This window comes from Callorhinchus milii, unplaced genomic scaffold, assembly GCF_018977255.1.
Source record: "Callorhinchus milii isolate IMCB2004 unplaced genomic scaffold, IMCB_Cmil_1.0 Scaffold9, whole genome shotgun sequence".
NCBI lineage: Eukaryota > Metazoa > Chordata > Chondrichthyes > Chimaeriformes > Callorhinchidae > Callorhinchus > Callorhinchus milii.
This window is the reverse complement of record NW_024704750.1, coordinates 11,940,571-12,012,659: the sequence shown is the minus strand read 5'-3', so window position 1 is coordinate 12,012,659 and position 72,089 is coordinate 11,940,571. Positions and strand designations below refer to the sequence as shown.

Sequence of the window (72,089 nt, the reverse complement as noted above, 5' to 3'; positions counted from 1 at the left end):
AACAGTCCTGGATTGAAGTGACCAATATATTATTGTTTTTTTTCTTGAGGGATTATTATCAGGCATGTGGAGTAAGGAAACTTGTCCAAGGTTTCATCCTGCTGGGAATTGAACCCAGGTCTCTCGCTTGGGATCAGGGAGGGTGGAGGGCGGGGAGGGCAGAGGTAGGAGGGTGGTCCAAGGCACGGTCAAAGAGGAGGGTCTTGAAACACGCCCTGAAGGAGTCAAGGGAGGGAGAGAGGTGGGGCGGGCTGGGGGGTGGACTTGCACCAGGCTAGAGCTGCTGAGTGGAGGGAGCGGACCGGTTTAGCAGGTCGGAGAGGTAAGACAGAGCAAGGCTATGGAGGGCCTTGAAGGTGAGGAAAGGAATTTTGAACTCGTTCCTCTGAGGGATGGGGAGCCAGGTGAGAGTGGGGGTTATGGGGTCACGGTGCCTTGTGCAGAAGAAGGCACGAGCTTCAGAGTTCTGGATGATCTGCAGTTTGTGAAGGGAATAAATATATATGTATATTGGATTTTCAGAAAGGTTTTGGCAATGTTCCAGACCATCTGTTTATAAGTTAAGGTGATAGGGAACAGATGTATCAATCAATTCAAAATTCATTTAGAAAAGAAGAAATACCGGAACGAGAAGTTTTCAAGCTGCAAAGAAGACTGAGTGAGGTCTTTTCTTATTCTTATTCTTGGAACTTTTAAAAAAACTCAACGATTTGAATAAGATTCCCAATCAATTGCAGTTGATGTTGAAAACAAGAGACAGATGAAACTACGTGGCAACTAGATTCAGGGAAGATTTGAATAGATGAACTGATAGTGTGGGTATAAAGAATTAAAAGAGTGAGCTGGCAGCAACTCAACCAGTTGTATAGAGTAGTGACCAGGAGGGTGACTTATAGGGCCTTGTATCAATAAACATGTGAAATAATTTTCTAGAAGTAAATAAAAGTTAAATAAGGATTGATGGTGGATTAGCAGAGGGATAGATTACAAATCAAAAGAAGCTCTTTTGGGGGCCAGACCCCATTTGAAATACTGTGTGTAGTTTTAATCAGCTAATCTTTGGAAGGATATCATTACCCTTGAAATAGAATAGAAGCGAGCAACCACAATAATGGCAGAAGTTAGGTTATGAGAGGTTTGTTCTCTTCAAAAAACAGGTGACCTGACCCAAGTTTTTAAGATAATGAAAGGAATTAAGAAAACGATCCAGAGAAATTGTTCAACAGGATGAAAGGTTTGAAACATTGATGGACATGTTAAAATTAGGATCTTAGAAAGGACCTGAAGCAGACTGTTTTATACAAGGTAACGAGATTTCTGCAAAATGTTACCAGGGAAGATATTGAAATACACAGTATAATTAGGTTCACAAGGTAAACAGTTTTGAGATTAATTGCAGGTGTTAAGATTTAGAACTAACTGGATTTGGGAATTTGATTGATATTTTGATCAGTACATTTGCAAACAAGCATCCTGGACTTGTGAGTTAAAGGTTTTCTCCTGAGATGGTCTCACAGTTGAAGGTAAAAGTGTTTTGCACTATGAAATGGGAGAGCTGGTCTGGAATGATGGCTTTGCATTGTGTTTACATTCATCTCTCCATCAGACAGGAGGCTGAAGGTCTTGGTTAGATTACAAAGCTGAGGTGCCGAGCAGAAAGAAGGGAAAAATAAATTATAAGGAGATGCCATTTCAGTACCCCTTACTTATAACTAGGAGGTCACTTCCTTTCGTTCAGGGATGAAAATGATATGAGAGACATTTGTTTTGGTTAACTCATTTTTCAAAGAATACTCTGCTACTATTAGGCTTGAATGTTTAATCTCTTGAATACAATTCATCAAGTCAAAGCTAAGTCCTTTGGTTTCTAATTAACTAAAGCTTGGCTTCAGCCACTTGAATCAATTGTGAAAGCCCAAATTTCAGATTCGAATTCAGCTTTGGGTCAGTTCAATTGTCTCTGAAGCCAATGCAATCTTTAGAAGCTCACCACAACTATGATTGTATTAAGAAAGTTTAAAGTACAGTAAAATCCAGAATGCAAGGAAATAACAGAAAGACTTCAGAATCTTGTCCAGTTTTAAAAAAAGTTGAATTGATACTAATTTAAATGTAAATTTAGCAGAGAGCCCAAAGTGAGTTACGTCCAGAGTGAGGCGAGGCAAGATAGATGAGTTAAATGCACAAATAGAAACAAACGGGTATGATCTGGTAGCCATCACCGAGACATGGTTACAGGGAGATCAAGGGTGGGAGCTAAATATTCCAGGGTATGTGGCGTATAGAAAAGATAGGCAATGTGGTAAACGAGGAGGGGGTTGGCCCTGCTAATAAAGGATGGGATAAAAACAGTAGAGAGGAAAGATTTTAAATCAGAAAAGCAGGAAGTAGAGTCCGTATGGGTAGAGATACGTAACAACAACGGGCAGAAAACTCTAGTGGTAGTAATTTTATAGACCCCCGAACAGCAGTCACAGTATCTCTCAAGGTATAAATCAGGAAATTAGCAGAGCATGTAGTAAAGGAAAAACATTAATTTGGGTGATTTTAATCTGCACATAAATTGGGACAACCAAATTGGGAAAAGTATGATAGAGGAAGAGTTTATAAAATGTATTAGGGATAATTATCTAGATCAGTATGCCGAGGAGCCAACCAAGCCATATTAGACCTTGTTTTGTGCAATGAAGCAGGACTGATCAGCAAACTGGAAATTAAGGCTCCTCTAGGGCAAAGTGATCATAATGTGATGGAATTTAGCATTAAGTTAGAGAGAGAAGTAGTTAAGTCCAAAGCATAGATTTTAAAATTAAATAGAGCTGGTATAAGAGAGGATTTAGCCAAAGTAAACTGGGAAATTAGACTTAAGGATTTGACAGTAGACCAGCAATGGCAGACGTTTAAGGAGATAGTGCAAAATTCCCAGCGAGCACGTATTCCTTTGAGGAATAAGAATGCCACGGGAAAGGTGGCCCAACCGTGGCTAACTAGAGCAGTTAGGGAAAGTATAAAGTTAAAGGAGGAAGCCTATAAAACAGCTAAGATGAGTAGTAAACCCGAGGATTGGGAGAATTTTAGGGAACAACAAAGGAGAACCAAAAAAGTGATTAAGAGGGAGAAAATGTAATATGAGAGCAAACTAGCGAAGAACATAAAGACAGACTGCAAGAGTTTTTATAAATATATAAAGAGGAAGAGGCTGTCAAAGGTAAATGTTGGTCTGCTACAGGCAGAGATGGGGGGAATTATAGTAGGGGACAAAGGCATAGCAGAGTCATTAAACAAGTACTTTGCTACTGTCTTCACCTTAGAAGACACTGAAAACCTACCAAGAATAGAGGAGAACCAAGAAGACAATGTTAGCGAGCAACTTGGGGGAATTAATACTAGTAAAGAAATGGTTTTAGGTAAATTGTCAGGTCTTAAAACTGATAAATCTCTTGGACCTGATGGCCTACATCCTAGGGTTTTAAAAGAGGTGGCTACTGAGATAGTGGATGGCTTGTCTTTGATCTTCCAAAAATCTCTGGATTCTGGAACGGTTCCCATTGAATGGAAGATTGCAAATGTAACACCACTATTTAAGAAGGATGGGAGAGAAACGATGGGGAACTATAGACCAGTTAGTCTGACATCAGTGGTAGGGAAAATTCTTGAGTCCTTAATTAAAGATGTCGTTATGGGATTCCTGGAAGACCATAACAAGATTTGGCAGAGTCAACATGGCTTTACAAAAGGGAAGTCATGCTTAACTAATCTTTTAGAGTTTTTTGAAGATGTATATAGCAGGTTAGATAGGGGGGAACCAGTAGATGTAGTATATTTAGATTTTAAAAAGGCATTTGACAAAGTGCCACACAAAAGGCTATTGTACAAGGTTAAGGCCCACGGGATTAATGGGAACATATTAGCATGGATTGAAGAGTGGCTAACGGGTAGAAAACAGAGAGTAGGGATAAACGGGTCATTCTCGAATTGGTAGGATGTGACAAGTGGAGTGCCACAAGGATCAGTGCTTGGGCCTCAGCAATTTACATCAATGATCTAGACGAGGACATTGAATGTAACGAATCAAAATTCGCGGATGACACTAAACTAGGTGGGAGAGTAAGCTCTGAGGATGATGCAAAAAGATTGCAACGGGATATAGATAGGCTAGGGGAGTGGGCGAGTAGGTGGCATATGGAATTTAATGTGGGGAAGTGTGAAGTTATTCACCTAGGTAGAAAAAATAGAAAAACAGATTATTTTCTAGAGGGGGAGAGATTAGATAGTGTTAGTGTTCAGAGGGATTTGGGTGTCCTTGTACACCTGTCTCAAAAAGTTAGTTTGCAGGTGCAGCAAGCAACTAAGAAGGCGAATGGCATGTTAGCCTTCTTTACGAAACAACAACAACAAGATTACATTTATAGAGCGCCTTTCACGTCAGGAGGACGTAAAAGGTTTAGAGTACAAGAGTAGGGAAGTCTTGCTGCAACTGTATAGGGCCTTTGGTGAGACCGCACCTAGTTTAGTGTCATCCGCGAATTTAGATATGTTACATTCAATGTCCTCGTCTAGATCATTGATGTAAATTGCTGAGGCCCAAGCACTGATCTTTGTGGCACTCCACTAGTCAAATCCTGCCAATGGAGAATCTATAACCAGGGGTCACAGTCTTAAAATTAAAGGTCAGCCTTTTAGAGTTGAGGAAACATTTCTTCACTCAGAGGGTAGTCGATTTATGGAATTCACTACCCCAGAAGGCTGTAGATGCTCAGTCCTTGAACATCTTCAAGGCTGAGACTGATAGATTTTTAAAATTAGAGGGATTAGGGGATAGGGCAGGTAATTAGAGTTAGGTCTGAAGGTCAGCCATGATCGTATCGAATGGCGGGGCAGGCTCGAAGGCTCCTAATTCTTATGTTCGTATGTAAGTGGGAAGATGAATACAGTGAAAAAATGTGCTGCTCTCATCTGTATACATGTACTTTTTTTAGAATGATCCATTAATTCAAACCAACATGTTTAAGAATGTAGTTCTGTTGTGGTCTCTAATATGTTGCTTAAATCCATTACTTTACAAATTGATTTGTACCATTAAATTACATTAGGATTATTTAAATTTTTCAAAAAAGTCATAGTTGAAGATGTGAATAACATTTTCTTTGATTTATATCTTACAGCGTGACTGGTGCATTGCAATAAGAAGAAATAATTTCAATATATGTTGCAGTGTTAAGCCATACGGACCAGGAAAATCCCAGGTTTAATTCCTGGTCTGTGTTGCTCAGCATTTCAGTTAGAGGCAGTAGTGGGGTTGAGAGTTGAGATCAACAGTTGAGATCAGCATTCTGGGCTATGTGAAAAAAAAGCAAATGTTTCTATATCTATAAAGTAACTTCTGCTTGAAACTATATAATTGTAGATGCTGGGAGAGCAGAGGACCCAGACTTGTCTGTGATGTCCCTCATGAATGGACTTACACTGAGAACAGCTACTTGGGAGGGCTGCCAACACCCATAGATCTGAATCACCACATAAATCAACACCTTCAAGGTCCGGTGTAGCATGCGCTAGCTGATGGACTAACAATCCCTTCACGCCCTGGCACCTCCCTACCTCTCCGACCTGTTTACTCCTCACTCCACCACCTTCACTTGGCTGGCTCTGGCCTCTTGCTTGTCCCTCCTTCTCTCTGCTCCACCATTGGTGGCCGTGCTTTCGGGCATTATGCCCTGAAACCTTGGAATTCTCTCCTTCAATCCCTCTGCATTGCCCCTCCTTTCCATTTTTCAGATCATGCCTGAGGACCTTCCTCTTTGACCGTGCTTTTGGTCACCTCCTCCCTTCCCCTCAGCTCGGCGTTAGGCTCCACCACTGTTAAGCACTCCAAGACATACCAGGAAGTACACTATATACATGCAAGTTGTTATTTTAAGGTAAAGATCACCTCTGAATAAAAATAAGAACATTTATTCAACTATTATAACACTTGTCACAGTATCTCTAGTATGAATTGCAGTTATTGTCTGTGTATTTAATGCAGTGATGGTCAAATTAACTCTGATATTTAATCAAAAGATACTCTTGATGGAAATGATTTATTATACCTCCTTATTGAGGACCATCAGCAAATTTATAATATAAGTACCCTATTTATAAATAGTAGAAACAGTGGAAGTTCCAGAACAAGCTCCACGAGTCACTGCCACCTGGATGGAGCCTTTTCCATTTATCATCACCCTTTGCTTTCCATCACTTAGTCGGTTTGAAATCTAATTATGTAATTTCCTGTTCTTTCCACAAGCTTTAATTTTCTTTTATGTCTCATTTGTAGAAATTTATCAAAAGTGCGTTTTGAAAATCCAGATAGATTGGATCCACTTGATTATCATGGCAGAGAAGTTAGTTATGTCTTCAAAGAAATATAATATATATTGTGAGAGTAAATGTTTAATTTACCAAATCCACACTAACTATTCCTCATGGCCATGGATGGATGAATACAGTACTCAAAGCACTAGTGGATTCCGTCCAAGCATTTTCCTCATTACCAGTATTAGCCTATCTAATCTATAATTCTCTATTTGTGCCTTATTTTTTGAATATTAAGATATCTGCTGCTGTCCACACTCCTCATTCCACCACCCACCACCTCCACTTAGCTTATGGAATTTCTAAAAACATTAACCAGGCTCAACTATTCCCTCTTGCACTTTCTTAACGTTCTGGGATACATACCTTCAGATTTGTCACGCTTAATTCTTCATAAGAAATGTTTTACTAATTTTTATGCACATTATTAATTCCTCCGCTAAGCCCACTCGATCCCAGTATCAGTTTTCATTTATGAAAAATTTAAAAACAAACATATCAGTTTGTTTACCTTCTGTCCATATCTAGATCGCTAGATTGCTGTTGCATCTTTTGATTACTTTTCTATCTCTTCTAATATTCTTTTTGTAATAATCTTGAATCACTATTAGTTTCCTTGACCCTTTTTTTTTGAACTATTTCTACTTGGCTGTTCGGTCTTTCAACTTCTCATTAAGGATATATTTCCTTTTCACATTTCTTACAATGCAATGTTCTCAAAACATTCCATTTTCCTTCCTCATTTTCTCATAGAGTTCTTCTTCCATCACCAATGTTTGCTTTTCTGAGCTTCTGATGAGGTTTTGAAAGCAAAGCCCAAATGATTTGTAGATGTCAGCATTACCTGTATTAAATCATAGACTTGACCTTTATGATAGTGTTAAAGAATCTACTCCACAATCATCATAACTTGAATGTTCATCTTCCTTCAATGGGAGGTGACTAACCAATTCCAACGGATTCCTGAACATTAAATCCAGTATCGCATCTTTCCCAGTGATCTGTTTGATGTTATGCTAAGCAGTCATTGAATACTTCTATTGTGGACCACTTCAGCCTATCCTCTCGAATAATAAAAGGTTATAGTGAAATGAAGGGAACTACAAGATGTCATCCTCACCTGTGTAATCTCCCCATCATACAAGAGGTGCTCCAGACCAGAAAAGTGCTGTATATTGTCCCTAATCTGTCCACTTTACATACAATGCAGGCAATGTTATTGTTCCCGAATAACATTGCCTGCAACTACTACAGTCAACATACTTTACAGTAAATCTTGTGAAACGCTTCGAGATGTCTCAACTACGTAATAAAATGCTATATCAAATGCAATTATTAGTATCATTATTATTTCAGAACAATGCCTTGCATTCTCCTTGATCCATTTTGTCAGTTCTGTACATTTTCAGTGCACACACTGTAACACTGCACAGATACTAGTTTTACAGTAATAAAGGAAGTGGCCTATCAGGAATAGATTTACTACTTATAATACTGTCAGTAATTCGCTACAAACAAACACGTTATTGTAAAAAAAAAGCATTTATTCACCTAGTTGCTCCCGTCTCACCACTTTAAACCCATACTAACTTTTTTCTAACTTTCCTACATTAAATATCCACCTTTCTCCTTCCTTCAGCTTCCACATTCTTTATTGATTGAAAACTACCTTGTTGCGTTGCTTTGCGGCCAATCAAATGGTAAAAAGTAAAGATTCATAAGGTCACATCATTGAGGCAATCCCATCAATCGTTTTCTCTGATATTCTTTTCTGATGTCATAACACTGTGCTGTATGTTATCTTACCTTGTGAAATATAATAATAACCCTTGCATTTGATATAGCACCTTATCACGTCTTCGAGACGTCTCAAAGCGCTTCACAGAATGTACTGTAAAATGAATTGACTGTATATTTTGTGGGCGAAATGAGGCAGCCAATTGCGCACAGCAGTGTTTCACAAACAGTCACTGATTGAGTGAGAAAATTATTATTATTATTTTTGAAGGAGTTATTAAACCTGGAAAAGCGATCCGACAATCGACTAACAACTGGGTTCCTTCTTACTGCTAGGGAAACAGAGGCCTGTGGAGTAAGAAAATTTGCCCAACATTCCCCCCTGCCGGGAATCGAACCCAGATCTCTCGCTTGCGAGGCAAGTGCTCTAATCTCTCCAATTTAAGGTTATAGTGATATAATAATCCTTGCATTTGATATAGCACTTCTAGGCGTCTCAAAGCGCTTCACAGAATATACCGTAAAGTGAATTGAAGTGTGGGCGATATAATAGAGAACTACAAGAGGTCATCTGCACCTGTGTAACTGCCCGATCCTTTGCCCACAAAATACACATTCTTTATTCTTTATTCTGTGAAGTGCTTTGAGATGTCTGAATGACTTGATAAGGTGCTACATCAAATGCAAGGATTATTATTATTATTATCCTACAAGAGGTGTTGCAGACCAGAAAAGAGTTATCATCCACACAACAGACAGGGTCAGTGAATCGTCTGCCTATCAACTCTATGAGCTGCAATAAGGCAAGAATGTAGCATCCCATCAGTTAGGTTTGTAACAGCCCAGTATCATGTTTTAGGGCAATCGATGGTTTGCATTTTCAAGGGCTGAGTTCATGATATCTCCACTTATATTCACCAAGTAAAAAACTGTTTCGGGTGGTGTCAATTTATGATTTTGTCCCTTCAACTTTAATTGTAATATTTTGACTCCATTTAATACGTTTCTAATAATGTAAATTTCTTGGTAAAATAGCTGCTTTGAAACGAGGACAGTTAAGTCTTTCGTTGAATGTTTCAGAGTATATACTCTTAATTAGATTTGCTTAAAAAATAAGACTTCCCTGAAATGTATTTACGGTTTTAAATCTCTTTAATCCTGAATGTTCTTCCAGTTACTTCAAACGCTGTCTTGGAACTAGCTCTGACTCATTATTTTTAATAAGAAAAGTCACAGAATGTTATTGTGCAGCATTTTGACCCAGATGCTAGTGTTGACATTATTAATTAATATGCTATTAAGTAAGGGCACAGCTGGCTTACCTTATGCGACTCGGAGCCTTTGATATATCTGATGATACTGATGCCTGTCAAAGTGTTGATACTGATCAGAGAGAAGAGCAGAGTCAGGAAACTCATCCACCTAAAAGAGACAGAATCTGGTCAGTCCATAGGATACAATCCAAATACTTCGAGGAAAAGAATAATTCTGCTACTAATTCCCAAGTACCAGTGAGACAAATGCCAAAACTCCACTTCACAAAGAATACTTAATTCAGGTTCTTTTTCCGTGATGTATGGAAATAGAAACCTTTTAAAATTCCTATGGAATCACATTAATCTTTTTCTATGGGCCATATATTGAAGCAAGTATCAAGTAATTTCAATCAAGTCTCGCTGATGTATGAACAGGTTTTCATCACACAAGATTAAGGACTTTTACTTTTATTTCTTCTTGCTTTCATGTCAATATAGGGTTATAAAAGGCTCGGCTTTCACAGCACCTCTATTGTTCTACAGCTGAGCAAATGTGCATAAATTCCGATTACTGAGTAATGGCATAGGTCCACTGTGTTGCTATATAAACTGGATGAAGACTGTGAAAGAGGAAAAATATATTTCCTCTTTCGAAACTCTAAAAACTCTAAGTTCTAGTCCAAAAATTATCTCGCCTGTTGCTTTTAGGATCTCCTTTATACTTTCCTTTTGCACAGCCACCTCCTTGTGAATGTTGTAATCATTTGCAGCCAATCCTGACAGATTTTAAACTGTTAATCCACAAGAACAATCAATGTGACATGAACCGTAGGGAGCTCAACTGTCTTTGTATAATTAGGACATTGTGGTTTGCAGTGGGGGCCCCTTTAGTTATGTGACATTTAGAATTTGTCTTGAAGAGTTTAATGGTTGAGATTTGTCTCTAGATTTGTCTTTTTTGATTAAACAGTTCTTAAAGCCAGGCTGAATAAAATCGTTATGATATAATATTTGGTGCTATAGATATTGAAATACTTCCAGTCAATTTTGCCTCCTCATGCTTCTAGGATGCCCTCATTCCAGTATGGATTCATTGTTGGATTGTAACAACAACAACAAGATTCCATTTATAAAGTGCCTTTCACGTCAGGAGGACGTCCCAAGGCGCTGCACAGTTGGGTCATGACCCGAGCAGGGGGGAAATGGTCAGGGTGAGGGGAGGGAAGGGAGGGAGCGAGGAGGGGGAAGAGAGTCGAGAGGGGAGCTGAAGGCACGGTCAAAGAGAAAGGTTTTGAGACCGGCCTTGAAGGAGGAGAGGGAGGAAGCAAGGCGAAGGCACTGGGGGATAGAGTTCCAGAGCCTAGGGGCTGAGAGGCTGAAGGCCCGACCACCGATGGTAGGGCGATTGGGGCGGGGGACGTGGAGCAGACCGGAGCCGGAGGAACGGAGGGTACGGGCAGGTAGGTAGGGGGATAGTAGGTTGGAGAGGTAGGAGGGAGCAAGGCCGTGAATGGCCTTGTAGGTGAGGATGAGGATCTTGAAATCAATCCTCTGGGGGATGGGGAGCCAGTGGAGGTGAGCGAGGGTGGGAGTGATGTGGTCCCGAAGCCTGGTGCGGGACAGTACACGAGCTGCAGAGTTCTGAATGACCTGCAGCTTGTGGAGGGAGGTGGCGGGAAGGCCGGCGAGGAGAGCGTTCCCATAGTCCAGCCTTGAGGTGACAAAGGCGTGAACCAGGGTTTCAGCAGCGTGAGGGGTGAGGTAATGTTGTAGTCTGGCGATGTTCCGGAGGTGATGGAAGGCGGTGCCAGTTGTGGTGCGGATGTGAGGGAGAAAGGACAGCTCAGGGTCGAACAAAACGCCGAGGTTCCTGACTGGCTTTGAGAGGTGGAGAGTGCAGCCTTGGATGCTGATGGTGTCGGCGCCTGAGGTGCGGAGGCGCTGACGTGAGCCAATCAGGAGGGCCTCGGTTTTTCGCACGTTGAGCTGAAGAAAGTTGTCTCTCATCCAGGACTCGATGTCGGACAGGCAGGCTGTCAGGACATCGGTGGTCGTGGAGTTGAGAGTAGAGGAGGAAAGGTAGAGTTGGGTGTCGTACTGTACAAAAAGGAGGAAATACTGTACAAAAAGGAAGTGTGCAAGAAAATCACTCCATGTTAATCTCTGAAGCATTTCAACAGTAGAACTCACTTCACAAGTCCATATGGAGGTGATGAGAAAGCCATCATCTCTCAAAACATTGAAACATGCCCCGTGAATAATCAAAAATAGAAATGCTGGCATCTGATATTGAAGGTAAGATTAAAGGTAAGAAAAGCTTGGGGTTCCAGTATTTGTCTATCCTTGTACAGGATGAAGATCACAATCCCATCCCCAATCCAAGACAGACATCCTGAAACAAAACCAGAAAATTACCTGACCGGATAATTTTTTTTAACATTTATTGCTTAATATATTACTTTTCCAAAAAGTAAGTGGCTTGATCTCAAAATACACTGTGTCAGTTGCAAATGTTTTCCTCATAATGTTGTCTTTTTTTATTTTACTGCTGCAGTTAAGAACCTAAGCATTTCATTGTGAAAATTAGACTGACAGCGTCAATTAGTTTCACTGCTCAGTACTACCAATGTGCCAGATATGTATTGTTCTTGGATGCGATTAAATAGTTTAGATGTTTTCCAAGTTTTTAACGTCTTTCTAAAAAAATTCACATAACAACACTTTGTGAAAGTTGGTGCACTGGAAAAAGAAACAGAAATCACATTACTGTATTTTCATACTGTTGAGGTATAAAGTATGTATTGATATTAATAATAATCCTTGCATTTGATTTAGCATCTCATCACATCATTGAGACGTCTCAGAGCGATTCAAAGTGGATTGATACGTATGTTGTCGGTGAAATATTTTCTGATTAAAATCATTTCTCATTTTCTAAACTGATGATGACAAAAAGACAAAATTGAGATTAGAGATAAGTCCAGGCTATAAACAGCAGAACCCAAACCAAGTCCATTCACGCAGCTTGAAGAGAATCCGATATCAACACTGTGAGTGATGTTCTCAGTGGTTTTGTTATTATTCTTATTCTGTTCTTAGTGTCACAAGTTACTGTTTTGCTGCCTAGTATGACTTCAAAGTTTCAATATCGTTACATGGTTTCAGCTCCTCACTTAACTTTAAACCAACAGGTGATTTTGCACACAGCACTAGATCCAGCAAAAGCATTTGCAATTATCACAACAGGTATTCAATGTAATTTAATTATTTCAATAGTCTCTTATTTAGAGAGTTCCCAAATATATAAAAAGCAACTCGAGCTTCATTTCTGTACTTTATATTATCAAAGAGAATCAAGATTAAATTATAGTTCAGTTGAATTTTAAAGATTCCATGGCACTGTTTGAAAAGAAAAGGGAGTTTTCTGTGACCTGGCCATCGATCTTCTGGAAAATATTGGCTATTAATTGAGTGGCTGGTTTTGGGATATTGCTGAATTGGCTGCCACATTTACCTACATTCACCTACAAATACATAGTTATTACACTTTGCAGTAAATCCTGTGCTCTGTAGGGTTTCAGGTATTAAGGCGTTGTATCAAATGCAAAGATTATTATTAAACAATGATCTATAAGGAAAGTAAAAATGCGTATCCAGCATTTTTGAAAGAGGAACTTTTAATGAAACCGTTCTGTTATGTGGTTGACTGTACTCATGGAAGTCAATGTTCTGCAAGATGCATTTTCATTATTGAGCGTTTCCATTTCCATTCCATTATTAATTCAGCGTTGCACCACACCACAGGGCCAAGAACTACACATAAGAAATGAACATATCCCTACTAACTGGCCACAGTAGACTCAACACATCCCAGCTATACACACAAATCCTGTGACTTATTTTCCTACAAAAACATTGTTTCTGGAATCTGCTTCTGAAATATTATGTTTGGTTTCTTAGCAATTAAACTCAATCCTGTATTTGGTTCAAAATTTAAAAAAAGGATTCAGAAAGCTTGTTACTGAGGAACTAAAATCCATTTGTAAAATTCATGCACTACAAACTGTATCTGTAGAAATGTTAATTCAGTAAAGATATCAATCCCTCTCCCTGATAGAATGGGTGCAATGAAAAGGACACTGCTTGAAGTGACCTTTCACGTATAACATTTGGGCTTCAATCTATATCCATTATTGTAGTTTACAGTGAGTAAAATATCTGAAAGACTATTTCTGTCCCTATTACAAGCTATTTGTTTTTGTAATCCTGAACAAATAAAATATCTGGGGGGAAAAAAGATTAAGGGTTTTATTGCCGAGTATTGTGTCCTGTAAAATGTAATGAAGTTTTTGTGCCACACCTACTGAAATAAATGTGATTTAAAATTGAACGCTTCAATAGAAATGGCTGTGGCCTTCTGCTATTTAAATGAAGCAGGTGAAATAAAGCATTTTGCCCACCAAATATAGTCAATTCACTTTACAGTGCTTTGGGATGTCTCGAAGATGTGATAAGGCACTATATCAAATGGAAGTATTATTATTAAATGAAGTGTGGACTTTACAAATTTTGTGCCTCATGTTCCATCGCTTTGGGATGGCCTCCCGACATGAAAGTCACTATACACACATTAATTTGTTGTTGTTCTCACTTAACCTTGGCAAGCAGTGAAAGTTCACACCCACCTAGAGTTAGCAGGTAGATCCCGACGTAGGTCTGTAGTCAGACAGGGCTCTATCTCGGTGATTACAGCATTAGGCCAGAACAAGTTACACTCGTCAGTCAAATGATTTCTGCCACTGTAAAATCAGCTTTAACACCCGTTTATGTGATCAATTGCTTTGACCTCATGGGAATGATTGTTGTAACAAACAACGACCCTTTTATAAATGCGAGTAGGTGTGAATAGAAAGGTGTTTTAGAAGGAAGCAAAACGTGTCTGAACAGTAAGATCCAGTCATTACAGAATCAAAATCTGTGGTTTTATACCTGTGTCCTTTGGGAAGATGTAATTGTCCATCATTGCCAGGAGTCACGTCTTGCAAATAGACTAATCGTACAGTAATTAAGAGTCATATGGGATGGGCTAGGATGGTATTTACTGTTTTTTTATATAAACAAAAGTTAATTTCAACGTCAAACATGAATCTAGGAGCGACTTCAGGGACCAACTCAAAGCTTTATTAAAAATAATGCTTACATTTGGTATAGCAGGATGTAATACAAAGTGCAGTGACTGTATTTTGTGGGTGAATGCAGCAGGCATTTTGCAAACCAATGTCCCACAAACCCACAAACAGCCTTGAAGTAAATAACCTATGGTTTATTCAGGATATTGTTGGTCAGGACACTGGGAATCCAATGACACCAGAAACAGTTAGTAATCTTGAAAAATTTATCTTGGTAGAAATCAACTTGCTTACAGGAAATCAATACACCAGGGAAATAGTACACCTGTAGACACTTTCAAAAAAAAGATAAATTCTGCATAATTTATGAAGATTGAAGAATAACTGAAATGTTTATATGGATTTAGGAAAGACGGAACTGCATATTAGCAGGATGTGCCTGTAGAAACTTTATGATAAGGTTCCTCAAAAATGACTTAATGCAAATTAATGGCCAAGGGTTCAAGGAATAGGAAAACCTCAAAATTAACTGAAATGTGCCTTAACAACAGAAAATAAATGATAATTATAATAGAATTATTCAAGCTCAAGAGAGTGACTAATTGGCTCCCCACAGAGAATAGTCCTGGAGCACCTATTATTTATAATCTTCATATATGACCTTAATGAGGGAATAAAACGGTAGCTGTATTTGCAAAACAAAAAAAATTGCTTGGTAGAATGAAATTTATTATGGACTTATACTCAGAAAACCTTTTAACTCCTGGAAGATTATTAGTTAATGTGATAATGACAGTACTACACAGGGGAAAAAAACATTAAAGAACAGATTAAGACTTTGGTTTATAGCTGATAAACCTTTGGGACTTTTCTAAAAAATTAAGAGGTAGCAATCGCCACTGCTAATTGCCACAGTGCAAAACCAAAAACATAATGCTGGAGAAGCAATAATATGCTCATATCAGGAACAAGTTAGACCAGCAATCAGATGCATCCAAATTAGGTCCACAGACCTTCAACAAGGCATTGGAAGTGATACAAAGGGAAAGAATAACAATTCTAGAAATACAATGGTTGTTTTGTAAGGTCAGGGTGAGGGAGCACAGATCATTCCAATTAGGAAAAAGGATTATAAATTATTTGAAAAGCTAAATGTATTTAAGGCACTCATTCAAAACTCTGCTGCTCGCATACTGACCCCGACCAAACTCCGTACCCATATCGCACCAGTTCTGGCGAGGCTCCACTGGCTCCCCATCACCGAACGGATCCACTGCAAGATCCTCACACTCAAGTTCAAATCCATTCACTCCTTGGCACCTCAAGCATGTTATAAAAATGTAAGGAAACAATGGATAAAAGGACACAAAGTGAATTAAAAACTGTTCAAAAGATAGCCCAGGGTGAAAAGAAATAACTGGAGAATAGATTGCAAGGAATATTAGGTGGAACAGAATTTTGATGTATATTCATCTTAAACAAAGTATCTGTATTGAAAATACCTATGATAGTGGAAAAGTAAAACATATGGAAGAAAGTTGCATTTTTATTAAGTATTCATTATAGAAAATGATGACATGAATTAGAGGAACAGGAGGAAATCTGCCTTCATGGTGAAATAAAGATTATTAATGAAATGGTCATTAAAAATACGGCACTAGAACATTCATAAAACAACAGAAGCTGATGGAATGCGTCCAAGAATACTTTGGGAAACGAGAGTAAGTTAAGCGCTCCATGCCTAACATTTTTCACAGCTCATTAAATATGTAGTGGTACAGAAAACTGCAAAACACCTAACTTTTTTTTAAAAAAAAGGTCAACAACATGATCTTGGGAACTGTAGGCCTGTTAACTTACATCCACAGAGGGAAAAATGTTGGAGTCCACCCACAAAGGAAGTAACTCAAGCATAATTAATAAGAGTAAAGGCAGTCAGTCAGGAAATTTTTGGGGTTGGATATAATGTAAGTTTTGGTTTTCTGAAGGCATTTGATGAAATGCCTCAAAAAATGGACAAAAGAGGAAGTAGTACATTGGTTAATAACTTGGCAAATGGTACAAAACAAAGGCTAATATTTAATGATCTTAATCTGTCCTAATTAGATACCTGACACTCACAGAATTGTGGAAAAGTTTTGTCCTAAAAACTATGCAAGAAACAGCTTCTATATTAAGCCTCATTTAAGAATTTACAAAATACTGCAGTGACAAATTTTAAGACAAACTGACCTAACAGACTAACACTAGATAGAATTTCAGATCTCTGGTGCTCAGCAGTACGTTGAGATCCTCTAAGCCAGTGGTGGCCACACCCTTGGTATGGCACGCAACACATTTAAAAAAATAACTCCAATAACAGTAATAATGACTGGATCCCCCGCTGAAGTGACGTTATTGCCGCACAACCTCACCCCAAATGCCAACAAGGTCAATGGTAGCCTGTGAGCTGAAGCATTAGAGTGTGGGTTGAAGTTTAATTGTTTGATCTTGCAAGTGTTTGATTTTTACACCCAAACATGTTGCTTAGTAAGTTCCGTACGTCAAAAAGAAAATATGGAAAGGACATTGCGTTGAGAGAGTTTAATCCGGTTTGGGAAGAACAGTTCTTGTTTGCACAAAGGAACAATTTCAAAACCAGTGGGCTTGGTTTGCAATGCTACCTAAATAAATATAGTGCATTTTAAGCAAATACATGCTGAATTCAATTCAAAATAAAACAATGGTGGATGAAATTGCGGTTTCCCAAAACACGTTATGAGAAAGGTTGATGAGATGTCGAGTGATGTGTCAAAGCAAATTATATTTTCTATCTCCATCAGTAAGTACTTTTCATTTATACTGGATGAAAGTTGTGCTTCTACTAACATGGCTCAGCTCAGTGTCTTTGTTAGGTGTATCAACGGAAACTTTTATATAAACGAGGAACTTCTTGGTTTACGTTTCAATCTTGTTTCAATCATGGGAGTGGATATTTTTGAAGAACTAAAAAAATGTATTAAAGACAATAAGCTTGACTGGTCCAAGTTAGAGAGCATTTGTACAGACAAGGCACCTGCTATGATTGGAAAGAGATTCTTCAGCAGGTTTATGCTTTAAGTGTGTGTGTGTTCAGTAATCAAACTTTATAACCAATTTTGAAGAATTCAAAGCAAATCCAAAGAAATGTAGTGAACATAGTCCCCTGAGACCTTTACAACTTCATCAAAAAATGATTAAACACCTTGGAATTTTTATCTACTTCTGGTACAAAAGATTTCTTTGCCCAGAACATTTACTGCTGATGCTCTGAAATGTTATACCTCTAAAGGCTACTATTAAAAATGGCACATTTGAATCTGGAGGTCACTTTTCTTTGTCTTCAGACATCTATAAGAAAGAACAAATGTATTAGTGATGCACTAATACATATGAAACAACCAAAGATTTGTACAAAATCTGTATGTATAGTCACATAATAGATTTGTAGTATTTTCATATCTCCAATACAATTATGCATAATTCTGTTTTTCTAACCAAAATATATTTATACATTTATTAACGTACCTGGTTTTAAAACAGTTTAGGATACAACAGCATTGAAAAAACATTTGAAGACTCTCAGTTACCACCTAAAAGGCACCTGGATATCTGTGCAAAAAGATGTGTGTTGGATGTTGGACAACACAGTTGACCTTCCCCAGTCAAAAAACTCCAAGAAGTAGTCATTCAATATGTTTGCTATTTCTTGTTCATTCTTATTTTTAATTCCCTTTTGATCATTTGGGGTATTAGCTTCCTCCCTCAGTACTTTCCCACTGCTATGTTCTTTCTCACTTCTCATGTGATAGCTACACTTTCCTTATCTCGTTCTGTTCAGTCTTCCATTCAGCTCAGCAGACATCCTCTGCCCTCTCTGTGTAAATTTTCCTTTGTCATCCCACTAGGGTCACAAATATCTAATGGTTCAGCTTCTATCCCTGAATAGTAGGTATTTGGGTCAGTCACAAGATCCGTGTAACAAGAGATGCTCTTTGTAACTGTTGACAAATGTGAGCCAAGGAGCAGCCATGCAAGACACCGACAAGCTCAGAGTCCTTCCCACAAGGGCATTCCCAGTTTATGTTGGGCTGTTTAAAGTACCACCTTCCTCTCACTCACTATTATTGCCATAAAGTTATCCTTACTTTGGCCTAGCTGTGGTCTGTGGTAAATTTTAAATATTATCCTATTCCTTTTCTTGTTTAACGCATTTAACCTGAAAACTCTTTTTCTCATTTTTGTTCAGTTTCCATTTGGTGTTAGCATCTCGATGTTTATCAAACCAAACTTTTAAAACATAAGATTATCCCCCATTAGGAACATTTCTCCTTTTAATATACAGATGTCAGACATGCATCATTTAAAAGGTATACTTCTAGTTGAAAGCGTATTCATTTTGGCTAACAAAGAGTTCGATTCAAATCTGTAATCACCTAAAATCCATGTTCTTCAGAAAGCCAATGATTTAACTGTGAAAGTAATCCAGGGTTATGTAATCACAGGCAATGATAGATGATTTCTGAACCTATAAATATTCATGAACATACTTTTCTCTCTAGATATGAGACTGAATTTATGATTGCAAAGATTTTACTGTCAGCCACCTGTGGAAGATGTATTCATTCTGCCCTCTTTCAAACAGTTTGAAAGGAACATCAATGAGTAATGTTTTTAGTTTACTCACCCTCCTTCCAGTTATGTTTGCCATCAGAAAGTCTGCCTTCCAGGATAAATACATATTAGTACAATGTGGCTGTGTGCCCAGATGTAACAGTAGCTTGTTTAATACTCAATTCAGGATCTCATGAAGAAGCCATAGATTGCACAGAAAATTCAAATAGAGCAAACCTTTCATTAACCTTGATGTTGGACAAGAAGCCACTGAATTTTCTTCCTTTGCAGACAGGAAACAGGCAGTGGTGCCAGACATACCCTTACCATTCTGTTTTATAGTGCCAAATCAAAGATTTTCATCAAGTTTCTGCAGGGCATTTATTGTCAGTGAATGGCTCAAATAGCATGGATAAACTTGCAATGCTCAAACTAACAAGGACATATGGCATAATTTCTATTGAGACAATGACTTCTCAGCTAAAGCACTTTACAGACTCATCAACCACAACTATAAATAATAATCCTTGCATTTGATATAGCACCTTATCATGTCTTCGAGACGTCTCAAAGTGTTTCACATAATATACTGCAAAGTGAATTGACTGTACATTTTGTGGGCGAAATGTGGCAACCAATTGTACAGCAGTGTCCCACAAACAGTTGTGGATTGAGTGACCAAATTATTATTTTTTTTTTGAAGGATTATTGCCCCTGGAAAAGTGAACGGCCAATTGACTAACAACTGGGTTCCTACTTACTGTTGGGTAAACTGAAGCGTGTGGACTAAACAAACTTATTGAACATTTTGCCCTCCTGGGAATCAAACCTAGGTTTTCTCATTTGAGAGGCAAATGTTCTAATCAACAAGCTACAGGACTCCACAACTAGTGTGATTACTTTCTAAATATCAGAATTACTTATGCTTTTTAATCACATTCAGCTGGGTTCTGGCTTCTTGGAGATGTAGATAGGAAAATTTACTTTTGAACACTCTTAGGTCATTTTTAGTGATAGTTCTGAAAAACATTTCTGGGTTCTTATCACAACTTGCAAACTGTTGTCACAATAGTCCCAAAAATTTCAATTTACTGTTATAGTCATACAAGTCAATCATTCTACATATACTCAAACTCGTAGAACTTGGTTTCTCCAAGTAATTACATTTTCAGAATTCACTATTAGGACAAGATGCTGGACAGTCAAAATATCTTTTCTTATTTGCAAGATAATTTGATTCCACAGGAGCAAACTACAGCTATTGATTTATCAGAATACATATGCATGACTTAATGAGGCAAAGGGTTATATATTTTTTCCATAACTTTGCAGCACCAGATTTATGAAACAATAAGAGAGGAAATACATACTAATATAAGGAGGACCTTTTTTACAAAGGGTTGTTAAGATGTGTATAATGCCTTGGCAGGATCAGTGGATAAGACAGGATCCATAATAGCTTTCAAGAGGGAGCTGGATAGATAGCCAAAAATGATTAGTTAACAGGGGTATGGGGAAAAAGCCAGATGAATAAGACTGAATGGATTGCTCTTCCAAAGAATCAACACAGACACACACACAATAGGTCAAATGTGCTGCAACGTTCCATGGCTTCATATCCATCAAAATACTTAATCATAATTATGATCATTAAATACTATTTTTCATGTCCAATAATCTTACTTGACTGTTTAAAACAATTCCTTTTTTTTTAAATACCTAAGAGATAGAATATGCTCCATTACTTGCTTTGAGCATTGTGCAACATCAATTTACACTTATATATAACATCTTTCACACAGGAGAACATTCCAAAGCAGTTTACATATGTTCAGCACAATATTCAATACTGATATTTTAACATCAGATTTTAAACCTCTAATGCTTAGAATAGAATTTTGAGCTAAAATAAATTATTTTATTGTCCTGATTATGTTGGGCAAAGCAAAACATCACATTTTGTACAGCTGAGTAAGATTTACTTACTTTGTTGGATCGAGAACATGAAAGGCATTTATTTCCAACTGGCACTTGCAGAAGAGAACTTGCCAATCCCATTCCAATTGGTATGAAATATTTGCTGAGCTGATGGAAAAACTACCCTTTTCACTCTGATATGTTGGTTATAGTCGAAAAGCAGACTCTTTATAGAGAAAGTCTTGGTGGATAACCTCCTAATTTAAGCAGCATGCATCACTTTGAAAATTGGCCTAGTCACATTTTTACTGGAAACAAAATGTGTGAAATGTATTGCAGGTACTGCTATCTAAAGGACTGAAAATTTTCAAAGCAAAGAAAACTAGCGTTTTCTGATACTTTGCCTGAAATTCTAGACTTTGAGAGATTGGTTTTAAACCAAAATGTCCGTAATAACTTGAATAGCCAGTCAGGTACACAGGAACTGATCACCCATTTTAGGTCTTCTATTTTAAGACTAGCATTTCACTACACAAGTTTTAGAAATCTAATTATGTGACTGTGACATTATTTATAATAATAATTTGATGTAGGGCTTTATCATGTTTTCGAGACGTCTCAAAGAGCTTCACAGAATATACTGCAAAGTGAATTGACTGTGTATTTTGTGGACAAAATGTGGCAGCCAATTGCGCACATCAATGTCTCACAAACAGTCGTGGATTGAGTGACCAAATTATTATAATTATTTAAAGTTTTTTGAACGGATTATTACCTCGGAAAAGCAATCCGTCAATCAACTAACAACCGGGTTTCTACTTACTGCTAGGTAATCAGAGGCATGTAGAGTAAGGAAACTTGCCTAATATTTCGCCCTGCCTGGGAATCAAACCCGGGTCCTCTCGCTTTTGACATGAGTGCTCCAGTGAATATACTACAGGACTCCACATTTTCTATGTGGAATCCATTTATTAGAACTCCATTTATCTATCTAAATTTGGTTAAACGCTGTCCTCTTAACCCCTGCCTCACAAATCAAAAAAAATGTGCTGAGAGTGCTGGGAGCCAAACCAAAGTTTGCTTTTGAAATTTCTTCAGATTCATACTTTCTGCTCCACATCGCATTGATCAGGGCTATAAAATTCTCCCATTTTTGTGTTTTGCATTTGCACTCAAACTCTAGTTTTTTTCAATATTGTATCGGTCAATACAATGGTTGGGCCCATTTTAACCAACCGTGGTCAACCAAGTCAGGTGTGATTTGTTTTTGCCTTATTTATTTTGATTGAGTGGAGTCAGGAGCATGCTATAGCTACAATTCTCACTGATGAAGCTTCTGTTTATAGACTATGTTTTGCTGTTGAATGCTGCCAAATCCACAGCAATTTGGTGCCAAACATGCAGTATGAAACCCCCTACTATTAGAGAATAGGTTGGCGTACTGCAAAAAATTACCAAGGGCATAAAATCAAGTACTTACAAATTTGTTTGTGGGAGAAATTATTAGTTGGAATACAATAACCAATATTTTCAACAGTGCTAAATAAATTTCGATATATTATTTATTTCTATTCAAACGGGTAAAATCCAGAAGGAAAAAAAGAGCGTACACGCTGCTTTTCCAGCTTCCAGGTTACATAAAGCTGGCATTGCAGTTGACAAAAGCAACCAAAACCTCAACAGGAATTTTCCCAGGAAGTCCAGCTTTAAAAAAGGTGATTAACACTTTCTAGGTTTAAACCACTTGGGTGTGATTTTCTCCATACCAAACTCCACTCCCCGAATGCCCCAGTCCTTGCCAGACTGCCCAGAGAGGATCGACTTCAAATCCCTCCACTCCTCTGCACCCCCCTACCTCTCTGACCTCCGCTCTTCTCACAAGTGCCCGTTGTCTTCGCTCCATCGGGTCTGGCTTCCTCCTTGTCCCCTGAATCCTCCGCTCCACCATTGGCCGCCGTGCTTTTAGCCACGATGCCCCGAGGCTCTGGAACTCCCTTCCTCACTCCCTTCGCCTCGCTCCCTCTCTTCGTATTTTCAGGTCTCGGCTAAAGATCTTTCTTTTCGACCGCGCCTTTGATCACCTTCTTCCCCCTCCCCCTGGCTCGGCCCCAGGATCCTTTATTGTGAAGCGCTCTGAGACGCTGTCCGGCGTAGAGCGTGCTATATAAATCCAAGTTGTTGTTGTTATTTAAATAATTTCTTACAGATAGTTAGTTAGTGTATACTGTATGCTATTGTAAGATTTATTTGCACCAAATGCACATTTTTATAGTACAGCAACCTGGTTCTAAAGTCAAGCTGTTTATTTTGCACATTTGGTGGCAAGTTTCCATGCTTTTGGCACATTCCACGAAAAACACTTGGTGCACAGTATAAACCCAGCATCTGATATACATTACCTAAAAGGTTTTAGTTGTTTCCTGAAGCTCTGGGTTCAATGTTATTTTTCTGTTCTGAAGCTTCTATTTAGTTGAAAATCACAGATCATGCACTAATTGTAAGTTTGCACTCTCAATTTCCATCCTACTTTTATTTTGTGGGAGCTGATAAGAATGATAATAATAATAATAATCCTTGCATTTGATATAGCGCTTTTCACGTCGGGAGGACGTCCCAAAGCACTTCACAGAATACACTGTAAAGTGAATTGACTGTATATTTGTGGGCGAACGCGGCAGCCAATTGCGCACAGCAATGTCCCACAAACAGTCGTAGATTGAAAATGACCAATTTATTATTGTTTTGGGTTTTTTGGAGGGATTATTATCAGGCGTGTGGAGTAAGGAAACTTGCCCAAGGTTTCGCCCTGCCTGGAATTGAACTCAGGTCTCTCGCTTGCAAGCGATTGCTCTAACCACTGAGCTACAGGACTCCACAATGATGAAGTTAATTAACATTTATTAAAAAAATCATTTGTGCGGAGATTTTACATGCATAGAGAAATCTTTCTGTGTTTAATAATAAAATAACAACAATGGGTTTAGCTGAGCTCCTAGGTGCAATTGTGATGGTCTAAAACCAATTTGGTTGAACCTACTATTAAGGTGTGCTCAGAATTCTCATTTGTTTGCTTCATGGTCTGATTTAACAATTTTATTTTGATAATACTATATATTAAAAAATTGCATTCACGCGCAAGGATAAATAACTTCATTTAATGCCACAAATTGTACTTTTTTAAAGATTTATTTCAACTATGTGTACAGTTACATGATGTACAGGTTGGTGTTAAAAATTACCAAAATTACATCCAAAGAGTTATCAAATAAATGGAATTGCATGAGTTATAATATTACAAGAAATCACATGGAACACTATGTAAAGAAAAGGTGATATTATGTATTGGATACGCCTTCACTGTATTCTTCTCACCTTGTAATAAAGATGTATGCAGGGAGACTACAGGTGAATCAGCCTTGAGATCCAAGTTGTGACAACTGAAGGATGGAAGAAGTAATAGTTACACATTAGTGGATGCAAATGATGCTGAAATTAACCTGGCAAGTTACCTGTTTATCCCCACTGTAAGCCTTCCACACATTCCTGCTTTCCTTTTTAGTCTTTTGTCAGGAGGGAGACAACAATGCATATGTGGGCAGACGGAAATAGGGTCCCTTGATGAACATTAATATTGATTTCTACACTGCACAGTAGGAGGAACAAATCCAGTAGAAGATATTTTTTAAATTTTTTTTTACCTCAACTGATGAATGAATAAGATAAACTATTATCATTTGATCCGAAGTAACATTTATTTCACATAGGGTAATGTGGATCCTTTATTGGCAGAAATTGAATTGATACTGGCTAAAATTATTTCACTCATAAGCTCTTTTAGTTAAGAAACAAGAATTTAACATATTTGTTTTGATCAGTTTCATGCTCGTTCTCAATGGGTAGATAAGAGCTAGCTGATGGGAGAGTACAATGGGGAGGTAATGTGTTGTGCATTGCTAGTACGAATTTGCTTGATATATGTTTTATATTCAGATCACATTGGTGAAAAGACTTTGTTCTAAAATACTGAACTGTTCAGCATTTGAAAAGGCAGGAATCGTGTCCTAGATTTACCCAGCAAATCTGTAATTGTCTTATTCCAGTATCAGTTCAATTCAGCAGGGCCTGTTGAAATCCAATTACCTGGCTGTATTGAAGGGACAATGGGGTGATATCTAATTCGCCATCACAGTGGTATCCTTGGTTAACTGGTAAAGATTGAGATCATATTATGTGGACAAGTTTGACATTTAACAGTCAATAGTCCTTTCCCGCATTAAATCTGGTAGGCAGGTACTTTACTTATCTTACTATTTGCTGCTCATGAAACTTATACATCCTCCTGACGTGAAAGGCGCTGTACAAATGTAATTTTGTTGGTGTTGTACAATTACAGTGCAACCTCCATTACTACGTGTGGTCTGGGACCATATACTTAGATCCTCTTAATAAAACAAAGTACCCTGCAGGGGAAGCAACATTGCTCTCCCTTGGTGTTTTTTGCATTTGTGTAATGTGTAAACAGCATGGGTAATGTCACTTTCAGCTCTTGTAAGTTATGGGCAAGAAGGGCCCTTGATACCCCACATCAACAACACATCTGTGCAGCGAAAGTAAAAACAGAGATGAAGCAAAAGTCAGCTATTATATAAGCACAGAAAGCTGGCTGATCTGTGAAAACTGGAGTGTCTTATAAATGCATCACTTTATATCAAGGACAAAAATCTCCTACATTTAAAAGTAAATGCAGAGCAAATAAAAAAGGAACAATGATGAGCGGTGTATCATACGCTCAGATAGCTAATATTTGCCCAATCTGGTATTTTCATGCATGTATTTGAGTAAACGACATGATATTATGCAGATTTTTGTATACTTTTGAGAAAAGTGACAGAATAAATGACTGTGCTTTGTTTGTTATGAGTGAATGTAGAACCATATTACTGTCTAATCTTTTATCCAGCACCATATGGTATCACTTACTAAATAAACAAAATACGGTACCTGTTTTAGGAACTGAGTGGCATTGAAAAGTTCACTGCAGCCATAGATCACATGTTTACCTGGTTTGTTCTATTAAAAAAAACAGAAGAAATTAATTTATTTCTCAGTCTCATAAAATGAAATTATAGCTGAAGTAGTTAGCAAACAAAAAGTTGCAACAGTGAGAAAAAGTTTTATTGATGATTGTTTTAGAATGTTTTATCACATTATTGATCCCAATAAATGACTCAATCATCTGGTGAAGACTATTAAAATGAATGATTTATCCACTATTCTCTATATTATCACTAAATACTGACCTTCTAGTCTATTCTGAGTAGGGTGTTAAAACTGAACTTCTGCACAGACTGCAAATTGTGCTTCAAATACTTAAATAAGCAGATCTTTGCAACACTGCATATGACAAGGTAATGAAATGCTCTTCCACACACATGCACATCCATGCTTTTAACAAAAGACGATTGAGACAAATGATAATTAAAAAGAAACTCAAAGCCACTAGCCATTATATAGCAACAGCAATAATTATAAATGTCCTAGCTAAAACACTGTTAGGTATATCATTGCGTTTCATACTACTGTGGTACAATCAATACTATAAATGGTTCTGGACAATATCATGGCATCATAATGCTATTTTGTACACTTATTGATAGACCTTCAATTCTATAACATTATCTCAGCTGTAGTGTTCCATTTTTAAGACTGTACATATCCCCAGGATTCTGAAATTACATTCATTAATTAGTTCTATTAAGATGTGCACTTTATACCCGAATAAGATAAAGACAATAATTTAAAAAAGACATTTGTTATGTTGAAACTGCAGAGAAATGCAACTGCAAGAGATCTCGCTCAATAACAATCATTTCCATCAAAGTTCAACATGTTCAGAAATTGCCGCATTTGTACAAGTTTAAATATACTGATCTTCCAGCATTATACGACTTCTCACCTTGGTGTAGTCAACAAGGTTCTGATATTCAATGTAATTTCCACCTCCAACAACAAAGACAATGGCCTGGAAAATGAACAGAACCTGAATCAATGATGTTTTGGAACACATCTATAACTGTGGAGTCCTGCAGCTTAGTGGCTAGAGCACTCGCCTTGCAAGTGAGAGGACCTGGGTTAGATTCCCAGGGAGAGTGAAACATTGGACAAGTTTTCTTATTCCACACACCTCTATTTACTTTGGTGTAAGAAATAACCCGATTGTTAGTCGATTGGCGGATCGCTTTTCTGGAGGTAATAATCCCTTCAAATTTGTTTTGAAGTTATAATTCGGTCACTCAATCCATAACTGTTTGTGCGACACTGCTGTGCGCAATTGACTGCCATGTCTCCCCCCAAAAATTTTACAGTCAATTCACTTTAAAATATATTCTGTGAAATGCTTTGAGACATCTACATCAAATGCAAGGATTATTATTGCACAAAAATCTCCTAAAGACCACTGGCTTTATTGATCAAAGCATTTTAAAATGACCAAATTTGTTTTAGTGAACTTTTTTCTTAATTTTTAAACACATTTTTTCATTCTTTGATTGTACTTTGCTCAACTGTTGTATTGTAATTATAGGAAAGACTAAGAGAACACTTGCTCTCAAATTAGACTGCTATAAATTAAACCAGGTTAATTAAATTGGAAATGAGCTCAGAAAACAGATTAATTGCAGCTCCAACCAGTAATCCCAGATCAGGTAAATGCATGTAAAGGACTTGTCAGTAAGCAATTTGGCCACCTGTTTCATTTGTCTGCTTAACCTAACAAACATACCCCTATTTCAGGTTCTTTGGAACAAGTTGCAAGCAGATTTTAAGAAAATAAACTCCACAAAAACAAGCAGTTTACTTCTAGGAGGGTTGATTTTTTATACAAGAATTTTCCTGCCCTGAAAATAAACTTGTAGTATTTTAATTCATTAACATTTGAATTACTTGCCTCTGTACATTTTATAATTTCAAAATATCAGTCAGGTTTGGATCGACTCATAATCCAAGTAAATCCCTCTACAGCAACCTACTTTCTCTTCTCAAGATATCAGAGGGAGTGGAATTGGTATTATAATTTGAACAAGAATTATAAAGCAAAATTGTGTGATTCTTCCTGTACACAAAATGTTGAGGGATCAGACAAGGATTTCTTCAACATGGAAGGGAGTCAAGAGACTGTTCAATGATCAGAAATTACTTTTCTGTAGCACTTATTTTCTCCCTTTCCATTATTTATAGTTTTCAAGCACCGTGAGAGGTGGTGGTAGGCAACTGCTTCTATCTCCCGAACAATGCTCTTCAGTTTTTGCCACGAGTGCAAGAATGGGATAGAAACATCAGTCCAAAACCACATCCTGTGTTTGAGATTCAATGTGTTACGCCTCTGTGACTGCTTAAATGTTCGAAACAATTTGTATTTTATGTGTGACATCTGTACCAGTGAATTACAGATTTCATGCATGACTGGAATATTCAAGTTATTACGCTGACATTAAAGCAACAAGAACAAGAAACATTTGTAGAGTGCATTTGTAGCTCTGATTGTTCACATGGCCTCAAGATTTTGTTCTTTCATTGCCTTTTGGTGGTTCTTATAAAGGGATTGAAATGTTAAACATTGTAGATAGTAGTTTCATACGTTTGCAACATCATTTTTATTTTATTAGTATGAAATATTAAAACATCATCACTCCAAGTTCCGGGCTCTTAAATGTAAGCCTTCCTAATCCTAATGCTATGGGCATGTCTATGCTAAAACAATGATAGCAGGATCAGTAAGAGGTGTATAAGAATATCTCAAGGTGATTCGCCCACTTATTTATGCTTTTGATCTGCAGGAAACCACTTCTTCCAGACGGAATGGCCAATATTAGGGACTCACCAAGTGGGAATCACAAATCTGTGACAAATTACTCTTATTAACCAAATCCTCATTCTCACATTATCCTTGGCCTCACATTTAAATCTCTCCAAGGCATTGCACACTTACCTCTGCAACCTCCCGTGACTCTACTGCTTCCTTTGCTCGTGACGTTAGCCTGCTTCATGTCCCTTGCCTTATTTTGCCCCACCATTGGAGGGCGAACTTTCAGCCATTCTTCTCAGCTTTCTCACTTTCAAAGCCTCTGAACACTTTTTCAATCAGTTCCCGTTCCCCCCCAACCCTAGCTCAGGTGACCAGTCAGCTGTGGAAAGTGCTTTGAAATGTCTACCTGACATAAAATCCTTTATATAAATTGTACTGTATAATACAGTATGGCAACTGAGCAGTATACACCAATTATAATTTTTTTAATACATTGTTGATAAAGATTGATGGGACTTTAAAACATACACATAAAAGTGTTTTTGCAAATAGTGACTTTAAGAAAAATTGGCCATTGTTCATTTGCTATTATAGTTATGAAGACAACCCAACAACATTTGCTTACAGCTATGAAATAATCAACGACTTTTCATAAAGTTGTTTATCATGTATGGGGATTCTGAGGATTCAAGTTTTAATACTTTCAATGTGGATCACATAGTTTGACTTTGGCAGCTCAAAAATGGTTCTCTAATTTCCGTAATGCCTGTCATATCATAGCTAAATAAGATAATCTGCAAAAATGCTACAGTATTTTAAAAACCCTTCTTACCTCTTGGAATGGATTCTTGCTTCTTGGAACTGTGCTACAAAATGAAGTAAAAATATTATTGACAGACGTAGTTTTAATGCCAAAATGCTCTCATTACCATGAAATCCCTGGACTGAAAATGTAGGAAAACAAATATGACACGGTAACTTTTTGGATCCGTACACTTTCTTCTCGATTCTTGAATATTTCATATGGATGGACTATGTGGGCTAAATAATGAGCAAATTAATTTGCACTTCACTGTCAGACATTAAGAGTCATACAGCAGCACAAGACCTCTTGGGTTTTAAGAGAATTGACTGTTCATAATCTAATCTGACTATGGGATTACAATATGTTGCATTTATATTGAAAGTGTTTATTCTCTATAAAAAGAGCAATTCTAAAATAATAAATAACATGGTTCTATAACTGTATATAAGCATAGAAATCACAGAGGCTCTGGCCACAGTCTTTCAATCCTCCTTAGACACCGGGGTGGTGCCAGAGGATTGGAGTGTTGCAAATGTTACTCCCCTGTACAAAAAGGGACAGAAGGATAAACCCCGGAACTACAGGCCAGTCGGCCTAACGTCAGTGGTGGGGAAACTTCCAGAGACTATAACCCGGGACAAAATAAATTTTCACTTAGAAGAACATGGGTTAATAAAGGATAGCCAACATGGATTTGTTAAAGGCAAATCGTCTCTTACAAGAGCTTTTGGATGAAGTAACGGAAAGAGTGGATGAAGGTAGTGCAGTTGATGTAGTTTATATGGATTTTCATAAATGATAAGAAACTTATCTCTTTTGAAAACATAAGAGACTTGTAAGCAAGTAAAACTCCAACTGTACCTCATTGCACAATCTGGGGTTAACAATCGCGCTAGAAAAGCAGGATGCATCCCTCTCGGGAGAGTAAGCACTCCGTACGAGTCAAATGAAAATCAGGCATATGTGAAACCCTCAGTATTTTGGTTTGCAGTCTTAAGCATGATGGTGGATTTGTGTGCAGTATGTGTGCTATGTGTGTGCTTGTGCACGTGTGTGGACACCTAGCTGACCAAAAATATTTAATTAATTGTTGAGCTATTTCTCCAAGCCAATTTTCCATTTAACAACAAAAAAGGAACAAGAATGGGTAAAACATTTAAAATTAATTATAATGTTTAGTAACTGATTATTATAACAGTTGCTAATCACACTTTAAGCGGTTATAATGAATATTGTGAAAATTAGCATTAGTCAGACAGCATTTCCAACTCACATTCTAAAATAGGTAGTATTTGTGCTAGAGAACTTGATATTTAACATTTTTAATTTAGCTCCTGATAGCATAATTCTCTTGATGCATAAGATCTATTATAAGATCTTATATTTATGCCTTTAGATTCCATATACGTTCGTCTCGTGCGGCGTTCCTCAGGGCTCCGTCCTTGGTCCCCTCCTCTTCAACATCTATATGCTCCCTCTTGGTGACAGCATCCGCAGACATGGGGTCAACTTCCACATGTATGAGGATGACACCCAACTCTACCTCTTTGTCTCCACCCTTGACTCCAGGACCACTGCTGCCCTCACAGAATGTCTGTCAGACATCAAGTTCTGGATGAGAGCTAACTTTCTTCAGTTGAACGTCAACCGAGGCCCTCCTGATTGGCTCCCGTCAGCGCCTCCTCACCTTAGGCACTGACAGCATCACCATCCATGGCTGCACACTCCACCTTGCTAAGCTGGTCCGGAACCTTGTGGTCTTGTTTGACCTCAACTATCCTTTCTACTCCACACCTGTGCTATGATCCACTCTGCCTTCCCCCACCTCTGCAATGTCGCCCGGCACCGCCACTGTCTCACACCGCAGGCCGCCGAAACCCTCATACATGCTTTCATTACATCTAGGCTCGACTATGCAAACTCACTGCTTGTTGGCCTCCCCAACTCCTCCCTCCATAGGCTACAGATCATCCAGAACTCTGCAGCCCGTGTCCTCTCCCGCACTAGGCTCTGCTGCCCTATCACCCCCATCCTTGCCCAATTCCACTGGCTTCCGAACACACAGAGGATATAGTTCAAGACCTGTAGCTCAGTGGTTAGAGCACTCGCCTTGCATGCGAGACACCTGGGTTCAATTCCAGGCAGGGCGAAACCTTGGGCAAGTTTCCTTACTCCACACGTCTAATAATAATCCCTCCAAAAACAAAAACAATAATAAATTGGTCACGTTCAATCCACGACTGTTTGTGGGACACTGCTGTGCGCAATTGGCTGCTGCGTTTCGCCCACAAATTTAGTCAATTCACTTTACAGTCTATTCTGTGAAGCACTTTGAGACGTTGAGAAGACGTAAAAAAAAGCGCTATATCAAATGCAAGGATTATTATATTATTATATAAGATCCTGGTCCTCACCTTCAAAGCCCTCCACGGTCTTGCTCCCCCCTACCTCTGCGACCTCCTAACCCCCTACCATCCTGCTCACTCCCTCCACTCAGCGGGCTCCAGCCTGCTTCACATACCCCGATTCGCTCGCCCCATTATTGGTGGGCATGCCTTCCACACTCTGTCCCCACCTTCTGGAACTCCATTCCGCGGTCCCTCCACCCTCCCCGACCCCCAGCTCGGTTCCCTAACTCTGTCTGTCCAGCACCTTGGGATGTCCTCTCGACATGAAAGGCCCTGTACAAATGTAATTTTGTTGTTGTTGTTAGAGAAGCAAATGCTCAACTTACCTCTCACTACCACGAAGCATCTTTGGATCAAAATACCTGTAGTCATCAGTTTCCTACAGAAAAATGGACATTACATTTTTACTACAAAGGTAAAGTTAGTTTGTGAAAGGAAAAATAATTAATTCATAATCCCAAATGCTCAGTAAAGGATACATTCAGAAAAACATTTAGTGATCTACAATGTGGTTTAATGTCACTAGTGACTATATATATAAAATATTGCACAACCACTTCAGCAAAACAAACAAGACAATCCTCCCTCAAGTTGATTTGAGTGGTTGATAGCTGAAAATGTTCTTATTTACTTCATTATGTGAACTTAATGTAGGGGTTTAAGGCTAATACAAAAAAGTGCAACAATCTTAATTATGCACTAACTTTTAAATTTTAACTAACCCTAAATTAGTGTAATACTGAAAAAAATGATTTTTCTTCAAATTAAAAATCTACTGAAGCATGATACAATCACGTAGAAAGAAAAATGAACACATACTGTGCAGTGACTCAATTGCTCAGTTACATAAATCATCCCACAGATGGCAGGCTCAGTTACCCATCACTAAGTTATTCGTTACACATCTATCTCAAAAATGTTTTTCTAGCTGCATCTGGTGCCAAAAATGGAAGCATTAATCAAAACCTCTTCCAATTCATAAGTTAGCTTACCATATTCTTCATCCAATTATTTGCTGCATATTAAATGTGGTAATTGGAATTCAGTGCAGCAATTGCTATAAAGTAGATGTTTACTTTCAAAGTATTTTCAAGCTAATTTCAGATTACCACATGGAACACAGAAGCCCCTAGGAAACTTGGTTCCAGGCCTCTGCCAAGATTGATGTCAATGGCCCAGTGAGACTTGCTTTTAATATTTCCTCCAAGTAAGAAATCTCTTGCTGATGACACACCCACGATGGGGCTGTTCTGGTGGGGAAATAGTAGGATTTATCAGCACCATGGGACATCATCCTGAAGTGAAAAGCGCTATATAAATACAATTTGTTCTAGTTGTCCCACAATGCATTGATAAGCCACTGTGGTGGTAGTTTAGTTTGTAACATCAGACACAAAAATCAACCTGAGAGTTTAAATGCTTGTTTCATGTAGTGATTTATTGGGGATTTCTGTACAATTTAATATCAGTTGTAACTTGCACCTGCTCAGGCATAAATGACACTAGTAATATCATTGGTCAGGCAAATAAAATTAATCATGGATGATTATTCTACATGCTCGTTTTGAAAGAGATGATGTAATTGTTTCACATTTCCTGAACCATCGTTTCAATACAAAGTGAAAACGTGCAGAGAATTCTTGGTACCTCTCACCCACCTAGTGAGGGCTCAAACCAAGGGGTGTAGCCATGGGTGGGCCACAGCCAATTAGCACGGAGGCCCACCAGTCGCTGAGACAGCACAGGGAGCGAAGGGAAGAGAGCTGGATCAGGAGGTACTGAGAGGGTTCGCTAGGAATGGAAATTTGGTCATTTCCCATCCAACAAAAATTGGTGCTCACGCATTTCTAGCTACGCCACTGGCTCAAACCCACGATTGCTGGATGTCAAATGACCAACTCGTGACTATCCTCTTTGGAGGGGATGTATGTGGAGTCTCCTTGGAACTGAACTGGCTTCAAGGTGGCATGCTTGGCAATGAATTGTTGTAAGTCAACGCTCTGCGGTGATCTCGGTAGCCTGGTTCCTGAGGCTACTAACCTTGCAAGCCAAAGCCACAATGGGTAGGGTGGTCAAACCTGAATAAGGAGCAGGAAAGCTTGCCTGACAGTGCTTTCGACAGCAAGCCATGTGACTTTAGCTGGTTAGACTCCAGCAGTACCCCAATACACATTCTGAGGTTCCCAAGCCTTGGGTCTTACCAACCTGTCTCATACCCTCCGGAATTATATAAGCAGGATGTATCCCTCCAAGGAAAGAGTGAGTGTTCCATTCCAATATGTAGATAGGATGCATAGAACTCTGTTTGGTTTGTATACCCCTAAGCATGGTGATGGGTTTCCACATATGTCAGACACACTGCTGACCAACCCCTCTCCTCATGTTCAATAGGAAATGGAATCATATCTGTAATTCCTCAAATAATGAGTTGCTGATCTTAACTAAGCCCATTATGGGAAATGCTGAACAGAGATACAATCCTTTCAAACCAGGTGAAGGAAAATCAGCAAATGAGTCACAGCACAGTATTGCTCTAAAGGTCCTATGAATGCCATTGGCTAAAGAAGGAGTACTTTATTTGCTACTACCTTGTCTGGGAAACAGCAAGACAGAAAAAGGGTATGAAGAGGGAAAACTGAAAATGATTTGCCAATAAATAGCACCACCACCAACAAAAACTTATACAACATTTATATAGTGCTCTTCACACCGGGGAGGGTTTCAGAGTGAAAAGAAAGATCACTGAAGTTACACAAATATAAGAAAAAGTATTATATGTATAGTCTGTTATAATAAATTTAGGATTTATTTCAAGCATTATACAACAGGCCCCAAATGTCGTGCAGAATTGTGACAAGCAAAACATATTGTGCTGCCAGATTAAGACTCTGGAGCATGGTAAACTGATAAGATCAGGATATTAAGTCAGAAATTTAATGTCATTTTGACAGACACGCAAATGGCACTGTAAACTGAAACTCTATGGAAAGTAAAACAGCATCGGCTTTACTCAAATGGCTGTATTAAGTAAACATACTATTGAAAGCAGGTGCACTAATTCCTGTTGGCATTGGTGATGTATCCTGTAACAATTCAAGAACTGATTTGATTAACCCCCAAATCTTGGGAATGAGCATTTAAAATTGGCCAATTGAGGAATGGTTCCAGTTTATAAACAAAAGAAAGAAATGCTCTCTCTTTTGGTTCTCATCTTTTGCCAATTCACCAAGTTGGGAATATTGAAAGAGAGGATGTTAAACTTGCCTGCACTCTTTCAGTTTAGAAATATGCTATTTTGGCTTGCAACATCTACTGCAGTTGGTCTCCAGAAGATAACATTGGACAGTCATAAAATGTAAACACTAAACAGAAGCCATCTTTTTTCAATTTAAAAATAAACCTTTTTTAAAGTTTCGGAATAATTATCTAGTCTTCCAATGCAATTACAAAAGTTCAACAATGACTCATTTCTTACCAGTATAAACAAACACACAATGGATTTTTGCAATTTCAAGTTGAAGCTTGAACCTAAAAGTTGACCCCATTTTGTGACTTAATCTTATATACATATAAAGTATACCACAATCTGAAAAAAAATTCCTATTTGAGCCAGGCTACCCTAATGATTCAGTTGTTAAATGCTTGAGCATTTAATCTGAGCAAGCCATTGTATGCAGACAATAAAGCAACTGTGCTAATCTTAAAACTGATCTCTGGAAGGATAACTTCAACTATCCAGGTGACTCTCTGAAGCATAAAAGTTCCTTAGTAAAGTTCCAGTCCTACAAACATTGATACGTACAACGGCAGATAATTACACCTTCCCAAAAAAAACAATCAAAAATAATTCAGGTGAACAAGTGTGTGAAGTAAGCATTCTCTCTGGAGACCAACATTCAAATTGGGTGTTTACATAAGCATTTCCAGATACAGAGTCACTGTGGTCTTATTAGATTTAAATGCAACCTATTGTTGTGACATGTTAGTTTTTGGAATTAAAGCTTACTTTCAAATTTCTGTGGAATTAGACCAGGATTTACCTCTCCCCCCACGCCCTTCATTCTTGGAAAATGAACTTATGAACAATCAAAACACACATCACTCCAACATTTGGTGCATATTAATAACCACAGTAATCAATGACTGTAACAAAGAATATCCTTTAACTAATACAAATTTAATCTAATACTTTTGAGATTGTACATAATATAAACACTTGATATATTAGAATCAAGGAACATGTTCACTGTATGCCTTTCTGGAGTTCCCCAATAAGTGATAGTATTGCTCGCAAAACATATTTACATTAAATTACCCTGTTCATTTGTTTGTCAACATTTTATAACTTTGGGGAATGCAGCTGAAATCATTATGAAGAAAGCTTGTGTGAAAACTGGCAATCTTAAAAAAAACATGTGCTGTGTATGAAATTGTTCACAACTAGCACTGGGGCTTGTACTCACAGGATTGGATTTCATCTCTATTAGGTTGTCCAAAACACGCGTCACTGGTAGATTCTGCAAAGGAGTTTATCAGGAATTAGTCCAGAATAATCAGATGTGAAGAAAGACCAGGAATGAAGTATCCATCAAGTTAGTGTCCTTGCATGTGTCCTTTAGTTTATCTCAAATGAGATGTTGATTGACAAGATAGTCCGTAATCTTTATAATTTTATAATAACCCTCCCTTGCCTCCTTTCAATACCCTCTTGAAGACCTCCTTTTCCGACCTTTTGTCGATTTCCCTTCTCCACCACCCTGGCCCTCTACCATTATCTCTCTGATGCCAACAGCAAACTAGGTCAGACTTACTTTCTTTCTTTATGAGCAACTCAGGTCAATGTCATTTGAATGCAAATAAAATAAATAGGTAGTAAGAACAAGCAGAATAAATAAATTCAAGGTCCAGATTAAAATAAGGTGCTTGATCTATCTCCTGCAGTTCATGATGCTACATGAACTCCATATATAAGATGGCTTCCTAGGAACCAATCTCTTCCAGCCATTCTTGAATCATTAATATCATTTATTTCAACGGAAACTGACATACTTTTTCAAAATCATTTTCCTTTCTGCTACAGCAATGTCGTGAAATGAAATATTTCAAAACACACTTGATTTTTAAAATAAGCTGTGGGAATTTTACACCACAGTACTCAGAATTTCCCTACAGGGTTTATGCAACAGAATAAATAAATCTGGATCACATAACTGCTTAAACTATTACAAATTTCAGATTTAAAGAAATGCTACAGTCAATGGTTTTCAATTTTATTTTTAAATATTAACTTAATTGTACTAATTTATTGTATGGACGCATACAAATCTACAGACATAAAAATGCAATGTGCACAACACAAAATGATTTGATCAAGAAGACTGCAATAAAGTTGAAATTTAACAAAATGTCTTTTTGCAAGAGCACTCCTACTGGATTGGATAACAGTTGGACATTATCCTCATTTACCATTACAGCAATTGGCCCAAATTCATCAGAACCGAAATTGGACCATTTATAATAATTGCATTTCCTGAATGAGCATTCAATTAATCAGATATATACAAAGCATATTGGATACCTAACAACTGGATAAACAGGAAAATAGACTGAATGGATAATAAAATATGCTCTCAATTACCAAATGAGATTGGAGATTTCGCATATTATGGAGTACTCATCGAGTCCAAAACATCCAAATCATTTCCAGCAACATTCTAAACCAACCTTTGATATTTCAATCAGAACATAGCAGATAAAAAGGCAAATAATACCTGTTGACAGAAATTTTCAACATGATGAAACCAATATGATATAACCTTCCAGAGATTTCCTGAATATTTCATCCTTTGTTACAAAAACTACCAGCAAGTCATTTTACTCATGCCAAAAGTAGTCATGCTGCTAAATCTTATACCAGTGGTTTCACGCTGTGTCAATACCAATGATATGCTCAATTGAATTAAGCAACTGCCACCAAAGATATTTTTGTTTCTGCTAAAAAAAACAATCATATAAAAGAAAAATCAATAGAAGTGTCACAGTGTCATTTAATTAACTCCAGTGAGATTGATAGAATGTGTGTGTCATGTATCAATAAATATCAGATTTTTCTTATGGAGTTTTTTTTTTCTTTTTCCTATCCTAAACACACTGAAGTACAGGAGGAGCTACTTTATGGTGACTTACTTAATTAGTCATACTTCATGCGGGATCTTAGACAATATTGCACAGTGCATTGGAAGTGATATCAGTGGCGACCTATGGTCCCAGAAGTTGGCCATTTTAGCTTCCTGTGTGACAACAGTGTGGAGTCCTGTAGCTCAGTGGTTAGAGCACTCGCTTTGCAAGCGAGAGATCTGAGTTCAATTCCAGGCAGGGCGAAACCTTGGGCAAGTTTCCTTACTCCACACGCCTAATAATAATCCCTCCCAAACCAAAAACAATAATAAATTGGTCATTTTCAATCTACGACTCTTTGTGGGACATTGCTGTGCGCAATCGGCTGCCGCGTTCGCCCACAAATATACAGTCAATTCACTTTACAGTCTATTCTGTGAAGCGCTTTGGGATGTCCTTCCGACGTGAAAAGCGCTATATCAAATGCAAGGATTATTATTATTATTAAGGATTATTATTATTATAACCGTCATAGGTGCCCATAGAGCCAGAAAGCACATTTTCGATTTTTATTCCCAAAGTTTCACATCCCAATTGGGTGCTACAAAGGAAACCATATTATAACGAAGCAGATTATAAAATGTCTTAATGAAGCACATTATAACATGTTGTAATGTCCTATTTATATTGCGGTGACCAGAACTGCATACAGTATTCCAAGTGTGGTCATACCAATGATTAATACAGTGGCAGGAATACCCCACTATTTCGGCTCAATATTGCCATTTTAATACAGCCCAATCTTACGCTAAAATATTTACTCTTAACTTCAATCCAGAATGAATTAATTTCATTATTAAATTCCTGGGTTACAATCAGGATTTATAGTCCAAATTCATTACTTATCTATTTAATGTTACTTTGTGGTTTTGTTTAATGCATTACATAGTAGTAAAAAAGCGCATTGTTTTTAAGAATTTACTGTATATAAATGACCTCAATGCAACTACTTGCCTCTCCCATCCAACAACAAATATAGGCTTAAAGGCCAAGTGCAAAATGGCTTTAATTCAAATACATCTAGAAACAGTAAAAGGTTCCTTTTGAATACTGCCAAAAATACTTTATTTGTATGCTAACTTGATGGAGTGAAACATTAACAAAAATAGACTGCCTTAAGTCTTCTGTTCAATGAAGGCATGTGAAGTCATAATACAGCAAGAGAAGTTGCTGTAATCAGCTACAAAATTAATCTTCCTGAAGCTGGATCCCGATCACCTTTAAGACAAACTGTTCGCATCCCTCGACAAATAGAAATGGTCCTCAAAGCAAATAAAATACCTTTATGGTAAATCTGGGGTTTCTAAAGCATTTTGTACTGTCTATTCCTTTTTACACATTGAATTCTATAGCAAGATGCCTGTATCAAGAAAGAAAGTTGCTGTCTGCATCCCTCACATTGGGTTAGGCGTTATATAACTTTATTATAAAGAGTTGCTGTAGTAAACTACAAGGATATCAGTGTTTAATTCCTCTTTGGTTTTATGCTGCCAATAGTTATTTCAATAAAACTTTCCACAGATTTAGCAGTACTGGCAGAAGACTACATATTTCAAATCAAGTGAGACCATGTCTGTATTTATAATGTGTGAAGTAATAATAACAACATGATTTCATTTTTGGGGAACAAAAGGTGCTTTTAATTGATACATTTCAAATTTTCAACAATTTCATTTAATACCTTAAACACTTTAAAATAATATCTGGTAGGATCATTTTCTCCCTTCAATTAATTTAATCTTAGACACCTCAAACCCTATGATTGGTTTCCTCTTCAATTCTATTTTTCTTGCAAAACTAATGTTGCTTTTAATTTCTAATACTGGAAAATACTAAGCAGCCAACCCCCTTCCCCCTCAAAAGTCAATTTACTTTTCTCATTGATACAATTTGTTCTCCATTGACTTCCAATCCTTGCTTCTTTAAATTATCCTAAACAACTATTAAAAACATATGTACTTATCCCTTTACACAAATTATTCTCAGATAAGATCCTGAATGAGTCTAGGATATTAGGGAGTTTTGCATTAACTTCAATAAGTATCCCAAATGACTTGTTGAGATTTTCTATATAAGCTGAAGCTTTGCAGGGGTGGGCAACAAAGCAAAAAATTAATGGGAGTGTCTAGTGTATTACCGCTGCACTGTATCAGAGTGGAAAAATTATCACACCAATGATTTCCCCACCAGACGCCCTTCCTAATCTTGGCTAGAAAGTAAAGGGGAGGTGGCATGCAGAAGCTAGGAAACTTCTCCACAGGAAAGGAGTGGAAAATGATGGGGAAAAAAGGCTACCTTAGGCCATTCTGGCAGTTGGTTCAAGAGACTTAGACGTCTGGGAGCAAGACTTGGCCAGCTCCGCCAAAGCAGGAGGTAGTGTAAGAGAGGGCAAAAGTTATTCAAATATAACTTAATAGGTAGGCTTTGTACAGGATAAGTTTATACTGCTGGTTTTTGGATGCAGAAGATATGCTAATATAAACATCAGAGCAGACTATTTTTTTCTAGTCTTGTTACTTAACAGGATAGGAAAAGAGAAGCTATTCAGATCAATGGAGCCAGGGAAAAGGCAAACGGGGTATGAAATTATCATATAAGGGTGAAGAAACATCAATTTTTCCTATGAAAAAGGGGTCCTCTTACTCAATCCAATCAAAAGTTTGTTTGCATCTAACTGATTAATAACTGATGCAGTGTCTAACAGACTTTAGAGCACTTTGTGTTGGTGGCAGGAAATCAACACCATGTTTTTTCGTATATAATTTTATGTGTGCCCCAAGAGCCCCAAGTTTGTGGGACAAGAGTTTGCAAAACTCTACTAGATATTCATCCATTGCGCCATTCATACTCCCCAAATCTCTTTGCCAGATTAAGTTCTCATGATGTCTGAAGCACCTCTTCTAGAATTCAGCCATCGAATGACGTTAAAATAATTACTTTAAAATGAGCATAATAGTCATTAAAAATATTAATTCCCCTCTCCCTCCTTTGGACACTGCTTGTTTTTATCCTGCATTTCAACAATAAGTAAATGATAATATCAATACTTGTATTTGATATAATGCCCTATTTTATCACTGAGATGTTTCAAAGCATCTCATACAATGACAGTGTATTTTGTGGACAAAATGTAGCAGCCAATTTGTGCACGGCAATATCCCATCAACAGCCAAAGAGCGAGTGAGCAAATTTATTTCTGGGATTGTTGGCCAGGTCACTGGGAGTATTTATTTTTTGAACACTGTCATGGAATCATTAAAATCCACTTGAACAGGGAAACAGAACCTCGGTTTAACATCTCATCTGAAAAACGGGATATAATGATGCTTAATGTTTGTTAAAAAATTATACTAAAGATGCTTTCCAGAGTTGCTTTAAAAATCTAAATCAAGTGAGAGGTATTAATTTAAAATACAGAAGAGAAAAGGAAGAGCATTCCTCTGTGGAAGAACTAGAAATAAATGTCTGTTCTATGTTCCTCTGAATTGATTCCAGCAGGCGGAAACTGATAGGATCATATTTACACAGATGTGCTCAGTTATTCTACTAGCCAAGGTCATTTATTATTTCAAAGATATGATAACTACCAATGATTAATGTGGTAACAAATGAAATGCAACAGATCACAGAGGTAATATTGTAATAATGATAATCTTTGCATTTTGAACAGCGCCTTTATGTTGGGAGGACATCTCAAAGCACTTCACAGGATTTTAGTGTAAAGTATGTATTTTACTCTGTATTTTGCAGATAGATCACTAAGTCTAAAACAAATAATTATCTATCATTTAGTCTTCTTCATTCTTATAATATTCATGTTTTGCATACTGCTGGAGTGGTTTATGACACCCTTTTATTATGATTGACACAAGGGCCACACAGTTGTCACCAAGGAAAAGTAAAGGTAATGCTTATGATTCATATTTGAACCAAATTTTGTTTTTTAAAAAAAATGAGCCAATAGGAAGTATTTTCAAAAAATAACATTGGTTATTTAACCACTTCTAAAAATTTCAGCAGTCTATTGAAAATTTCTTATGTTAGCCAATCTAAAGGCTTGAACTTTCAGCAAGTGAATACTTAGAGGCCAATATTAATATTATGACCCAAGTGGATTAATCTGGGGTAGGAAATCCAACATCAATCACTGACACACTCTCTGAAATAACTTGCGACTGCAAACACTATGGACCACACACACTCTTTTAGAGACCTAGGAACATATAAATTCCCTGTGGAATGTTTCTGTTCTTCACCTCCCCTCTGGATTACTCAAACTCACTCTTCGCCGGTCTCCCCAGCTCCACTATTCAAAAAATCCAGCTCATTCAAAACACTGCTGGCTCCATACTTACCCGGACCAAACTCCCATCTCACCCATATCCCCATCTCACCATTTCTGGCCAGGCTCCACTGGCTCCCCATCACCCAATGGATCGACTTCAAAATCCTCAAACTTATGTTCAAATCCATTCACTCCTTGGCACCTCCCTACCTCCTCAATCCCCAATCCACCACCCAGTGCCTCCGCTCCACTGGCACCAGCCTCATGCTTGTCCCTTGCACCCTCCGTTTCACCATTGGAGGTCGCGCTTTCAGTCACTATGCCCCGAAACTGTGGAACACTCTCCCTCAAGCCCTCTGCCTTGCCCCTCTCTCCCCTTCTTCAAGGGGAGAGAGGGGCAAGATCTGAAGACCTTCCTTTTCGATGATTATTACGGTCATCTCTCCCCCCATCTCGGAATCAGGCTCTGCCATTGTTAAGTGGTGAAACGCTACCCTGCGTGGAGGGCGCTATATAAGTGCAAGTTGTTGTTGTTCTTCCCAGGCTCCACTGGCTCCCTATTATAGAATGGATCACTTCAAGATCCTCTACTCGTTTACAAATTGCTTCATGCCCTGGCTCTCCACATCACCGACCTTCTGACTCCGCACTCCACTACTTGCTCGCTTCGGCTTCCTGTACATCGCTCGTTAGGCGGTTGAGGAGATCAGAACCCGTAGGACAGAAGACGTTGATGGGAGCCGAGGAGTATCCAAAATGAACTGAATGCATGTGGATTACTTACATCTACTCATTTAGTGCAATTTTGCCACTGGGATCTACTTGCATAGTAAGAAAATTACCTTCACATCCCATTAAGGAAGTTTAATTTCATCACATATTTGTATCTGGTGGGAAAGTAAGATGGTATTCAAATTTACTACGTTCAATGAAACTAACCTAGCGTAACCGAGGTCCAAAGTAATTCAGCTGGGACTTGTTCCATTCAATAAATAGACAAGGAATCTGCTTGGATAGACAGAAGTCTCCTGATTTGGAACCTGCTTATACCAAATGTTTCGTAGCATATGCATAAATATTGGATAAATATTATATCATATGCCTTGTGCAAGGTTTCTGGATCTGCATCACCTTTCATACTATTGCACAAGCAGTCCCCAACCTGGGCATCAACATAATTCCACAGGTTTTGTAACTTTGCATTCCTAAAGCAATCAGTGTGTCAACAGGAACCAATAACTACAGCAGAATTTGCGTGATTTAATGATGCCTATTCTGTAACTATAACATTGTGCAGCATTTTTTCTTTTAAAAAGTTATCCCTCACTATTTTGTTGTTCAAGGTGACTTGCGCTAGCATGTACGTTTTTGCTGAGACAAAGATTAACAAACTGTTTTAAATTAGATATCCATACTGACCTGCTGCTTTAATACCAAATTCTTTACTCCTTCCATCACAAATTGTGATCCGGTATTCATTACACGTGAAAGCAGGCTGAAAAAGAGAGAATACTATAATGTGCTCATTCTTCTTGAATTTGCCAATCAAAATGTTTCTGGACAAGCAAATACATTAAGTTATTTGTAGCTTTTCTCAGAACAGAGGAGTTCATTGAAGTCCTCTGCATCTGAAAATACCAATACTACAATTCTTGTCAGCTAAGGAATATTTTGAAAAAAAATAACAGCTTCTTTTCCTCCAAGTGATTAGCACCAAACAAAAGACCTATTATAATACTAGAGCTGCTTTCAATTATGCTATCAAAAGTTGTTCCTACAGAACTCTTTGCAGGACGAACATTCCTGCTGCTGGATATTTATCTTGCTGCTTTAGATTCTGAAAGGAATGAAGAAATCTTCCGCAGCAGTTATCCAAACAGAGTTCATTTTCCACTTTGGACCATTTTATAACACAGGCCACAATTCTGAAAATAAGACTCTTAGAAGAAAACAGGTACGATTTTAAGTAAATTAGTTTGATCCAATTAAGCGGTAATTTGCACATTAACAGACAAATAAGTCTGTACACCAGTGACTTTTGACTCACCTTCCAAATCCATCAGTTAAACCTTACCCGAGTTAATATTTTTCAACATCACATACCTTATTGGTTTCACTCCACTGCCTCCAAAGTTTGTTGGAGCTGATGCCATTTTGGTAAATGCTCTGGTAAGTAAAGACAAATGTAAGATTAAAATTCTTGAAGAAAAATTTGAGGTTGGAAAACATTTCTCTTTCATTCCATAGAGTTGACACATGGACTGCATTTTTAATCAAAATAGGTTAACTGTACCCTGAAATGATTTCAGAGCATAAGAAGAAACAGACAAATTCACATTCAAGTCGTTTTGGACCCTCATGATTCCAATTTTTGGAATTCTTGTTTGCTTCTGATCATGGAGAGAGAATTTCACAGCATTTTTGCTGCAGTATTCGGAGATTTCAGATTTCCATTTACCTCCATTAGGAGACTACATTTGTGGACTTCAAATTGTACTTTATTGATTGTTAGAAGTAAGTTTCAGAAGCTGGATGTTTTTCCAAAGATCTCAGGTTAGAAGATTGTGTGAATGCATTCTTATCTTACTTGGCAGAATGGAATGGTACATTGCTGCATTCACTGTAGTACTCTTCCTCCTACTTTGAAGGAAATCTAAATTACATATACAAATATAGGGATTGCTTCCATCCCGTTTCAGGGAGAAATCATTCAGAAACATTGTTGGTACATTTTTTTTTAGTAATACTGCCTTCGCTGTACTCTTATTTTGAACACATCAGCAGTTCTTTTTCGTTGGTCATTTTTTATTATTAATAACTCAAATTGAGGGATAAATTTTAATTTTGCTCTGATGACTCATAGTTCTGGATCTTCCATATGTGTCACACTAACTGTATGTCCTCAACATTAAAACTATAGTGTTGGACATTTCTTACTTCCATCGTTTGATGTAATTCAAAGGAGCCAAGTTGCATCCAGCATCAGTCAAAGCTTTCTTGTATTGCTCTAGGTCAACCTGTTGATACGTAAAAAAATTCTATTTAGAATGAAGAGAAAAAAAACTGCAAGGAACTGTGGAATTGAAAACTGTATGCAGCTGGCTTCAGGAAAAAAAAGTCTAAACGTTTCAGCTTGTTTTGGTGTGCCTTATTGAATTATGCTGAAGAAACCTGATTTTATTTGAAAAGGTTAAATTAAGAAACCATGAAATGGAGGAACTTATATGTGTAGAAAATGAGCAACTTTTTCTTCAACTAAAACATTCAAGACAAACAAATGTCAGTCCAAATCGACAGATTAGTTGTGCATACTGTTGCATGGCACTGTCCTTCAACCAAACATCTAAAAAGCCGATTTACAAAATGTTTCTATGTAAGCAGATACAATGATTTGCTTTACTGGTGGCCTTTAAGAATGAATAGAAGAATTGTATCCAAATGGTATGAGTAATTGGGACAACTAAATGAAAATATGACGATGACGATGATGATGATGTGCCAATACTAAATCATACAGGCATAATTTGCCAGGCAGGACTTTTGTACCAAATTGACTCGATTAACTACGCAGATACATTATAATTTAATCTATAGCATCAATGACTATATCTCGTCATATTTTTTGAATGTGATGGATGAAACTTGTTTTTTATGTTGCTTTTCTTTTTGATCCTGGTAAAATCCAATTCAACCACGTTTTAGCTGGGTCTGGTAATAATTTCAGTTACCATAAAACAGTGGTGTTTGTAGAGCAAATAATCTGCTTGGTTGGACTACATTTTTAAACTCTTTTTGTTATAGATTTGAGTTGGAAGGAAATTCAGGACAATAACATCTTGCAATCAAAGCTCATTTTAAATGCTCGAAAAATTGGGTATAATTTGGGTCAGTAATTGTACTGAGATGAATATCAGGTTATTCAGATCCAGTATAATATGAATTGAGGATTTTCAGAATAATTATGGTGGGCTCACAAAAAAAATGCAGCAGTTCATTACAATGATTGCCACTAACTTGCTTGAGTCTAGCATCAATGCAAAGCACAGAACTCCATGTATCTCATTAGACTTGCATTACATTATATTTTGCAGCAAGATGTGTTTAGATGACCAGAACACAGGAAAGTTGATGGCAGTTTGTTGCAATGCAAAAATGACACAGACTGACTGAAAGTAATATGGAAAGAATTTTTTTTAACGTACAATTAACAAAATTGTATGATCCGAGGTGAATAAAATGTAAAATCATCACTAAAGTAATCAGTACAAACCACCCAATCATTTTTTGGCTGCAGTAACAAACTCCGAGGAACAGAATACAATTTGTAAAGATACTACTCTATAAGGCACTGGCTAGACACCATCTGTAATATTGGGTGTAGTATTAGTTCATACCATAGAAAAAATCTTACTATCTTCGAAAGGGCTGAACACAGGCTAACCAAGCTGCCACCTCAGGAATATGTCGTAAAACTTGCATCAGAAATACATTGTACACCATAGGGAGCTCAGCATTTTCACATGGAATGAACCAAACCAACCGTTACTAGACCTGCTGATCCTGGCATCAAACTGAAATTAGTTGTGCTTGCTCAATGGTTCGTAATACAGTGACAGTTTGATTACTGCAAATACGATCAGAAAAGACTCCAATTGCACAAAGCCATTTTATCATAGTTCAATTATCACAGAATTTAAAAACTTTGAAAGATTTCCTACTTTATAATTTCATGTTTATGTGTGCTAAATTAACCTCATCAAGCAACAATCAAACAAGCGCTGCAAAAATCTTTTTAAGTTCTATAATACAGTAATACATGATGTTCTCATTTTTGATTTAATCCTTTAATCCCTTCTCAACTGACCCATAAATTTGTGACACCACTTTTTATTCTCATCTTTATTTAGCCCGCATCAGTGCATTTCCAATTTCTTCTAATTCATTTATGAAAACTCAAAATGTTAAGCCTGTTCACAGAGGTTTGCAAGAGGAAAGGATAGTGGAACTGAAGACCAGGCACCCAAATTACCTTCAACTGCAAGGCTAATGTAAGTGACGCAATTCTCCATGCAATACCATCGCTCCATAATTCATTTATAGATGGACTAACTCTCGCTGAAGTTTGAACGTTTTCCATCCCACTGAATTGGTACATTGGTACATCCATTCATACATACATAGGATGCTGCATTAATTTCTATAGTTCTGTGACACTAACCCACGTGAAGGGCACTATATAAATGCAAGTTGTTGTTGTTGTAGTACTTTGTGGCCAATCTTAAAAGTAAATAATATTACCCTAAAGTGAAGCAAGAGGTAAGAGGTAACCCTCATACTCAAACTTTTTTTTTTGTGAGTCAAGTGTTCAACTTAGCAGGCAACCGTCACACGTTGACACTGCAAAAAAAAATTCTGAATAAAATACATCAGCAATTCTACCAGTAATTTATGGTTTCCAATGTACCCACGCACAGCATACAGCATTTGTTTGGTCTTAAAAATATCTATATAAATGTATTTTTGGTTTTAAAAAAATGTTCAACTGTCAATAATGTTAGATAAAAGAACTAAAAGAACTTAAAAATATTTTTTCAATTTGAACACTCCAACGGAAAATTTAACAAAAATATGTACTGAATCATTTCCAGTTCTCAACAGTGTTAAATTTGCCAATATTTTTATGGAATTATTAAGCTCCAGTAGATGCTACTTTTGATTTAAATCATCTGTATCTCTGACTTGAGTGAAAATGCTTCACTCATCAGTCATGATTCTGCTCTGAGGTAACACAACAAATGAATACATTGACTGACATTAAAGTCAAGACTTAAGAACATCAATGCCAGATATATGAAGCAGTAAATTTTTGTGGTTAAAAAAAAATACTTCTCTATTACTATAATTTATTTTTATTAATATGGTGAGTATAATTGGACCAAAAGGGGAAAAATGATCACATAACAGAGCTGAATTTTATTTTTTAAAAAACAGCATAAATAATCGGATCAACCAAAGTGCAGCTCTAAAACAAATTAAAAATAGCCTGCCTCTTGTAGCAAAAAAAATACACCATTGTGCTTGTGCTTCAATTCATTTATCATAGAAGTAATCATTTTTGAAAACTTTTTAGAACAATTAATGAATGTCATCATGACATTTTGTAGATCAAAGGAGTGCTTGCTTCTACTTTAATCTTAAGAGGCTACATCACTCCAATTTTCCCCAGTTCATAATATAGGCGAGTCTGGCACATGGAGGATTACACATTAAGAATGATGCATTTCTATTTGCCTAAATGTGGTTAAAGAATAAGTTCTGTAGTACAGTAAAGTAGCTTTAAGTAATAGCTGCATTAAAATTTAGTATCACTAGTTAAAATCAATTTGTCTACAAAATAGTCACTATACTACACTAAATTATGTGAAGGCTTTCAGACGTTTTGACAGCATGTTAAGGGACTTAAATATGTAATTTCCCTTATTTTGTGTTATTTTGCCACAGAAGTAGTTTGCAAGAATATTTATCACATAGCTTCAGCGGAGAGAAGTTTTACATTTGCCCCCCTTCTCCCATTTCTGTAATGCTGTTAATATCTAGGGCTTTTTGAATCAGTAAAATACTGTTGAATTGTTGTCTTACAATCTTCATTTTAAATTTCAGAAATAGCAGGAACTAATCTTTCTTAAGTGATGTGAATAATGTACATCAATAAGCTTTCAATGATCAAGTGGTCAAACAAAACTTACTTCTGAAGGTGGCTGTGGTGAACTGATGTAGTAGATAATAAACAACCTCATTTTATCCTCAGGGGTACCTCCTGTAGAAAGAAAAGCAAAACATTTTGAAGCTCGGTAGTTATTTTTTTAAAGAATTTTCAAAAATTCTTTAAGTAGAGCTAGCTCAGCATTTCTTTTTTTTTGCTTTTGTTTCAATTTTTTTGTTCACCAGAAATTCTGCTCGATGCAACTAATCAAAAGGAAACTTGCCAAGGTTTCACCCCACCCTGGAATTGAACCTGGCTCCTCTCGCTTGCGAGGTGAGCGCGCTAACCATTATGCTATGGGACCCCGTAAAACTACACTTTCAAAGAAAACGGAATTCCATTCTTTAAAAATCCACGATGTACAAGTGTTCAAAAGATGGTTCATATTCTAATATGAAAGAACCCCAAAACAAATTGATCACTGACTTAATGGCTGTTTGTGGGGAATTTCGGTACTCAAACTGGCAGCTGTGTTTGTCTACAAAATAGTCACTGCACTTTTGAAACATCCTTCAGATGTGAAAACACTGTAAGAAATGCAAAGATTATTACAAATGCAACAAATTGACCCATCGCTGAAAAGCAATGGTCATATAGCCCGGTCACTGGCAAATAGATCAGATTTGTAACATATCTGTAGGTAGCTCCTGCACCATCTTTTTTTCCTATTCTGACTCCCCAAATCCAATGTAAAATTTCTCAAATAAACATTCATCATCCCAGAGTGGGATCACTATGTCAACATGGAATATGTAAGGGGCAAAATGAAGACAGGAGACAATTTAAATACAATGGAGAATAAATATAGGATACACTGCCAGAAATTCATCAGGTTTACATGGATATGGATTTGACTATGCAGCAGAATTGTAATTGCCCAAATCTGTTTTCTACAATATGTTCAAGACTTCCCATATAGCCAGGCACAAATTCCAGTGACGCATCATCAATTAGAATTAGAAGACCATTCCAGCTATTCATCATTTTCCAAGAAATGAGAAAAAAAAATTTCAAGGCTGGAAATCGAAAATAAAAACAGCAATGCTGGAAATCAACAATAAGTCACATTCAAGAAAAAGGCTTAGGTTTTGAGGACTGCCACTCATTGGAATAATGGACTGGGGGTGCCCTTATATAAGATAGCAAGTTCAAGAGAAATCTGAGAAGTCATATCAAAAAATTATTTGAAGAAGCAACTGAGACGTATTTGAAATGTTGTTAACAGGAACCTTAGCAAAGAACAAACCTCAGGGCTCTTTCTTTGCTCTATGTCACCTCTCCCTTGCTCAACATTTGATCTGGCTGTGAAGTGCTTATCTTAAGATATCTTATCATATGTTAAGTGGGGATTTCAAATGAAGGTCATTGTTATTCTATTTAATATAAAATTATGCACTTTTTAAAAAGGCACTTTGATCTATGGATGTGATGACACTTCCTGAATTAGACACAGATGTTAACGCATTTCTCCCCCATATCTAAATAGTGTATGTAGGCAATAAACTAATGAAATGTGGGTTTCAAGAGGAAAGTAGACAGATATTTGAAAGTTAGAGGCTTGAAGGGTTTTGGGCAAGGCAGCGGGATTAAACTTGCAGCTTTCTCTGAGAGTTGGTGTAGATTTCTGTAAATTTCTATGATTCTGTGAAATAGGATACTAGGTTAAATAATCGAATAAGTGTAGCTCAACAATTCAGAAATCATGCTGAAGCTGTACAGTGCTTTGGTCAGGATGCATCTGAAGTATGTGAGCCGCAACATAAAAAGGCCATTAAAAAGCTAAAGGCAGTGCCGAAAGGTTCCAGTGAGCAGGAGTAGTGGCTGAAGCTCAGGTCAGAACCCAGAATGTTTTATCGGGATGAAAAAAAAGCATTCAATGTCTTTTTAGTGAAAAAAACACATACACATACTACTTATATAAATGTGACATAAAATTGATAATCTATGCATTTACCTCTCAATGAGTTGGAAGTCATTTTAATAGTAATAATCTTTCTTACTCCATACAGTGCCCTTTGGTTTACTCTAATGTGTAGTGACCATCTATTTTGTAGGTGAATGCAGCAGCCAATTTGCACATAGCCTTGTCGTACTAACAGCAAATAAATGAATGACCAATTTTATCGCATGGATTGCTAGCTGGCTAGGAGAAACCTAACCAGGGCTTTCGCCAATCTGTACCTTATGCTCCGAAATTAGTTAAGCAGGGTGCGTCCCTCAGGGAGAGTGCGTATTCCAGCAACAGGGAAATTTCCATTTGTAGGTGTCATAATCACATGGATTTCTGACTGGTTTGGATATTCTTAAGCATGGTGATGGATTTCCAGCGCCTTGGGATGTCCACCCGACGTGAAAGGCGCTATACAAATGTAATCTTGTTGTTGTTTCCATGTGTGTCAGACACTCAGTTAACCAAATAAAGAGTGTCAGCCTAGATTGTGAGTTCAAGATTCTGTTGTGAGACATACGCCCGCAACCTTCTGACTGAGAGACAAGAGTGCTACCAGCTGAACCGGATGATATATTTTATTATTGAAGCTACCAGTTATTATAATACTTCTAAAATTCAATAATCTTCATACCGTAAATCTTCACCTGTGCATTCAAAGTTAGTTTTTAAATGCAATAATTACCATCAGGATCCGAGATCATATCCAGTAGGGATTTGTCGAGTGTGGATTTGCTCATCAGCTTTTCTTCATATTCAAAGTAAACATCTAGTTTGCGAGTCTGCAAGGAGAACTACCTTATTAATGTGAATTATTACAATTAATGTGGTGTAAAAGGGTGTGATGAAAAGGTTGGGTTTCGGATTAAAATATCTGATAAGATTTAATAAAGTGGTGGATCAGTTTCGATGGCCGTAATGGTCTCGTCCTGTTCCTGTTTTTCTATGTTCCTTTTAGGATGGTTTGATAAGGAAAATAAACATGTTTTTGTAGAAAACTGACTGTACGATAAGTAATTACAATTAAGATGCCACTATTACCGTCAATGATGCTTTATAGAACATAGCAGCAGCTTTCATTGGTAACATTTGTCCATTACAGAAAATTGGTGTCAATGCGAGTCACAGAGTAACAAAGGTGATTATGTGCTGAAGTCTGCAGCAAAATATCGGAAAAAAACAGCAGGAAAAACAAAAACATTGCATCAAACATCTGGAAACATAGATAATGAAAACCGCTGTGTGGAATGTTTGCAGCCAGAAACTTGCCTCTTGTTATAATTTTTTTTAAATTCTGGATTTTCACCAAAAGCATTGCATTCTGATGAGATACACAATACCCCACACTCCACCTTATGATACTTCTAGATTCCAACTCAGGAAAGCAGCATTTCCAGTATAATATTAGTTTTCCAAGTATTCCTGTGGTTTCTCTGAAGAAGACTGCCAATACCTATGCAGTTTTGTACTGTGGACTCTAGTTCAATTCCAACTCAGCTCAGTGTCCATCCAAACTCTTCACTCAAGACGTTTATTGCTGGCAAAGGAACCTCTGATCCATCAGTTAGTGCTGGCAACGTAGGTAACAGAAATAAAACAGGACACAGTGTTCCAACCAAATGCTCTGTCCAGTTCCCCTTTGACAAACCATAAGGTTGAAGAGAGTGCTCATACAAGGTCATCAGCACAACATACATACATCTATCTATCCATCTATCTGATTTCTAGCAGCAGAGAGGATTATAAATTAGAACAGTGAAAATAACTGATACAAAGAGAAGCAACCAGTATGAGACAAAATGTACTAATAGATCACTTGCATAAAGAAACAAGTGCTCATCAGGAAAACTCAGGAGATCACTGTGTTTCTCTGAGCGTCTGCAGTGATTCACGCTCAGTGTAACTCAAAAGACTGTGGCAGTCTGTGTTTATGGAATTCACTACCCCAGAAGGCTGTAGATGCTCAGTCCTTGAACATCTTCAAGACTGAGACTGATAGATTTTTAAAAAATAGAGGGATTAGGGGATATGGAGATAGGGCAGGTAATTAGTTAGGTCTGAAGATCAGCCATGATCTTATCAAATGGCGGGGCAGGCTCGGGGGCTGAATGGCCTACTCCTGCTCCTAATTCTTATAGTATCACACATTCACACACGTGACCCTAGGCAGTGAATGTTAGTAGCAAGTTGAAGTAGTGACATATTACAGCCAAACCCAATCTTATGCATGTGAGTGCATTTTCAAGTTAGGATCACCTTGTGGCAAATGGTGTGAAACAATTGACTGACACCCAGCCTAGTCGAGAGGATCAAAGTCAACGGTTATGTTTGCACCACAACCACATCTGAGAACAGCTAACTCTGCAATCGAGCCCAAGAATGTCCAAGTCCATTTCTCAGTACCATGCTTTGTAGCCCACTGAACCAATAGGAAAAATGAGTTAAGCGAATTTTAAACAGACGTATTTCCCTCCGTTCCTCTTTAAAATAAGTTGTATTTTGCTTCAATATTTTCACCCAATTTTTTTTTGCCTCTTCTCCGTACTCTGTTATCGCAATGCTGCTTGCAGACTTTTCTATAGGTGCTACTTCTCAGCTACAGTGCAGACTAAGAGATTCCTCCCTAGCTAATTTGTTTTTCCTTTTTCTCCCCAAACAATCTGACCACGATGGGCAAACTCACTCAAGAAACTGTGATCTTTCTATAGAAATTGCTAATGGCAACTGCTACAGGCAGGCAGCCTTATAGTGGGATTAAAATGCCTAGCACCTCTTTAGGCTCAATGCACCAGATGGCCTCTTCATTTGCTGTAATGCGTAGTATCCGAGGTTCATATGTAAAGAATGGCCATTTGGATTAGTACTGAAGTGTTGCCAGCATCCATGGAATTATGATACATTGTGAGTCAAAATGATGACAGAAAATGATGGTTGAAGAAAAAACTGAAATGATAAGTTTGTTCAACAAAATGTCACTGTGAAATAATTCTATGCCATAAGGCACTTTGGGTAAATGGTTATTTTTTCCTCAGATTCTCATGCTGCTATTTGTTTTCAGCGTCAATAATAATAATCTGTGTTTTTGATACAGCGCCTCATCATGTCGACATGTTTCAAAGCGATTCACAGAATATATTGTGAAGTGAATTGACTGTATATTTTGCGGGCGAAAATAGTTACTTTGAAAGACACTAGATTTTCTAAAAGGGTTCCTAAGCGTTAAGATTTATTTCTTGTTTTCTTTGCCAAAGATAAAGCAAATGGTCCTAGGCTATAGGGAAAGCAGATAGTGTGTGTAATCCAAGACTGCACTTACATCAATCATTTTTAAAAAAATTACCTAGCGCATTGGTGGCCAACCTCTTTGGCTAACCAACAAAATAAATGTCTCTTGATTGAATATTTCTTGGTTAATGGCAAAATCTATGGTATTTTGTAATTTCTATGATTATTTTGTTGGTCAAAAGTTGGCCACCAGCTAGTAGATCCATCAGCTGAAAACTGAGTTTTGTCCGTTCCTAGCTGGAGCATCAGTGTGTGCTGTGTTGAATAAACACCCCCATTTTGTTTTGGTGCAAGGTCAAAATGAATGAAAAATAGGCTTCCTGAGATGCAATACAATACAAAATTACATTTGTAAAGCGCCTTTCAGGTCAGGAGGACAACCCAACACACTGGATAGTCAGGGATTTGGACCCGAGCTGGAAGTCGGGATCGGGGAGGGCAGGAAGGTGGCCGAAGGCTCGGTTGAAGAGGGCTTTGAGATGCGCTTTGAAGGAGGCAATGGAGGGAGCAAGGCAAAAGGAATGTGGGATGGAGTTCCATAGGGTGGGGGCAGAAAGGCTGAAGGTCTGACCACATGGTATCGCTTCTAGGGAATAACAGAGTCATTAAATATCATACCTTGATGTGTTCTAAGACAGCAGTTGCAACATTTGTATGGAGATCAATGAGCCTCTTTTTCTGAAGCAGTTCAGGGAGAGAGCTTTAAAGAGACAAATAAACAAAATGGCCTCAGTAAATTTCACTTAAAAAAAAGCCCATTCGTGGCTTCAATGTTTTATGCAGATGTAATATTTAAAATTTTATGGCACAGATTTTATATATTTGATCATCTGGAATGCACTGGATTATAGGTTACTTCAAGAAGAGCTCACAAAAAGATTACGAATTCAGTATTGAATAAAATAATGTGCAAAGAGACAAACTGAATTTGCTAAATTGGTCTGTCTTGGTATTAAGAGTACTGACACAAATTAAACTCAAAGATAATTTTCTCAATTTACAATTGGAATCAGAAAGAAGATCAAAGAGGATGAGTTGAGAATTTTAAATTCGCTTCCACAGTATATGGGAAAATTCACAGGAGAAATTTTCAGCAAAAATAAATGTCAAATGCCTCATCACAATCTTTGTATTTATAAAAGGAACCCAATTTAATTCCTGTTCCTTTCCAGCCATGGAAGAAACCACTCTGTTCATAACAAAGATAATTTAGACATGAGTAACCAAACAAATATATTCCTTGTCCAAGTTATCTGAGACTGTATTAACACACGTATTAATAATGATCACCTATTCTCTGAAGATAGGATAAAATAAAATTGTTTTGTCCAGTGAAAACTTAATTACTTGCAGTCCAATTATTCCCCATATACAGAAATTGTATAATCTGTTCCTCCTCAGCTCCTGACCATTGCCCATATACACCGACAGCCTGGCCGCCCACCCCCCACCACCATGATACTTCAATGCAGTAATGGGGAGCGTTGCACAGATACAAACAATTATAATCTGTCACTATGATCAACAAAATTTCAGTAAATAAAAAACATTTACGTATGAATAAAAATGTTACTTGCAAATTATTAACTTATATCTCTTTTGGGTATTGCTCACCTGACTGCAGACGTTAGTTTGGCAGTGTTGTCAGAAAGCATGCTAATAGCACCTTCATCCTCTCCCTCTAGCCCCTGTAAAGCAAGTCACAGATCTTATTTCAAGGGGAAAACATTCCAGACTAACTATTTTCCTTGCATTTCAGAGTGTGTAAATTCAGTCTTCATTTGGGAAGTTTTCTATAGTTCTTAAAAGAACCTGTATACAGAGGGACTTTTCAAATTAAGATTCAATTTAAGAATTTGCCAAAGTTTGAACACTTTGAAATAAGTCAGTTACCGCAACTGACTTTCTTTCAGAAAAGAAAAAGGCTGCAGATTTCAGTCTGAGAGCTGTCTCTGACACTCAAATGGATAACACCAATTTGGTTACATTTAGACATTCCTGCCTCCTGCTGGATGATTATGCAGTTTTAGTGGATTACTCAGAAGACCCTATCCTGTGCTTTCTAAGCAAAATGAAGTGTATTCGCTTTGAAATTCCTACTTACCATGATACTTTTCAAATGTTTGACTTCATCTTCTTGTGTCCTATAAGAATCTAGTTCTTGCTGGACTGACTCCGCTACCTCTGGAAAAGGACTGCAAACCAGAAGAGATCAGGGATTCATAATATAAATTGAGATTTTATGTCTGATATTCAAATTAAAAGTACATCGACTAGCAAAGATGTGGACAACATCCACAACTCTCCAAATAAAGCATTCAAAATTCAGTAATGTAATGGAGGATAGTCACTTCCCTGTATGCATGAAAGTAAAATTCAGAAGACAAACTGCTATCAGGCTACTATTTCACATCTCCAAACAGTAGTGTCAAAGACAGGTGAGGCTGCTCTTATCTGGTAAGTAATAATAATAATCCTTGCATTTGATATAGCACTTTATCATGTCTTCGAGACATTTCAAAGCGCTTCACAGAATTTACTGTAAAGTGAATTGACTGTATATTTTGTGGGTGAAACACCCACAAAACACCCACAAATGGCACCTTAACCCAGGGTGACCTAAAAGAGGGGAATAGATTTCACAATATATTAGAGATGTGAAGGAAGCAAGAATCAGTGGACAAATTACAATGATTAAAAAAAATATTGTTTATATATAGGTACCAACCACAAAAGAAAAACATCTCTTGTCCCTCTCCTGAAACTGAAATATATGAAGACTGCATATAATTAACATTGTTGTATGCAGATCTTGCTTACAAAAAATATGACGACTGCACTTTGTCAAGCGCTTTGAGGCATCCACCTGATGCAAAAGGTGCTGTATCGAATACAAGTATTATTATTACAATGAAATTATTATAATGAAATCAAAAGATACAAATTGTAAAAATAATAAATACCCAAGTAATCTCTCAAAGTCACTTTTGCAATGTGATTGAAAACCAAAATACAGTACGTAAATTACAAAAAGGACGTTGATTGTGAATAGAACACGGGATTCTCTGAATTGGTAATATGATTCATCAAAGTAGCTAAGATAAATGTGTACTTTAAATGGTATTATTTCCAGTTAAATGTACATTCAGCAGTTCAGACAACTATTTGGGATGAAATTCAGTTATACCTTACATATTTCATTCAAATAAAACTGACCAGCTTATAAATAAAATAATCAGAGTGATACCACAACTCTTCTGTGTAACAGAATCTCACACACAAATAGACTCTTAAAGATTACGTTTACAACATTTTGACCAGAAAAATATCAGTAAATATTAAGAGAATACTTCTCTTTGAGCTGATATTTGCATCAATTGAAGATTTAAAATATAATGTCTGCTACATAAACCTTTCTTCTGATACTTCTTACGAGTGTTAACATCACTAATAAAAAATTCAATACCAATGTTTAATTACCTGCCTTTGTGTCTTTGCCAAAAATGATCAGCACCCGTCAAGTCATAGGTTTTCTTATTCTTTTTCTTTGGTCGTGCTCCTGCAGGAGATGTTTCCTGTCCTGGGGTTTCTTCTAGGTTGACCCTATTCAAAAGGAAATCCTGAAAGAAAACTGCAAGTATTACAAGATAGGCTAATAAAGGCAAATACTTTAACTTGATGTAGTCCCATCTTGATGGAGAATTTAATATTTTCAATATACTTTGTTCCGCAATAATATTAATTATCTTACTCCAGGTGACTTACATGGGACTCTGATGATGTGCAACAACAGTGAGGATATTTATAACAACAACAAATGACATACGTGATTTTATCTGGTAGAATAACAATAATAATTCTCGGATTTGATATAATGCCTTATCACATCATTGAGTCATCTCAAAGCACTTCACAGAATATACTGTAAAGTGTGTAATGGAAACTCAGGCTTTCTGTAAACCTTATGAAAAAAAATTCTCATCAGTTAGTACATACAAGATGTCTAAATAGGAAATGTAAACTCCATTTTTATCCTGAGTGCCGAAAACAAAGGTTTGCAAACCACGCTGAAGAAAAAATTATTAATAATTTGATCACTCACTCCACGATTGTTCGTGGGACACCGCTGTGCGTAATTGGCTGCCGTGTTTCGCCCACAAGATACACAGTAAATTCACTTTACAGCGTATTCTGTGAAGTGCTTTGAGACGTTTCAAAGACATGATAAAGCATCACATCAAATGCTATTATTATTATAAAAAAATTGACATTAAGTTGTTGATTTCAGAAGGGTGCCAGAGGTTTGAGTTATCTCCACAAAGAAATTTCAGATTTTTCTGTGAGCTAAAAATATAATTTTGTCTTTGAGGAAAGTATAAAATTTGAGTACAAAACTTTGAAATGTGCTCGTGGTAAATTATTTGTAGTGGGTTTTCAGTTCATGACAGTCCTTAAAGTATGCTTTTATGGCTGATCGTTAGGGATCATCTAGATACATGGTGATGTTCCAGATGAGTCTGAATAGCATATATTCTCCTGGTTGTTTGCTTGAGTTCAAGTTTGTGCAAGTTGGGACTTAAATATATTTTGAAATGTTCTGAATGTGGAAAATGTGATCTTTGACATGACAAAAAAAAGTTTAATTTTGGCAAATGCAGTATTAGTCATGGTAACAGTCCAAACAGGAAAAAAGTTACCCCTTTCAATTTTAACAATTGTAAAGGACAAGACAGTCAAGCACAAATAATATTCTGATACTCACAAAACCTTTGAGCTGCCCAGAGATGTAGAAATGTGGCACAAGTTGACTCACCCTCTGACAGATTTTATTTATTTAGATTTGATTTCTTCCTTCCTCATGAGGAAAATACCTGACTTACATAAGGCATCTGGAAAAGCATCAGGTAGGATGTCATAAACGTAAGTTTTCTCTCTATTGCTAATCTTAATTTATTTGAAATTTACCTGATTTGTATTGCATGCAGAATGGAGTGCACATACAACAGTCTAGTATTTTTTTTGTAAGATTTGTAGAGTTTCCATTTCACACATCATTTCACCAGTTAAAAAGGATACCACAGACAGGCTCCAAGATGTTTTGCACTTAATGGACTAAGAATTTGAAGTGATAAATTGCCCATTCATTATTTTTATATTGTTGTGTTCCTTCCCATGTCCAACTTCTTAACAAAATAACTTCCCAACGTTTAAATCAATTTGACCCAAGTCTATTTCATTAAGAAAACAATGAAAGTTAACACCATACTGGAGAACAATAACCAATTAAGGATGGCTTTATCCAGAACACCCCCATTTCAGCAAATATAATGAAGCACACTTAGACTATGACAGGACCAATCAACCATGAGATCAGTGGTCTTCCTATCGTTAGAGCCGGGCATTCTGAAGTCAGAGCTGCGCTAGCGCACTGGGAGCAATTGGGCTAGCTCATTGCTGTAGCAAACAGAGAAACAGTCTCAGGTTGCTATCTAAGAGGATTTCTCTACAGGTGGGAGATGGATCGTATAATAATTAAAAATAATAATCTTTGCATTTGATATAGCGATTTTCACATCTTCTAGACGTCTCAAAGCGCTTCACAGAATATACTGCTAAGTGAATTGACTGTATATTTGTGTGTGAATATTTCTGAATATTCAGTTGTGTGCTGTGTGCAGAAGGAAATAAAATCTCGGTAGAATCTCAGCACCATCTACTGGTGAGTACATGTTGGTACCAAATTAATACGCTGGAATTTCATAAATGCAGTTCATAAAGTAGCTTGTGTTGTGATTGCATTCATTTAGCTCCACAAGTTTAGATTTGATTTCCATGAAGGCAATAAAAGCATGATTATCAAATAAAATCAAACTTTTTTAAACAAACAAAAATGGTACGTTTGGATTTCTTACCAGGACGTCATGAACCAGGGCCTGGTACGTCCATGTATGGTGCAACGGGGTAGCCAAGTCTATATTTCGGTCAACAAGGACTAACAAAGGTCTTTGGAAACTGCAGAATAAATTCAAAACATTTATAATTGTTGGTATAGTGGAGCTTTGTTATACCGCGGTAGTTGGTGATAATAAAATCCCAACCTGCACTATAACAGGGTACTTCCGGATTCACTGCGCACATATTCAACATACAGAAAGTGACCCTGGCAGAGTCCTATGAAATGGAAGCCAGCCATGCTCACTTCGCACGCACCAGCTGGCTTTTCTGAAGCACCAACGGAGACAGTTCTCTCACTTGGGATTTTTGGTGTATGTAAATGTCGGGACCCACACGCCAACCACACTATAAGCGAGCCCTGCTTATTATGAGGTGCCTTGTAACAAGTTCTACTCTATAACGAACCACTTGTTAAGTTTTATTTCTCACAGTTCAAGTACATCCAAATAATAACTGCACTTCATGTTTTATTTGCAATCTGACCATCATCCACTTGCTAATTATAGCAGAATCAAATAGTTTTTAATTACTTGAACCAAAGTAATTCACTTAAGTAGCACAATTAACGATTTTATTAATGCTGTAACAGTTAATTAGTGAGCATCTACTAGACTGAGTCATTCAGTAACACCAGGATTGTCTTTTTCATTCTCTTCTGCAACTAGACATTTACACCCAAAGGAGCATGCATAAAAATAGGCCTCTGATGAAAACCTGCCATACTTATATCTCCTGCTTAATAATTCAAACTATATAAATACACCCTTCACTAAACTGCCTTCGTTCCACCGGGTCTGGCCTCCTCCTCGTCCCCGAATCCTCCGCTCCAGTATCGGCAGCCGTGCCTTCAGCCACTACGCCCTGAGGCTCTAGAACTCCCTTCCTCACTCCCTTCGCCTCGCCCCCTCTCTTTCTATTTTCAAGTCTTGGCTGAAGACCTTTCTTTTCGACTGTGCCTTTGGTCACCTTCCTCCCCCTCTCCCTGGCTCGGCCCCGGGATCCGTTACTGTGAAGCGCTCTGAGATGCCGTCCAGCTTGGAGGGCGCTATATAAATACAAGTTGTTGTTGTTGTAAACTCCTTAAGATATTGAAGGTTATTGAATTCTCAGTGTTCCTGAATCACCATCTGAATAATTGCCCCCTTCTTTCAGATTCTATCAGCTTCATTCTCACATTCACTTTGTCTGTTAAATATATCAAGGCTTGTGGCATAAGAATACTCAACATGAATTCCATAAATCCTACCGGTTCACCGTGAAAAAGTTACACACAATCAAAATCCTTATTACTGAAGGAATATCTTTGCTCTTGTACCTGAATTGTCCCCCAGCAAGAGTGTCTCCTGTGAAGAGACTGTTTCTGGCATCTCGTAGGTTTTCTCGAAGCTTCTTATCCAGTTTCTAAAAGGATAAAGAATTGGAAGTTATTTTAAATTGCATAAATGTCTATACATATATAATGACAATCAAAGAATGCTGACAAAACAGTTCTCACTGTGCTCTGTTTTTAAAATAAGGTTTATTTGCCCACTATCACCCAATTCCCTTATCTCTCACTCGGCTCAGGCTTCCTTTATAATTTTCCTATGTGAAAGATGCTACTGATACAAGTGAAATTTGCTGGGGTAGCTGCCGTTTCCCCACTCCGATACACATAACTAATACTGACTCTCCCATATTTTATTTTTGAGAAACCAAGATGAAGGAAAAGCTAAGGTCCAGTTTGCAGGGTTACCACAAAGGTTAGTTTGAGAAAATGTAAACTGAAAGTGTTTAGTGACACCAAGCTGGGTCTACAGAAGCCTGCAGATTGCAGCTGAAAGAAAGACGTTTCAGTCTTAATGAAGAATGAGCCGGTGTAGGGAGCAGTACAAATAGTCTTAGTTTCAACAATGCGAGGATGCAGGGTGGAGGAATAATGTGTATATACTACATGAAAACACTAACAAATTCTGATTTTAAATAGTGTTTGACAAATAATGGTTCCTACTGTGTAGGGACCACAGTAGAGTGGAGTGGAGTCCTGTAGCTCAGTGGTTAGAGCACTCGCTTTGCAAGCGAGAGACCTGAGTTCAATTTCAGGCAGGGTGAAACGTTGGGCAAGTTTCCTTACTCCACACGCCTAATAATAATCCCTCCAATAATAAATTGGTCATTTTCAATCTACGACTGTTTGTGGGACATTGCTGTGTGCAATTGGCTGCCGCGTTCGCCCACAGATATACAGTCAATTCACTTTACAGTGTGTTCTGTGAAGCGCTTTGGGACGTCCTCCCGACGTGAAAAGCGCTATATCAAATGCAAGGATTATTATTATTTTTATATATACTGTATACATTTGCAAAATATCATAATTAAAGCTGAAATTTGAGGTTCATAAAAATCCTTTCTTATTCAGACGCACAAAGATTGCTCATATTTCAAAATGAGTATCAAGAAACTTTTATCAAAGGATAGAGGTATCTGACATTTCTATCACCTTGCCTCTCAGGGAGAAGAGATAATTTGTAAATTAAATTAGATTTCTTTACTGACTGGAAACAAACACCATTATCAACTGAAAGGACTTTATAAAATGATTCCATTCTTTTGGCCGATATATTATGTCTCAGGCCTCAAACTTCAATCACATAAACTAAAGAGGTTAAAATGCATTTCCTACCACTGCCACCATTTCAGCTGCATTTCCTCGAGGACACCTTATGATTGGAACAGCACCTATGTGCAAAAGACACCATTAGGACTAACATAAGACTTAGAAAATACAGTAAACCCCTGGATTGCAGGATTCTGGGTAGCCAGACCTAGCCAGACCGCATGTGAAGACTCCCTCTCTCCTATCACACACCCCTGCCTCAGCATGCTCGCTGGCTCACCATACTCACCTATTGTAACAAAAAAGCAGAAAAGGCTATCCACAAGTGTGTCCATTATGATCTCCATTTCAGTGTCCGTGATGTCAGGTCGATTGATTGCTGAAACAAACATAAACCACATAAACTGTAACCAGCCAGTTGTACTAGATTACGGTGATTTCTATTTTTATGTACTCCCAAGAATTTACGTACACAATGATCTGAATAACTTGAACTGGTACCCAAAAATCAACTTCTACCTTAAAACAAACCACAAACCACTTCTTTTAAAAGAGAATTTCAACATACAATTTTTAAAAAAAATATATAGATCCTGTACCATGATACGAGACCAGCTCCTTGTTCTGGTTGCATAGGACAAACATATCATCTTCCAAAGTGATAAAGTTTAGATACTGATCAAATACCTGCAAAAATAAACATACCCCAAATTGTGAGAAAGACCAGAAACTAATTCAAGTCAACTTATACAATAATTATGTACACATTTTCATTTTGCTGTTACATATTCCGATATAGATGCAAAGTGAGGAAAAGTTAAAAGATCAGTCACTGATCTTTTATTAGATCTTATGATGACCGACACTTTTACCTTGGCCACTTGAGCTACTGCATTAGTACTCAGAGCTGCACTAGCAATGTCTTCCAGTTTACTTCTTGAAATTGCTGAGATGAAGTTTAAGTAATAAGACTCGTAGAACTGGTTTCGAAGATCCTATCCAAAAAAAAATTAACAGCAGTTAGATTGTGGCTTTATCATGCTTCATAATGATCACATTTTTTGTAAGCAAAAAAGTACATAAAATTCTTGAAAAGTTTGGAAAATTTCAAATACTGTACTAAAATTTTACATTCTAGAAAATCCAAACTTTGCTTCCACAAACAAACTTTATACCCAAGAGGAACATGCAATTACCTGACATATCCGGTCAACATTTTCTTCTGTTGGCATTACAAAATATATTGCTGGAACATCTGGAATAGGATCTCGATCGGAGTGTAAAAGTCTAAAAAAATTCAAATACAAAACAATCGCCAGGTTATAATTTTTAAAAATGTTTTCCATATGTTCATTTTTAAATTACTGCGGCAAGCATGATTATAAATTTCACGAAACAGCTACCTCCGAATTCTGGATACCGGATGTCGCGGGGTTTAACATATCCACACAAAAGTGAAAGAATTCGAATATATAATGCACATTTAAATACTCTTCATTCTACTGTGTTCTACTGACGCTTTTTGGGGTGGTTAGCTGGGTGTTTGACACATGCGGAAACCCATCACCATGTTAAAGAGTATCCAAATCAGACTGAGAATTCTACATGTGGAAATATCTGTTTCTGGAATTGAATGTTCTACTGTAGTGAAAGCAGTAGTAGAAGTGTAGAAGTTCAAGGCTGAATTTGTCTTACAGATGCAACGTGATGCCCATGTCTCTCAATTCTTTCACGGATAGCAATGGTGAAATGATGTCTTGACCAAATCGGTCATAAATGAGAATCTGCAATAGAAAGTTATTTTATAAAAAGGTTGCAGAAGACCAAACAGACCAAATTCACAACACCTACTGCATTCCCAACCACCACAAAGATTTATTCACAAAACATACAGTCAATTCACTTTACAGTATATTCTGTGAAGTGCTTTGAGACGTATAGAAGATGCGATAAGGTGCTATATCAAATACAAGGATTATTATTATAATTATAACGAGTACCATGCTGTTCTCTACCAATGTGATTATTATTATTACAATAATAATCACAATCCAGTCACTCCGCATTACTCTCTGCTGGAGGAAATGCTTCATTTGCAATAGTATAGCTCTTGAAATGTGATTCTTTTGATTTTGCACAGTTGATTATATCTCTGTCATACATCATATCCTATGATTCCAAGTTTTGTATAAACTATATTTGACTTTCAATGAGTGGTTTACATTCTTAATGAAGATGTTAACATTGTTAAAAACTTCACAAGTACTTTCCTTTTCAATTTATAACGAGTACCATGCTGTTCTCTACCAATGTGCTCCATTTTCATTTACTTTTTCCGTCCAACATATCACAATAGTAATAATGAAATTACAATGTTTTAAAAATGCAGAGTTTAAAACATCAGCAGAAAAAGGGTCCCCTTTGGATTGAGTACATTTCTGGCAGAAACACAGAACAGATTAAGTAAATTTCAACATTTCCTACCTTCCATACGGCCTCTGTGGTGCTGTTTTTGACAGGAATTACATTGAAGTTTAACATTCGCTTTAAAGCAGCTGTAGGGAAAAAATGAAAAGCTTTACTGGATTTTAAACTATCATATATTATCCCACTTCATCCCTTATTGCAGCTTCAGATCCTCCTAGATTTTCAGAATGCTCTTAATTGGCTCAATGCAATTCTTCAAGTACTGTAGTTCATTAGATCCACATGTTCACAAGGTTTATTTCTAACTATTTAAACAGTTATGGGATTATGCGCCACTTTGCTACACTTAATTAGATTTATTCTGTGCTGATAGAACTTCTATGATTTTCCAGGATAATGTGTTGTGCAGAGAAGCCCCAAAAGCAGCAACATTGCACATGCTTGATGAGCCAATTGGCCACCTCCTGTCCAGAAATTTCTGTCTATCATTAAACAAGTATTTTTCTACAGTCTTCACCGTAGAAGACACTGGAAACATACCAAAAATAGAGGACCAAGAAGACAATGGTATCGAGCAATTTAGGGAGATTAACATTAGTAAAGAGATGGTTCTAGGTAAATTGTCGGGTCTTAAAACCGATAAATCCCCTGGACCGGATGGCCTGCATCCGAGAGTTTTAAAGGAGGTGGCTACTGAGATAGTGGATGGCATGTCTATAATCTTCCAAAAGTCTGTGGATACTGGAAAAGTTCCCATTGATTGGAAGATTGCAAACGTAACTCCACTATTTAAGAAGGGTGGGAGAGAAAATAGGGAAAACTATAGACCAGTTAGTTTGACGTCAGTTGTAGGGAAAATTCTTGAGTCCTTAATAAAAGACGTAGTTATGGGATACCTGGAAGACCATAAAAAGATTAGGCAGAGTCAACATGGCTTTACAAAAGGGAAGTCATGCTTGACTAACCTTTTAGAATTTTTTGAGGATGTATCCAGCAGGTTGGATAAGGGGGAACCAGTAGATGTGGTATATTTGGATTTTAGGAAGGCATTTGACAAGGTGCCACACAAAAGGCTGTTACTCAAGATCAAGGCCCACGGGATTAATGGGAAAATATTAACATGGATAGAAGAGTGGCTATCGGGTAGAAAGCAGAGAGTAGTGATAAACGGATCATTCTCGAATTGGCAGGATGTAACTAGTGGAGTGCCACAAGGATCAGCGCTTGGGCCTCAGCTATTTACCATTTACATCAATGATCTGGACGAGGACATTGAATGTAATGTGTCTAAATTCGCGGATGATCCTAAACTAGCAGAGTGAGCTCTCAGGATGATGCAAAAATATTGCAACAAGATATAGATAGGCTAGGGGAGTGGGCAAGTAGGTGGCAGATGGAATTCAATGTTAGCAAGTGTGAAATTATTCACCTAGGTAGCAAGAATAAAAGAACAGATTATTTTCTGGAAGGGGAGAAGTTAGATAGTGTTAGTATTCAAAGGGATTTGGGTGTCCTTGTACACCAGTCCCAAAAAGTTAGTTTGCAGGTGCAGCAAGCAACTAAGAAGGCGAACGGCATGTTAGCGTTCATTTCGAAAGGTTTAGAATATAAGAGTAGGGAAGTCTTGCTGCAACTGTATAGGGCTTTGGTGAGACCGCACCTAGAGTATTGTGTGCAGTTTTGGTCTCCTTATTTAAAAAAGGACATACTTGCCCTAGAGGGGGTGCAGCGTAGATTCACTCGGTTAGTTCCTGGGATGAGGGGACTGACCTATGAGGATAGGCTGAATAAACTAGGGCTGTATTCTCTAGAGTACAGAAGAATTAGGGGGATCTTATTGAAACTTATAAGATTCTTAAAGGGCTGATAAAGTAGACACAGAGGGACTGTTTCCCCTGGTAGGAGAATCTATAACCAGGGGTCACAGTCTTAAAATTAAGGGTCAGCCTCTTAGAACAGAGTTGAGGAAACATTTCTTCACTCAGAGGGTAGTGAACTTATGGAATTCACTACCCCAGAAGGCTGTAGATGCTCAGTCCTTGAACATTTTCAAGGCTGAGACTGATAGATTCTTGAAAAATAGAGGGATGAGGGGATATGGGGATAGGGCAGGTAATCAGAGTTAGGTGAGAAGATCAGCCATGATCTTATTGAATGGCGGAGCAGGCACGAAGGGCCGAATGGCCTACTCCTGCTCCTAATTCTTATGTTCTTATGTTCTCCCCACAGACAGATCCAATTTGTACCCTGACCAGATTCTCAGCCTGCCCAAATGATCAACAGTGCAAGTTTCACCTCACTGACAATTTGGACAGACAGATCGAGTTGTGAATCATGAATCTTGAACAAGTGCAAAGCATAAACTCTTTGGGGTCCAACAATAACACATTTAAGATAATTCATACACAAACAAACCCTCATGTAGAACAAGTACAGCTATCAGCCTGGCTCAGTTGATAGCACTCTCACCTCAGAGTAAGAGATTCTGGGTTCAAGACTCATGTCGGAACTTTTGAGCTCAAAGCCTAGGCAGGACTGGGGGAAATGTTGTTATCAGATGATGAGACAGTAGGGTCAAGGAATCTTGTGGAAAGTTGGATAGCAAAACATCAAAACTTTCCTAAACTTATTTTTGTGAGGAAGGACTTTAATGGGAGTTTTCCGGGGAGGATTTACTTCAAAGTGTACCAATTTTTTAAAGAGCTTTCTCACTAACAATTGAGTTCGAGCAAGTATAGGTCCTAAGATAAAGCAGCTGATCTATCTCAAGACCTATATAAAACACTAGCATTGTTTACAGAGCTATAGTTACAAAATGTAAATAAACAAAGAGAATGTTCAGCTATTTAGTAACAGTAACAACACACCATCAGAACTCCATTATAAAAGTTGACCAATATTTATAAATATATACCATTTCAATAAGAGAATCTAAAGAAACTGACAACACTAGGTACCTACACCTTGTAAACAATTTAAACAGAAGCACTCAAGATACTGACTTTGACAACCACTACAATTTGCATTAAATATCACCCTTTACTCAGGGATGCATCTCGGAGCGCTTAAATACTTTATTAATTCAGCTCCATCAGCTTCCTCACACAATAGGCTCAGGAAGAACTCCAAGCACGTTATCTCATTCAATGATTGTTCTGGGATTCACGTATTTTCACTGCCTGCATACTGTATTTTCAAAAAAGAACTGTGGAACTTTTCTGTCACTTTTGATATTTTATGCAAACTGACTTTATTTATCAAACTATTTTAAATAGAGCAGTGAGTATCTGAAGGGACTGTCAGTGAACGCGAACATTTCAGGTGATTGCACAGTCCAGACGAATGAAACTTACAATCACCAACATCTGAACTCAAGGTGGCGGTTTGGTTCAGTTTGTAGGACTCTCACTTCTGAGTCAAAAAATTGTGACTTCAAGCTTCACAACAGGGCTTTGAACTCAGTTTAAGATTCATGGATTCATCCTGCATTCGATGCAGCTTCTTTCGCCTCCTTTTATCTCTTAAGGAGATAAAACTTTTAAGTGCAGTGATTGTGGTTTGCAGCCAAGAGCACCTTCGCATGTTGTCCTGACCACAGCTCCCCACCCACACACACCAGTCTGAGATGATATTCCAAAGTAGTGCTTGCTGTGTACTGCTTTGTTGCAGGTGCCGTACATCAGAGGAGATACTGAACCCATCTGGCTGTTCCGATGGATGTTAAAGATCCCACGGCTGTATCTCTTACACTGTCCTGGCCAAAAATCGCACCCCCCACCCCACCCGACCCCGGGGTAAAATTGGGTCATTCGCTTCATAGCTGTTTACGCGTAATATTACCGTGCGCAAATTGGTTGCAAAATACAGTCACTACACTTAACAGTCTCCTTAAATCTTGAATCTCCTTAAGTGCTTCCAGGCGCCATTCGGAGGCGAAAGAAGCTGCATGGAATGCAGAATGAATCCAGGAATGACAAAAGCTGCTTGTTGTTCAGGTAACATCAAGGCAAAGGGGCACATCGGGAAGGGCAGTCCATCAACCACCCCCCCACCCACACCCTGCTTCCCCCACCGCCCTCGTCCTCCCCCCCCAACCCCTGATACCCCCACCCCCCTCGTCCTCCCCCCCCACCCCCTGCTACCCTCCTCGTCCTCCCCCCCCACCCCCTGCTACCCTCCTCGTCCTCCCCCCCCACCCCCTGCTACCCTCCTCGTCCTCCCCCCCCACCCCCTGCTACCCCCCTCCAAGAAGTGGGCAGCTCTGTGTCTCTGCTGCGAGGACGATGGCCGGCGGCGGGGGGGTGGGTGGGGGGGGAGGATGGCCGGCGGGGGGGGGGGGGGAGGATGGCCGGGCGGGGGGGGTGTGGGCGGGGGGCGGGTGTGGGTGGGGGGAGGATGGCCGGCGGCGGGGGGTGGGTGGGGGGAGGATGGCCGGCGGCGGGGGGGTGGCTGCCCCCTCTCGCTCACTCCGCCGCCACAGGCCTCGGGAGGGCGACTTCCAGGCGGCAGCAGCTCGGCCACCCGACGCCCCCGCTCTTCGCTCTCATCGCGGCCGGTCGAGGCCTGCAGAGGCGGCCCGGGTCGCCTGTGCCGCCGCGGGTCAGCGCCTCCGGCCCGGCCTCCCGCTGGGGGGCGGTTGCGGTACTCACTGATCTGCTTGTCTCTGACGGACGCCGCCATGTTTGCTCCCCGGCTCAGGGCGACGTTGCCGGGATGACGTGGCGCCTGCGGCTCGCGGCCGCTTCATTACCGTAATGTGGCGAAAAGAGCGACTCCGCAATGTCCTGAACTCGGCTCCACACCCCACACCCCCCACTACACACACACACACACCCCACCACACACACCCCCCCCACTACACACACACACCCCCCACCACACACACACACCCCCCCCCCACACACACCCACATACACACCCCACCACACACACACACACACATACACCCCCCCCCCACACACACACACACACACCCCACTAGACACACACACACACCCCACCACACCCCCCACACACACACACCCCCACTACACACACACACACACACACCCCACTACACACACACCCCCCCCACCACACACACACACCCCCCACCACACACACACACCCCACCACACACACACACCACTACACACCCCACCACACACACCCCCCCCACACACACACCCACATACACACCCCACCACACACACCCCCCCCACACACACACACATACACCCCCCACCACACACACACCCCACCACACACACACCCACATACACCCCCCCCCACCACACACATACACTCCCCCACACCCCCCCCCCACACACCCCACCCCCACATACACACACACACCCCCCACACACACCCCACCACACACACATACACACCCCACCCACCCCCCACATACACATACACCCCACACACACACACACATACACTCCCCACCACACACACCCCCACACACACATCCCCCACCACACACACACACCCCCACACACATCCCCCCACCACACACACATACACCCCCACCCCCACCACACACACATACACCCCCCACCCCCACCACACCCACACCCCCACCACACACATACACCAACCCCCCACACACACACCCCCCCCACCACACACACCCCCCTACACACATACACCAACCCCCCACACACCCACCACCACACACACCCCTCCCCCCCACACACACACATACACCCCCCACCACACACACATACACCCACACACCCCCCCCACCACACCACACATACACCCACACACCCCTCCCCACACATACACCCACACACCCCCCCACCCATACACCCCCCCACCCACCCCCACATACACTCCTACCCCCCACACACGTACACCCCCCACCCCACACACGTGCACACCAGCCACATTCGGGCAGGGAGTCCACTCATTCAGCTCCTGTTAAACCCGCAAGCCGGACAGCAATATCGATGGTGAGCTGCGCGGTTATAGCCGGTGAGACTCCAGCGGTTACCCCCCCATCCAAACGCACACACACTCCCCGGAGACCCGGAGCTTCGGCTCTGGCCAATCTGCGCCTACTACTTTCCTGAATTTGGTAAGCGGCATGCGTCCCTCCAGGGAGAATGCGCATTGCATTCAATCTCTGGGGTTTCCATGTGTAATGGTGGGATGCATGGAATTCTCAGCTTGGTTTGGATACTCTTAAGCGTGGTAATGGGTTTCTGCATGGCAGACACTCAGCTGACCAAAAAAAAGCCTCAAGTAGAGCCCTGCTCCTCCACACCATCACCAGCCAGAACCAACAGTAAGAGCTATAAAATCTCTATTATCCAGCAACTTACAAAGTTGGAATGGGAGCTCGAGCAGGATGGGAAAATCAGCGAGGGTGGGTGCAAGAAAAGAGTCTGAGGTTGGGGCACACAAAACTCTAAACTTCAGAACAGTAACCATAGTAGAATCACTAAGTGGCCTGATAATTTTGATGATACAATACAATATTACATTTGTAAAGCGCCTTTCACGTCAGGAGGATGTCCCAAGGCGCTGAACAGTCAGGGATTAGGATCCACAATGTGAGATTTAGACCGAGAGTTAAGGGAAAGATCTCTTAAGTATTTTCGTCTAAACTGTCCAGCAATGCA

The 72,089-nt window shown here is 38.5% G+C and overlaps 2 protein-coding genes across 2 annotated transcripts in view; both read right to left on the bottom strand.

The window, feature by feature from the left end:
- Window positions 1-9,503, bottom strand: part of opn6b (opsin 6, group member b) — an 11,111-nt gene extending 1,608 nt beyond the window's left edge. Inside the window, exon 1 of the mRNA XM_007893438.2 lies at window positions 9,417-9,503. The gene's annotated coding sequence lies outside the window, so the exon portion shown is untranslated. The remainder of the gene's footprint in view (window positions 1-9,416) is intronic.
- A 14,695-nt stretch (window positions 9,504-24,198) lies between these two features.
- Window positions 24,199-70,314, bottom strand: scfd1 (sec1 family domain containing 1). The gene is made up of 25 exons (XM_042337886.1): window positions 70,131-70,314; window positions 65,539-65,609; window positions 64,750-64,838; window positions 64,251-64,341; window positions 63,927-64,049; window positions 63,654-63,741; window positions 63,344-63,433; window positions 63,121-63,176; window positions 61,774-61,859; window positions 60,416-60,515; window positions 57,984-58,123; window positions 56,608-56,698; window positions 56,118-56,191; window positions 55,122-55,203; window positions 51,904-52,000; window positions 49,254-49,324; window positions 45,445-45,524; window positions 44,611-44,673; window positions 43,927-44,002; window positions 36,509-36,562; window positions 32,372-32,424; window positions 29,665-29,698; window positions 26,985-27,050; window positions 26,030-26,098; window positions 24,199-24,465 (listed from the first exon to the last, which is right to left on the bottom strand). The coding sequence occupies exons 1-25, from the start codon at window positions 70,159-70,161 to the stop codon at window positions 24,439-24,441; spliced, it is 1,902 nt and encodes a 633-aa protein (XP_042193820.1). The 5' UTR covers window positions 70,162-70,314; the 3' UTR covers window positions 24,199-24,438.
- Window positions 70,315-72,089: the final 1,775 nt, after the last annotated feature.

Coding starts and splice junctions, on each gene's coding strand:
- scfd1 (XM_042337886.1), bottom strand. CDS start 70,161: ATGGCGGCGTCCGTCAGAGACAAGCAGATCA. Junction 64,839..65,538: donor CCACAGAGGCCGTATGGAAG/GTAGGAAATGTT, acceptor TTTCTATTGCAG/ATTCTCATTTATGACCGATT. Junction 27,051..29,664: donor GCAAGAATCCATTCCAAGAG/GTAAGAAGGGTT, acceptor TTCATTTTCCAG/GCCATTGTCTTTGTTGTTGG.